General features: G+C 32.4%; 2 protein-coding genes and 1 long non-coding RNA gene across 3 annotated transcripts; 1 reads left to right on the top strand and 2 right to left on the bottom strand.

The window, feature by feature from the left end:
* Nucleotides 1-12957: 12957 nt before the first annotated feature.
* On the top strand, nucleotides 12958-26022 carry LOC143066767 (glutamate receptor-like). The gene is made up of 5 exons (XM_076239577.1): nucleotides 12958-13209; nucleotides 22362-22476; nucleotides 23319-23536; nucleotides 24204-24262; nucleotides 25956-26022. The coding sequence occupies exons 1-5, from the start codon at nucleotides 12958-12960 to the stop codon at nucleotides 26020-26022; spliced, it is 711 nt and encodes a 236-aa protein (XP_076095692.1).
* Nucleotides 26023-55104: 29082 nt separating this feature from the next.
* Nucleotides 55105-57134, bottom strand: LOC143066534 (uncharacterized). Its single transcript, XR_012975651.1, has 2 exons — nucleotides 56817-57134; nucleotides 55105-55576 (listed from the first exon to the last, which is right to left on the bottom strand). It is a non-coding gene; the product is annotated as an uncharacterized LOC143066534 (long non-coding RNA).
* Nucleotides 57135-60136: 3002 nt separating this feature from the next.
* Nucleotides 60137-69276, bottom strand: LOC143066766 (glutamate receptor ionotropic, kainate glr-3-like). Its single transcript, XM_076239576.1, has 6 exons — nucleotides 69236-69276; nucleotides 66938-67028; nucleotides 65853-66180; nucleotides 64189-64406; nucleotides 62015-62280; nucleotides 60137-60441 (listed from the first exon to the last, which is right to left on the bottom strand). Exons 1-6 carry the CDS (start codon nucleotides 69274-69276, stop codon nucleotides 60141-60143), a joined length of 1245 nt encoding a protein of 414 aa, XP_076095691.1. The 3' UTR covers nucleotides 60137-60140.
* Between the last annotated feature and the right edge of the window lie 2813 nt (nucleotides 69277-72089).

The following is a 72089-nucleotide window of genomic DNA, read 5'->3' as shown; positions in this document are numbered from 1 at the left end:
AAAGTATAGATTTCTTAAGAGACAACTCTCTACAGGAAACCACATGACACAGAAATTAACACCTATAGGTCGCCTACGGCCTTCATTAATGTACAATGCACATACCGCATAGTCAGCTGTAGACGCTCCTAAAAATAACAAATGTAAAACAATTAAAACGAGAAAAATAACGGCATAATATATGAACGAAAAATAAACGAAAAACATATGTTACACAGCCAACAAACGACAACCACTGAATTAAAGGCTCGTGATTTGTTACAGGAATACAGAATGTGGTAGGTTTAACTAGTTTTCTTTTCGCCAAACCAACCCCTAACATGGGACGGTAGTGTAATAGCACAACACAAGAAAAAACTATGCAAGACAATAGACGAAAAACAAATATGAGAAACAGCAGATATCGACAACAACTCAAATACAGCTCCTGACTTGGTAAAGGAATGTGGCGGGGTAAAACTCGTTTGAAAGCGGCAACCCTTCCCCTAATTGTGGACAGTTGTGTAACAGTACAACATAAGAACAAGCTATAAAACATTTGAAGATGGCTCAACTTATCAGATGAACTCTAAAAGAATTACATCTAACAGATCTAAGAGTACTCACAGTGACTGACAACTGGTTCAAATCCAATAAAAAGGGATTAACAAATTAGCATCTTAAACTAAAATATCATCAACATACCTGTTTCAATATCGTTCCTATTTTATCATCATTTCTGTTTTATAATTGTACCTTTTTATCATTATATATGTTTTATTATCATACCTGTTTCATTACCGCACTTATTTTAAAAACTATTATAAATATTGCATTACCATACGTTTTTTATTATCATACCTGTTTTATTACCATACCTGATTTATTACCATACCTGTTTCATTGTCGTGGATGATGCAAACAGAAGACCACTTAAGATAGACTATCACAGACATCAAAGACACAGCTACTCCGGTCACGTCTTGTATTACTGGTTCCCGAAACAAATAGTTTCCTCGTGGCAATACGCATTTTGTAGACGTGGTAATTTTACACATTATCTTTGTCAACTTAACACACAAATCGTTACTGTCTTTGTTTTTGCAGTTTTTTGGTTCAGAGAATGGGTATATTTAACCAATATCCTTTTACATCTGAGCACATACCAATTACTTTCAAGTTATTTTGCTTTCTATTCACTCACAAGATATTGTGTGGTATTTTTTTTTATCGTTATCATATTTTGAATTAATACATTAAACATTGCTCTTCACCGTACATTTTAATTTTATTTAGTTAGTAACGAAAACTGTTGATCTTCCTATTCATTCAGTCACAGTTAACATAAAGCAAAAGCTATTAGCTATTTATAAAATCGTTATTTTAAATTTAAAACTATTTGTATGAAAATACAATGAAACCAAATGCAATATATTATATATATAAATATGGTGTCTCTTGGCTATTCCTACCTTTTGAATTGTTGTTCTCTGTTAATTCCTTCATGGAAAGGACAATACAAGTTGATTAGTTCAATAAGATAAAAGGTAAATTTACACTTTCATAAAGAAGGTACGATATACCTAATTTGCATTTTTTCCTCTACCAAAAAACAAATATTTTAATGGAAATATCATATTAAATCAATACTTCCATACATGGCAAACTTGAAGATTAATGATGATAACTGCCTTTCCATATAAATGTATTATTTTAAATGGCCGCTTAATGTGAATTTGTAAAAGTTTATCTCTTTTTTGACACGACCTTTAAATTAGTTTACTCTCGTTCGTTATTAACATTTTATACAAAGAAATTCAAAGCATCGTATTATTTTTTATGGATTGTTGTATTTGAAACATTTTCCATTGTCTCTCTGAATTGATTCAATTTGTCAGAACTAATTCGCGTATTTTGTTTACTTAAGGATGATGTTTTTTTTTGCCAGTTTAAACATTTGATTTTTAGCCAGTGCAGTTTACTTTATGTTTATGAATGTTGTTTATGTGCAACTGATTGCGTTGTTTTAATTGAATTAGAAATACACAATTGTGACTCACACCTGACAAATGAGAAGGATGTGTATTTTTCCAAATTGTTTCGACGACATATTGTATGTGTGTGAAATATACGGTCTTTGTTGTCGTTTCTTCTGTTATAAAATAAATATTATGATAAAAAATCACTTTTCAAGTTCAAATTAACTTGATACTGGTACAATATAACTTTTTCAGGGTAAAATTTAAAATTACCATCTATACTTATGTATTATTCACATTTTAATTTTTTGGGGGATAAATTGTTACCACTACTGAATCTACCAACTAAATGTTCTAGGTAAATCATAGCAAGAAAAATGAGGAATTATATGATAATTGATAATTTATATTTTGCAAATAAGTAACAATAAAAAGAACAAATGCTGTATTGAAATTGTAAATTTTGTGAATGTATTTCCAAACTCCTTTAAAGTGCACTAACTTTCAAATCCATGGTCACCGATTTGACGCAAATTCTCATATTTGATTGATAACAATGTAAAGCATTCATCCAAACTACCAAAAGTCTAAAATAAACAGTTAACAGAGCATGGGGTAGATAATATGTAGGTTCGTTTCGTGTGTATTTTAGTCCAGACGCCATCTAATTAACTATCGATTTGACCTCAGATGACCATATAAGCGATGTTGACATAAATAAAGATATAAACAGATTAAACCAACACGTGCAATTGGATTTTTATAGGTCTGTTTGATTTTATTTTATAGATTAAAAATATATGCTTCTCATTGTTTTAAACCGTACAAGAATGATTTTATATGGATCGAATCAGTAATCAAATGATTTACCGTAGTTTCGCTTTCAATGTTGACATTCTTTTTCTTTGAATAACCAGTACACGTACAATGCATGCGTTGTCAATCTCTAGCTAGGGGTTAAATTGAAGTTCACATGCATACGTATTTAATGAGGTCGAGTTATTCACTTGCAAGTGAATAAGTAATTATCAATGTGTCTTCGCTTAATTTGACAAAACTGAACCATTTTGGCTGCTAAAGCGAATTATTATTTCACTATTTCACTTTCATTATTGATTAAACAAAAAAATCTTACTTTAGATTTTTTATATATCTCGTAGCTAGTGCCCCTTTAATTTTGTTTCCTAAATATTTTAGCGATAGCACTGTTTTGTTAACACAATCTATGTATTACGGGTAAACTGCTGTCAAGGATTTGTTATAACACGAATGCCTGAGGTAAAGGAATATGACCACTTTTATAAACTTGGCCTTGTAAGTTTATGTTTGATCTCTTAGTTTGACTGTCCCTTGGTCTCTTCGCTCCCCTTTTACTGGATCTGTCTGACAATGCACGTCTGGTCGAGTGGTTACGCTAAATCTGATGACTTCTGCTAGTTATAATTTACACCGTACATTGCCTGTTGCAAAGAAACATGTCTAAGTCTATCATACACTCATCTTTTGAGAGTGTCAGTCTTAATTTGCTTTCCTTCATCTCATTCAGGCTTTTTGTATCTTTTGGCATTAACTCTTGTCATGAACATGCATAACACACCTGAACCAAAATTTACGGCAAATACAAATTAATGAATAGTCAGCACCAATTAGTAAAACAAATTTCAATAATATGATTCAAAATATAGACGGTTTACATATTAGCGATTTTTGACAACGAAGTATATAATTGATCACAGGTTATCTTCACTGCAGTCAGACTATTCAGTACACTTTTGCAGGATCTCAATCTTGGAAACTGACATTATCGAGATGCTTGATTTCTTGCTTTAACAACAAACGTGTTACATTTAACAGACGTGCTCCTGTATTATGTCTGCTCATAAAAATAAAGGAACAACAAGTGGACAACAAAATGAGGCTGCTACGATGAGAATGACGATTGTTTGTTGAAGACCATGTCCTTAGCGTAATACATATGTTATCTATCAAGTAATCAAGCATTTTGATAATGTCAGTTTTCTAAATTTGTTTGTCGGAATCCCAGATGTTTTACAACGAACGATTAATCCCTCCCTTAGAAAAAGGACTTGTTTCTCTTGTTTCTACGTTGACCGTTCTGTCTTGTGAAACAAAGCAGGACCATTATTTTTAATTTGTTTTGTTTAGAATGAGGGAACACTAGCGTTAAGCGTAAAACAGTGAATTATTTTATTACAGTATCTAGAGGAAAGAGACTTAGACTGCATTAATTGTAACATATATTTTGATTGTTTTGATATCCACATTGTAATCGCTATGCCTATAGAGTATGAAGTTTCACAGTAATTTTAAAGTCAGGCTCTGATCGATGATTAAATAGATGTTGATAAGTTTGAAAAAGGTGGAGCACTTGGACGACATATGATATATATATATATATATATGAAGTCGTCAATATTGAAATCTTGCAACATGTATTTGTAATTGAACATTCAAGTCGCGACTGTTTTGGAATATATATAATAAATGATCTGTTCAGATTTGTATTAAAAAATGAAGGTATTTGCAAGTGAAATTGGTTTATTAAGGATAGTTTCTAAGTTGATGACAATCTAAATCTTGATACAACTTGATTCCTAATAGTGCGGTGACAGAAGTGTAAAAAGTCGTCTAGATCGCGAGTTTAATCTCCCCAAATAACACACGGCTAAAAATGGTCTTAACTTAAAGACAAATATGTCTTCTTTAGTTTTTGCCCTGTCGTCAGAATTTCGTACGGTCACATTTTTCTAAAAAGTTGTTTTAATGACTAGTAGTATATTGGAGAGTTTCAACCCCCCCTATTTGGAAATGAAAAATTGTGTATGTTTTCTCACATTTAATTGAAATAGTTTTTCCTGAAGCCATTTTTATATGTCAAATTATTCTATTTAGTATTTTATTTTCTTCTAATCTATAAAATTTGCGAAGTTTGGACTGTTTAAAATTGAGATAATTTTAATTGCAAATTCAGACACAAACTTTAGTTTCTTCTTCATAGTAGTAATAAAAATTATCCCATAATATTTTAAGCATATAGTATTTCATAAAACTAATAAGTGATAAAAATTTCGGAACCAAAATATGAAAAAAACCTTAAGAAATCAATGGAAAAAGAATGGACTAAAAACTTCAATTTCAACACGGAACTTAATCACTTGCCTTCCGTCACATTTTGTGTATTAGTCAATAATTTGCTCTCAACTGATATATGGAATTACTACCTTTTTCACTATTATATACACATATTTTCAATTAAAGTGCACATATATGCCACATACTTTGTTTTTATATGTTTATATTCTATGTTAAACATCAAATATACAGAAAAGTCTTATTGTAAAATCAAAATAATTGACGGATAGTTTCAGTAAATATTCCGTGATATGTGAAGTCCGTTGCAACTTGCTCAAATAAGTCCAAAGAAAAGAAAAAAGTCGTTCAATTTTATGCAGTGCTTAATATGCAAAAAAAAAACAAACTCAACTGGAATTTTGAGTCAATTTAACCATATAGGGAAGTCGATTTTTGTATCTGCATCGAACAAAAGATTGGATGAGGTGAACATCAAGATGTTTCATGAAAAGGCACTTGTTTCTGTCAATATTGGTTTACTATCCATACCCGTACGAAAAATCACCCTTGTGATTTTCCGTACGGGTATGGACAGTAAACCCCATATTGACAGAAACAAGTGCCTATGAAATGCGATAGCTGTTAATTCGAAGAACTCCGTGCAGGCAGTTTACCATCGTTCATGCTACAAAAGTTACACAAGTTAACATATGTGTGCCCCCTTTTAGAGCGAGGAAGCTTCTTATCTGATATTTAATGACGACATACAATTATCGGACTGTTGTTCTTCAGTTTCGAGTATTTGTATGCGTTCTAGAATGCAGTCTTACAACTGGAGCGCTTGTACATTGTGTTGCAACAAAACATTTTAGAAATATAAAAAAAACTACGCAAGATTGAATCAGATGAGCGTATGAAGAATGTTTTATCCGTGTCAGATAAAGTTAAAATTGAAATAGTTTTTTCCGTCCATCTTTTAAACTTCAAGCACTCTGTCATTTTGGTTGCATTACAAATCATTTGCTAAAAAAGAAAAAAGACCAAAAAAAATCCAAACCCGTGGAAGCAGATATCTCAGATCACGATACTGCTTTTACTAATTTTATTTTGGCTAGTGACAACGATTTAATGGTCATACCTCGTGACACCGTTACTTGATAAATATAGATCTTTTCTTCCGACTGACTCTAATTTAAAATATTCTACTTGTAACCTGCGGTCTAAACTTATTGATTTCTATAGAAATTCAGTTGTCAAACAACAAGTTCAAGGCAATTATAACATAATATATAGTAGCAAAATAACTATTTAAGATGCAATATCAGCTGCTAGGCAATTGAAAACTGACCACAAAATCTCAATGTCAACTGTAATAGACACAAATAACGGACAGATCATTCCGTTGCAAGTATACTTAGGAAAGACATCGAAACTCTAAAGAAGAATACCCAACTTCGGATGAATTGTCTCTTCCTTCTTCAATTCAGTCAATGCCTTCGTATTTATTGCAATTCATTTTATAGTTACTCGATTAAACTGCATACAGCCAAGACTATTCTCAGGAAATGGCACAAGAGAAAATGCGTAAATGCTAAAAAATTGTTAAGTCAATCGTGTGTGTGGCCAATTTTGTTTTACTCTTTTTTTATTTAGAATTGCCTTTACAAATGTACCATGAGTTTGGTTCAAAACACCTTGTTGAAAAATTTAATGCTGATGGACTTTATGCTTAAAGTGCAACGCTATCTAATATATTGCCAACCATGAAATTGAGCGAATTCAAGATAGTTTGTACATCTCGTATAATGTTTCCTCAGCATCTTTGCAGACACGCATATGGATGTCATCACACCTTCCTAAACCCCCTTTTAGATCTCTGTTAAATCTTGGATGAATTGATAGGGATGGTTTGAAGCTGGTATTTTTTTTAAGGAACAAATGTCTTCGGACTTCCCACAATACCTTGTCTATATTTGTAAAGAAAAACTCAAAATAACGTATAAAATTGAGAATGGAAATTGGGAATGTGCCAAAGAGACAACAACCCGACCATAGAAAAAAAACAACAGCAGAAGGTCACCAACAGGTCTTCAATGTAGCGAGAAATTCCCGCACCCGGAGGCGTCCTTCAACTGGCCCCTCAACAAATATATACTAGTTCAGTGATAATGAACGCCATACTAATTTCCAAATTGTACACAAGAAACTAAAATTAAAATAATACAAGACTAACAAAGACCAGAGGCTCCTGACTTGGGACAGGCGCAAAAATGCGGCGGGGTTAAACATGTTTGTGAGATCTCAACCCTCCCCCTATACCTTTAGCCAATGTAGAAAAGTAAACGCATAACAATACGCACATTAAAATTCAGTTCAAGAGAAGTCCGAGTCTGATGTCAGAAGATGTAACCAAAGAAAATAAACAAAATGACAATAATACATAAATAACAACAGACTTCTAGCAGTAAACTGACATGCCAGGTACAGACTTAATTAAACTGACTGAAAGATTATGATTTCATCATATGAACATCAGGCACAATCCTTCCCGTTAGGAGTTTAGTATCATACCATCATAACATATATGAGAAGAACTGCGCAGAATCTTTCATGTGCAGACATGTGGCCATGAGTGAAATGAGTAGAAATATTAAAACATGTCTTGTGACGGTTGATGAAAATGAAGATGATGAAGATAACGGTTGATTTGGTATAAAGCTTGTTGCACTGGTACACCCAGGTTAGGGGAGTGTTGGTGCGCCCTTAAAAAAGTTTAACCCGGCCACATTCTGTATGTGTCAGTTTCAAGTCACGAGATGGTAATGCAGTGTTTGTCGTTTCTTTCTATTTGTTTCTTATTTATTTTGTACATTAATCGGGCCGTTAGATTTTTCGTTTGTTTTACATTATTTATTTCGGGAATTGAAGACTATGCAGTATGAATTTTACTCATTGTTAAAGCCCGCACGGGACCTATAATTGTAAGTTAATTTATGTCTCATTTGCAATCATATAACATCTTCTTTTTTATATGGAATACTTTGGAAGTTTGTGGTACGTTGCAAGGGGAAAAAGGGGGGATATATAAGTACAAAACCTATAATGTAATAGATTTTAACCAGAGTAAAATACACAACAACAGATGATATTATGGAAGCAGTAATAATTGTGAAAAAACCCAAAAGCAACGAGTAGTCTATAAAAAACCTGAAGTATCCGCAAATTCAATTTGAGGTCATATTTGACTGTAGTGTTCTATTGCTTTGGTTTGATACCTCACCCAATATGATGGTTTAAAAAATAATTTTAAAGTATTGTCCTGCATGACACTTGGTGTTTACCTGAAATTGAAATTTGTCATAAGGTTAAGGTGCTCTAAGCATTTTATAGGTTGAAAACTTGATTTTTGAAGTTTTGTTTATAAAACGTCGTTTTATGAATTTTTTTGATAAAAAAAATCTCAATGATTAAGGTTTATGTATAATAACAAACATTACTAAAGCCAAAACAGTATCAATTTTATTTAGGTAGAGTTTAGAAATATAAAAAGATGTCAAAATTGAAACCCTCCTAAATTTTCACAGATTTTTACATATGACCTTTGACCTCAATTTAAAAAATATGTGACCATATCAAATCTTGACGACAGGCATATTATTATAGTACACGATTTCCTCTTTCCAATGATATATTATATAGGTGTGTGTTCGGTGGGGAGATTAAATTAAAAAAAATCTGCCTTCAGTCACCGCACTATAAGACTTAAGCGAACTGAGTTTGAATACAACAACAATGTTGAAAAATCTGAATAGAAATAGAAAACATGTATCTATTAAAGAATGAACAACATACAAAAGTTGCTGAAATAATAGTTGAACAGCAGTCTTATCGACATTGTAAAGTAGACTGTACAACATCGACGTAAAGTTGCAATTTTGCTGTTGCTATTTTTTAAAACATATATAAATTCTTTAAGGTGTTTAACAATAACTTTAGTTTTTTAGTTAAATGTCAAATATACGATATTCCTGGAATATAAGTTTTTCTTGTTCCTTAACAATAAGCACCAAACACTCGTTATAATATAAACACATATACAACAGCACCAATAAATATAATGAAACATAAAAGATCCACACTTTCAAAAGATTTTTTGGAAGGTGGACTTAAAATGACAGACATTGATGTTTACATAAAACAATATTTTTACAGATTAACTGTCAAGTTGTCATTCTAACTAACGATATCGTTGAATTTCACAACTGCCAATTGGTAGTCATTTGAAATAATATTTGCGAACGTAATGATTAAAAGTTACTTACTCATCAGAAAAAAATATTGGGAAGTGCTATGGCGTATTACATTGAAACAATATCCGATAACACCATTGTCAGATGACAATTAGTAGCCATCGTTAATTCAAAGTGAGTTTTGTCACCAATATATGTGTAGTGTCCCTCCATTACAATTCGTACTTGAACGTCTCCGTTTGCACTCAGAATATTTGGGTTTGTTTTATTGTTGGCAACCACTCCCTTCCATAACTTTACATTATCTGGTCGAGTGGATGCCTATTAATATAAAAACACATATAACAAAATTAACTGAGCATGTTCAAAACTTTGAACGGACGTCCAACGGATGAAATGTCCGTTGAACGTCCGTTAGGCGTCCTTTTTGTACGGTACTCGTCCGTTTCGTTTCCGTTTTGTATCCGTTATGTGTCCGTTATCCATCCGTTGGAAGTCTGACAGATAAATTCACCAACAGACTTCCAACGGACGCTTTACGGATAAAACGGATGTTGAACGAATATAAAAAAGAAGATGTGGTATGATTGTCAATGAGACAACTCTCCACAAGAGACAAAAATGACCCGTACGGCCTTCAACAATGAACAAAGCACATACCGCATAGTCAGCTATAAAGGGCCATAAATAACAATGTTAACAATTCAAACGAGAAAACTAAAGGCCTTATTTATATATATAAAAAAATGAATGAAAAACAAATATGTACATTTGGAATGTTCACATAAACAAACGACAACCACTAAATTACAGGCTCCTCAATTAGGACAGCCACATAGACAGGCACGACAGACGGACAGAGTGCAAAAACTTAACGTCAACTTCGTTGGTAGGGGACGAATAAAAGTTCCGTATTTAATACTGGGTGTTTCCTAAAATAAAAACCTTATAATAGCAGTACCATGAAAATACACCACCAAGACAATTTCTATCGAGTTTTGAACCCATTAATGCTCTAACTACAATATCCTTAAAAAGCATATGGACCGTGGAACAAAATATATAAGGGCACAGATTCGGTTTGAGGAATTATGGGGCACCCGAATACCGAAAACGGCCAAACCTAATATTAAATTAAAAAAACATAAAGCACGTTTTTATCGAGTTTTGAACACTTGAATGATCTAATTACAATTAAATCCTATATATATATATATATAATATATATCCTTAAAAGCATATGGACTGTGCAGCAAAACTCATACAAGGAGTTATGGAGCATCCGAATACCGAAAACGGCCAAACATAAAAAAAAAACAACAAAAAAACACACAGTACGTTTCTATCGAGTTTTGAACCCTTGGTTGGTCTAATTACAATTACACTATAAGAAAACCAATAGACTTTGCAACAAAGCGTATATTACAGGCTATGATTTAAATTTGGAAATATTCTAAATTATTTTTCATTTAATTCCATGTTTATTTTGTAATTAAAATGTTCTGTGCTGCACACAGCACTTTGTATTACAAATAAGACAGTCCATTTTCAACAGAATGTACTGTGCCACGCACAACACTATCTATACAAAATACATTAATTATGAACCGCTCAAAACATTATAATACCAAATAAACATGGAAATTATTAAAAATTTCAAGCACAAGAAATTATGCAAATTCATTTTTAAAAATAAATTCAAGTTCAAATATTCATTTAGCCTGTTATATGGTGAAAAAAGTGTACATATTCGGTTTGAAGAGTGATGGAGCACCCGAATACCGAAAACCAGTTGTTGGCATGACACGGGTTATGTTCTTCTCATCTATGTTATGATGGTATGATACTAAACCCCTAACGGGAAGGATTGTGCCTGATGTTCATATGATGAAATCATAATCTTTCAGTCAGTTTAATTGAAGTCTGGAGCTGGCATGTCAGTTAACTGCTAATAGTCTGTTGTTATTTACGTATTATTGTCATTTTGTTTATTTTCTTTGGTTACATCTTCTGACATTAGACTCGGACTTCTCTTGAACTGAATTTTAATGTGCGTATTGTTATGCGTTTACTTTTCTACATTGGCTAGAGGTATAGGGGGAGGATTGAGATCTCACAAACATGTTTAACCCCGCCGCATGTTTGCGCCTGTCCCAAGTCAGGAGCCTCTGGCCTTTGTTAGTCTTGTATTATTTTAATTTTAGTTTCTTGTGTACAATTTGGAAATTAGTATGGCGTTCATTATCACTGAACTAGTATATATTTGTTTAGGGGCCAGCTGAAGGACGCCTCCGGGTGCCGGAAATTTTTCGCTACATTGAAGACCTGTTGGTGACCTTCTGTTGTTGTTTTTTTCTATGGTCGGGTTGTTGTCTCTTTGGCACATTCCCCATTTCCATTCTCAATTTTATCGAATAACCAACAATACTCAATCTTCTCGTTTTCTTCTCCCACATCAAAGTGTTTATTGGTAACCAACCACAATCTTTCGTATCGCATAAGTTAATCTAAAATTATCAATAACAACAAACTTTTTAAGAATACTTGTTATGTATGTACGTATTGAACCCTTTTTGCAATTTACTACATATATTTGTTTAGCTAGCCATAAAACCAGGTTTAATGCACCATATATTTCATAAGAAAATGCCAGTACCAAGTCAGGAATATGACAGTTGTTATTCTGTCGTTTGATGTGTTTCAGGTTTTGAGTTAGCCATTTGATATGGGACTTTCGGTTCTGAATTTTCCTCAAAGTTCAGTATTTTTGTGATAAATCTATTTTACAATGACTTTTTTTTTTATCTATGGTAAAAATCTTGTTCCATTTTCCTTATTTTTGATTCGCCCTGGTTTCATCATTTAAGCAACATGATGGGTTCCTGGTGTACACGTATGTTGTATTTCGTCTTTCTATATGTAATGCTATTGTTTTCCCCTAAAGATAGTCAAAAGATATCAAAGGGATATTTAAACTCATTAATTGATTTTTTTTTACAAAAGCGCAAAGACAAACAACAGTACACAAAACACAACAAAAACAACTTAAGTTTTAGCAAAATGAACCCCAACAAAAAAATCGGGGCTCATCTCAGTTGTTGCGAAAGTACGTAATTATAAAGACATTGGACTTTTATTTTGACATTGTGTATATAAAATTACATTGTTATTTTAATTATAGTAAATGAATCATACTAGAATATTCTAGATGGATAGTGAAAGTACTTGTGTATATTTATGTTCAAGAAAGTGTTGGCAAATTCCGGAATTTACCCTGTTACTAAAAATAGATTATTTCCCATTTCTCTAGTTAATTATAGTTTGTTCTAGATTTAGAATGTTCTTATGATTTTAGTATATAAGTTAAGGGTTTTTATGGATAATTATCATTGTTAAAATAGTAGTAATAGAAGTAAAGAAGTAATATCAGTTGAACTAGAAAGAAAAGACGGATTATTCCAATGTGGTATTTATTAATTTTTACAAACTGTACATACTGTAAATCTCGAGCTGTAAATAACTGTTAGTTATTTGGATTAAAGATATTAAAGGATTCCGTGTTAGTCTGATTTCGCCACATTGTATGGTGCCGGAACCCGGGAGTTACAGAAAAAGAAATTTATAAAGAACACGGAAAAGAAGTAACCACAGAAAAGATGGCAGTCTCATATTTGAAAGGACTCTGTACAAGGTACAATAATTTGTTAGCTAAAGAATTAGATAAAAGTGGAGATATAATAGCACAAGGGATTCAAGATGAAAGTGTGACAACACAATTAAGGCAAGTTTTATCAGCAGAGAGACGATTAAAGGATTTTGCAGCAAAACTGGAAGATAGTATGAAGGAAATTTCACTTATATTAGAGGAAAAAGAAGACAAAGAAGGTGAAATTGTAAAATTTACAAAGGCAAGTGAAATATATTTTAAATTGCTTGACGGTGTAACACAGCGCTTAGACGAATTAAAAATATTCGAGGAAGAAATTCAGGATAAAATTACAGATACTAAGAAAACAGAATCGGCCACGGATCACAAAGTGGAGCATTTATTACAATTACAGACACAAATGCAAGAACAGATATTACAGTTTCAACAGTTACAACTCCAAGAATTACAGAGGAAAAGTCAACTTTCAACAGTAAGTGCAGTTAAACTTCCTAAATTAGACCTAGTTTCGTACAATGGAGATAAGTTAAAATGGACAGAATTTTGGGATTCATTTGAAGCAGCAGTGCACACAAATCAAAGCTTGACAAAAATAAAGAAATTAAATTACTTGAAAAGCAAACTTTTTGGAACAGCTAATTCTGCTATATCTGGCTTAACGCTCTCCCATGAAAATTACGATGTAGCAATTTCAATACTAAAGGAAAGATTTGGAAATGTTCAATCTGTTGTCAACAAGCACTATTCAGATTTAATAAACCTTCAGTCAGCTTCAAATCAAACTACACATTTACGTAGACTTTATGATGACTTGGAACGACACTTACGTAGTTTGGACGCAATGCATCAAGATGTAACCCAATATGTATTCATCTCGATGATAACATCTAAGCTACCAAAGGAAGTCCTTATTCAACTTGAAATACAGAAAGGTAACAATGCAAGATGGACAGTAGGGAAGTTAAGACAGTTTTTAAATACTTACATAACTGCTAGGGAAGCTGCAGAAAGTCAGTCTAAGGAGACATATACTGGTTCCAGTTCTGAAGAAAAACAGCAGTCTAAAATCCAGTCGAACAACAGTAATTTTCAACCAAGAAAACACTTATCTGCAGAAGCTCTGATGACAATAAAGCCATTTGGAAAAAGCTCAGGCAGTGGAAATTCAATGGTTTGCCGATATTGTGATGGACACCATTGGAGTGATGAGTGCAGAAAGTTCAGTACAATTGAAGACAGGAAGCAGAAAATCAAGGGTAGTTGTTATACATGCTTGAAACCAGGACATGTTAGTAGAGACTGTAAATTTGAAAAAGCATGCTATCATTGCAAACAGAAAAAGGGTCACCATAGAAGTCTATGCCCAAAGAAAATTCCCTCTCAACAGAAAGAAGTTTCACATCTAGCTGATGAAATGTGTGAAATAGCTTCAAGTGAAGAGAACGTACCAGAGAACAGCTTGTTGTCCTCCGGAGATATAGTTTTGATGCAGACAGCTCAAACAACTGTGTCAAATACAGAAGTTAATGAAACAGAAGTAGTAAGACTATTAATGGACTCCGGATCTCAGCGAACATATATAACAGAAAATTTGGCCAATAGATTAAACTTGAAGAAGAAAGCTACGGAGGAGATAACTCTTGTCACATTTGGTGCAGATAAGCCAAAAACATTAAGAACGCAAAAGGTGTCATTAAAGATCAGACTAAAAGATGGAGTTTGTATGCTTATTGATGCTAATATTGTTCCTAAGATAACAGGATCAATACTAAGAAGACCTTTACAAATGGATGTATGTGAAAATGTGAAATACTTATGTAACAATCTGCAACTTGCTGACACACTGCCTAGTAGCTAAGAAAGTTCAACAATAGAGATTCTTATCGGAAATGATTATTATTTGGATATCATATTACCACAGAAAATAGAAATTCAACAAGGGCTTTATCTACTTGGCTCTAAGCTAGGATGGATCCTTACAGGAAGGTCACAATTAAGTGATGAAGAAAGAGAGAACAAAATGACCATGACAGTAAATGGCTTATTATCTATAACAGAATGCTGTCTTCACTCTACAATTGACACATGTCTACAAATCAAGCCTTCCATTGAAGATTTCTGGAAATTGGAAACTATTGGAATACAAGATTGTCCATATACATCAGACGACGAAAATACTTTGAGTAACTTTGTCACCTCACTCAAAATGGAAAATGGAAGATATCAAGTAGCCTGGCCATGGAAATAAAAATTACCGGAACTTCCTGAAAATAGGGAACTTGCATACGGAAGACTAAAGTAACTTTTTCAGAAAATGAAGAACAATCCTGACATATTAAACAAGTATGGTGAGATTATTCAAGACCAGTGCAAAAAGGGCATCATAGAAAAGGTGTCAAACCAATGTAGTAAGGATACCGGAATCAAGCATTATATACCACATCATGCAGTAGTTGACCCAACCAAACCTACAACTAAAGTAAGGATAGTTTATGATGCGTCTGCCAAATCAAAACAAGAGAATAAAAGTTTGAATGATTGCCTGCACAGAGGACCTGTAATGTTACAAGATTTATGTGGACTCTTGTTGCGTTTTCGAATGAACAAAATTGCAGTAGTTGCTGATATTGAAAAGGCATTTCTCCAAATTGAACTACAAAAAAATGACAGAGATGCAACTAGATTTTTTTGGCTAAGAAACATTAATCATCCAACTGTAGAAAACAATGTACAAGTTTACAGGTTTTGCAGAGTGCCATTTGGAGTTATATCAAGTCCTTTCCTACTTGCAGCAACTTTGGACTATCACCTTGACACATACAAAAATGCAACAGCAGAAAATATTAGAGAAAACATTTATTGGATAATGTAATTACTGGAGTAGATTCGACAGAGAATGCAGTTACATTATATAAAGAGGCAAAACAAATATTCAGTGATGCATCAATGAACTTAAGAGAATGGGCATCAAATTCACAGAAATTTTTAAAATGCATTCCCATGGAAGACCAGGTTAATAGAGAAAAATTAAAAGTTCTTGGATTAACTTGGACAATAAAAGATGATACATTAACGGCGAACAGTGCAAGAAATGATAACATGTTTCCAATCACCAAAAGAGAAGTATTACAGAGAGTGGCTTCCGTGTTTGATCCACTTGGATTTTTTACACCTGTGACTTTAAGAACCAAGCTTTTCCTCCAAATGTTGTGGACCAAGAAAATGGAATGGGATGAACAACTGACAGAGGAAGATATTCAGCAATGGAAAGAAATCTCTTTTGATTTAGATGAAATTCAGGAATATCATATTCCTAGAGCTATTGGGCTTCCAGGTACAGTTACGTTCAGATTACTATGCTTTTGCGATGCTTCAACCAAAGCCTATGCTTCTGCTGTTTATCTACATCAACTCAGGGAAGACAACTTATGTAAAATTGATTTACTGTTTTCCAAGACACGCTTGGTACCAAATAAGAAAATAACTTTACCACGACTTGAGTTATTAGCAGTTGTCATTGGTGTCCGTTGCGTTGACTTTGTTAAGAAGCAATTAAAACTTCCTATCTGTGAGACGATTTTGTGGACAGATTCTCAATGTGTTTTACACTGGATAAGATCGAAAAAACCTCTAGCAACATTTGTTGATAATAGAATAAAGGAGATTAGGCAGCAACAAGACATTCATTTTCAGTACGTCTATACGAAGGAAAATCCAGCTGATATTGCAAGCAGAGGCACAACAGTATCACTGTTAAAAGAAAACAGCCAATGGTGGTATGGTCCCTCTTGGTTAACAAAACACAGAACTGAGTGGCCTAGTTGGGATCCTCACAATATAAGTGTTGACAATCAAAATTCGATTGAATCAGAATACAAGGTATCTAAAGTATTACATGAAGCAAAATTGCTTGCTGGAGAGGGTCTTGACGGAGAAACAAACAGTGTTGGAAATTCGAAATCTAGTGTTGGGTATCTGTTAGACATTGATTGTAGCAGATTTTCCTCATTTATCCGCTTGATCAGAGTATCAGCTTGGGTATTGAGATTTGTTAAACGGTTAAATAAAGAGACGATATCTGGTCCTCTAACAGCTGCAGAGCTAGAACACGCAAAGTTATTGTGGATAAAATCTGTTCAAAAACAATGTTTTGGTGAAGTGATGATAGCAATTAAAGAAAATAAAAAACACAACTTAGTAAGTCAGTTAGGGCTCATTTTAGACCAGGAAAATGTGATCAGGTGTATTGGTAGATTAGGTGCTGCTCAACTGTCAGAAGGGGCAAAAACACCAATATTACTTCCAAAGAAAAACAAAGTTACTGAACTGTTAATTGAAAGCATGCACAGAAAAAACATTCATGTTGGTGTCTCACAAACTTTATCAGCGATGCGTCAAACGTACTGGATTCCACAAGGACGTTCAGAAGTAAAAAGAGTTTTGAAAAAATGTATAGTCTGCAAACGGTGTGAAGGCGGACCATATAAAATGCCATTAATGCCTCCACTACCAAAGAAACGAGTAAACGAGTCAGCCCCATTTACATATACAGGAGTAGACTATTTTGGACCAATTTTTGTGAAATCAGACACTGGAAGCAAAAAAGTATGGGTTTGCTTATATACATGTCTAGTAGTTCGAGCCATACATATGGAATTAATGCAAGACATGTCAGCAGAGGAATTCTTACTAGGCTTTCGAAGGTTCATTGCTCGCTGGGGTAACCCAAAAACAAATAATTTCAGATAATGGATCCCAGTTCAAGTTAGCTAGCAAAACCTTAGAAGAAGCATGGAATGGTATAACAGTCGATTCAGGTGTGCAAACATACATGGCAAATGAAGGAATTCAGTGGCAATTCATTGTTGAGTTGGCACCTTGGATGGGTGGATTTTATGAAAGATTAATTGGTATTGTGAAACGATGTTTACGGAAAACAATTGGAAAGTTATGTCTAACAAATGAACAATTTAGAACTCTCTTAGCTGAATCTGAAGCAGTGGTGAATTCTAGACCACTTGTTTATATTGGAGATGACATAAATTCCAATATTATTCTTACACCAGCACACTTTCTAACTCTGAATGCTAAAACAGGATTTCCTGATCATACCGAAGAAGATTCTACAGATCCAGAATATTTACCGCAAATCAGTAGTGCTAAAAAATTGCTATTGACATGGAAGAAAGGACAGAAACATCTAAATATGTTTTGGAAAACATGGAGAGATGAGTATCTCCTTAGTCTACGTGAAAGAACTGCCAACAAACTAAGGAGTGGAAGAATTCAGAGCAAAACTCCAGCTAAGGTTGGTGACATAGTGTTAATTAAGGAAAACCTTCCACGAGGAAGTTGGAAAATTGGCCGTATATATCAATTAGTAGTCAGTCGAGATGGTCAAATAAGATCTGGAAAAGTTATGCTACCTAATAAAAAGACATTAAACAGAGCTCTGAATATGCTTTATCCTATAGAATGTGAAGAGTTAGATGAGGGCTTAAAAATCTCAAATACGGAAAAGGATACTGAGTTGATAAATGACAATACTAGTACTACACGAGAGAGAACACAAAGACAAGCAGCCTGAATAGCAATGAAGAAGATACAAGAACAGTTGGAATCATAATAGACTTTCTTTGGCCTCTGGAGTGTTGCGAAAGTACGCAATTATAAAGACATTGGACTTTTATTTTGACATTGTGTATATAAAATAACATTGTTATTTTAATTATAGTAAATGAATCATACTAGAATATTCTAGATGGATAGTGAAAGTGTATATTTATGTTCAAGAAAGTGTTGGCAAATTCCGGAATTTACCCTGTTACTAAAAATAGATTATTTCCCATTTCTCTAGTTAATTATAGTTTGTTCTAGATTTAGAATGTTCTTATCATTTTAGTATATAAGTTAAGGGTTTTTATGGATAATTATCATTGTTAAAATAGTAGTAATAGAAGTAAAGAAGTAATATCAGTTTAACTAGAAAGAAAAGACGGATTATTCCAATGTGGTATTTATTAACTTTTACAAACTGTACATACTGTAAACATGGTAAATAACTGTTAGTTATTTGGATTAAAGGTATTAAAGGATTCCGTGTTAGTCTGATTTCGCCACATCAGTTGCTTTTGACGGGTGATCAGATCATGTTCCAGATTTGGCATCCGTCTTGTTTCTCACGTAAGTACAAACCCGGTGATTAGTCTAATGCAGTGTGTCATATTCGGAGAAAAAAGCACACTTGTTATTCGTTATCATCTGTAAAACAGATATTTATTCAAGGAAATCCAACTCGTGATTGCGTCCGTATAGTTAGTATTTACAGTGTCAACTCTTTAACAGCTGATGCAAGCCGATTCAACATTTTCGCATCGCATCATTTTGCTCACTCACTACTGGCATTTTTCTAAATTAGAGTGAAGAAATATAATACTTACTTTTCATGTTTTTATTCTTATAATCACACTTACATGGACTATTTCGGCCTAATTGTGTTCAAGTATTTTTTATACCAATAGTCAACGCAGTATAGAAACACCTTAGTAAACATGGTAAAGTAATTGGTTTATAAATACAAATGTAGAAATTAAAATTAAAATTAGCAGTTTGTTTAATTTTAGCTCCTTTATCAGGTAAGATTTAGTACACATTATGTGCTCTACTACCTAATTCTCGGTCTAGTAATCCCAAATAATAAATTGCCCTCAAGTGTTACAACTCCTTTTTTGTTTTGAAGAGTTTTTATTTTCTTAAATACACATCATGTGTTTTTATTATAGTAGGTATATATACATATACAAAAAGAGAGATTATAATGATAGCTTAAACGGACTGAATAACCTTGTATTTGCTATAACCTTTTGAAATTTTAGACCCCAACGTTGTTTTACTAGGTACTTTATTTTATTTAGCCTTTTAACTTTTTTGATTCGAGCGTTACTGGTTAGTGTTTTATAGACAAAAGGCGCGTTTGACGTACCAAGTTTTCTGAATTCTTGGATCAATAATGCAGCATGTGTAGATATGTCAATATTCCCTATCTGTTTTATGTAATACATATTATTATGATTTTTGACAATTGAATAAATCATTATGTCATGTTACCGTATCGGTATGATGTTGTTGTTTATTTAGAAATGAAGAAGGGAATTGTATTACTGCTACATTGTCTAAAACAGTGCTGTAGTTGGTTTCCTGTTCAGATGTTTTTTCCGTTATGAAATATTCCAAGTAACCATCTGGATTTATGTATTAGAGATGATCTGACTACAACAGTAAACATGATACAACATAGAAAACTAAAGAATAAACAACACGAACCCCACCAAAAACTAGGGGTGATCTCAGGTGCTCCGGAAGGATAAGCAGATCCTGCTCCACATGTGGCACCCGTCGTGTTGCTTATGTGATTACAAAATTTTAATCCGGTAAATAGTCTAATTCCGTAGGTCACATTCATGAAAGGGAAGGGAATTGTAGTTACGACGTAAGGAACATATCCGATATCATTTGTGAAACGGTTATTCCATAACGGTCAACCAACTCGTGATGGCGTCCGTAAAATTTACGAAGGGATGATTTCAACTTCACCATTTGGAACTCTTGGTTTAATAGCTTCCTTGTGAGCAGCAACCCTCTATCAAGAAAATCATGATAGGAAATGCAAGCACGGGAATATCGTATCAATTGGGAGATATATACCCCGTATGCAGGTGCTGCTTGAATGTTGCTACTTAGAAATGGAAAGTTCACAATTGGAAAGCTGAAATCATCTCTTTTGTCGTAAAGTTTTGTTTTCAACCGACCCTCATTGTCAATTTCTATATGTAAGTCAAGATATGAAGCCGACTTAACTGTATCTGTAGTATCCTTTATCTCTAGTTCGATGGGATAGATGCGTTCCACATAGTCACCAACTTTTGAATTGTTTAGTGAAAGAACATCATCTATATAGCGGACTTTAGAGTTAAAGGATATGGCTAACTTCTTATCTTTCTTCCTAAGAACTTCCTGCATGAAGTCAGCCTCATAATAATAAAGAAACAAGTCGGCAGGTAGAGGGGCACAGTTTGTTCTCATTGGAATGCCGACAGTCTGTTGAAAAAAACACGTCCTCCGAACGTAACAAATATGTTGTCAATCAAGAAATCAAGCATCTTGATAATATCAGTTTCAGAGAATTTTTGGTTTGAATCAGCAACAATTTATCAAATTAACAACTATATCTTTAAAGCAGAAAAAACAAAACGGCAGTTATACACTCTAAAGAAGCTATACTAGCACAGTAACATAATGGCGAGATGTATAGATAACGAGACACGCCAAACGGATATTACTAAAAGTGGACTCAACCGTAAAGTTTAAATATACAAAGTAATGTTCATTTCTATCAAATTAACAACTATATCTTTAAAGCAGAAAAAAACAAAACGGCAGTTATACACTCTAAAGAAGCTATACTAGCACAGTAACATAATGGCGAGATGTATAGACAACGAGACACGCCAAATGGATATTACAAAAAGTGGACTCAACCGTACAGTTTAAATATACAAAGCAAACAAAAATGACCCTAGTTCACGTATTGAAGATATGTAACAACATCAATTACTAGAAGACTTCAATTCGGGTGCGAGAGTTTCTCGCTGTATTGAAGACTAATTGGTGGACTTCGTCTGGTGTTTGCTCTTTCGTCGGGTTGGTGCATACAAATGTACATTCAATATCTCCAATCATACACCGTTTATGCAGTCAAATGTCAGTGCAACAGACGATATTCCCGATTGATTGATTGATTGATTGCGTTCTGAGTGTTTAACCACCAAGCAGCACAAATAGAAATATACCGAACCTAGAATCTATACTTTTAAAACCAACATGTATTATGTTTGAAGGTTGATACGGAATATTAATCAACAAAGTGGTATCTTCCAACGCATTTTCTTTTTAAGAAAAATGTCCCTTGTTTATTAAATTTCTTTTCAGACTCTAGTGACGTCTGAGTAACAGCTGCAAGCTCTTGAATACCTAATCAGTTGGTAAATGTATATCCTACATGCATTTGAAGGTGGTATATTGCTGCTAAGATAAGGGGAATTTATAATTTCAATATTAGAATAGTCACGATTGTCAAATATTCTTGTACTGAGATGACAGCTTTTGTTAAATACGAGGTGAACAAAGTGAAGGTCTAAACATTAGGACGCAACGTTAGATATTGCTACTACCACGAAAAATAGCGTTAAGTAATTATTTGACGGGAAAATTTTTATAGAAATGCTGAAATGAATATTTCATACTATACATGAAGATAAAGACTGATTCTTAAATTTTTACATTATGATAGAAAAGGAATAAAAATATAAAATTCATAGGCTTAGGAAGATATAGATTTTCGAAAAGTACAATCCATACTATAGAAAAGTAGAAGACAGAAGTAAAGTCACAGGATTGCATCATTTTTCAGACTCTTTTTGGTATATGTATGGTGCTTTATTGACACAAGGTAACAAATTATGCCAGTTTTTGCTATTCGCTTTTAAACAACATCTACGTAATGTGTGATTAACCCTTTCAGCTGGTTTGAATCGGAGTCACTGATCAGTCTTATGTAGAAGAAACGCACGCCTTGCGTACGATTAAAAGACTGTGGTATATGTAACCAGTTGTTAACCCAGGGTTTTCGATAGAGTTCGTATTATAAATGTCTTAATCATTTGTAAACTGTTCCATTTTAAACATGATTTCAGATCTTTGAATACAAGAATAGTCATTTGATATGTATGTACCGATTTTTTTCAGGATTACCTTTCGAAATATTTTGACTGAGAATGTTTTTACAATGAATCCTGTCCTGTCCGTGCGGTCGTCGCTCCCGAGTTCACCACGTCTAAAATTTGTTCGATTTCCTCAGGTTTTTGTTTTATTTTGATCTGTACTTTCTTAATGAATTTACAAGATGGAACATCGATAATTTAATGTTTCTCCAAATTGGTAATTTGCCCCTTATTGTTAATGTTTCAACTATTTATTCTCTGTGAACAATATAGATGAGATATGCTTAATTGCCAATGAGAAATTTATTCACAGCAAATAAAAACTCAAGGATAAAAATCTGATTTCACAAATTAAAAATATTAAGTATACTTATTGAATTGATTATTAATCGGAGGTCTTACTTTGGTCAGAAAGCTCTTCATGTGTTTCGTTATATGTACCTCTAGGTCTACATTTTGTTTACTATAAATTCGCCTAACGAATGTAAATATAGAATGGTGTCTCTTTTGGTTTTGATGTAACCTGGTTATCATATGTTTATAAAATAATATGCATATGATATTTTGGTAGGAGGTGCACATATGGCAGATTCATCATCAGGCCGTACTCTTTTAAGCTTCTGGTGGATATTCTGTATAATTATGATGGCTACTTACAGTGGTAACCTAATTGCCTTCCTGACAGTGACAAAAGACAAACTACCTTTCACAGATCTCTCAGGACTTGTTGCACAGGATAAATATCAATGGGGAATACAAGGAGGAGCTATTTTCGAACAAATTTTCAAGGTAAAATGACAGCTCAGTTCTTGTGTTTCAGGCAAATATTGAAGAAAAATACAATGATAAGAAATGGCTATACACACGGAATTGATTTAAAATAAGTGATAAAACAAATAGTAGTTTGAGTATTGAATGTTTAAGGTTTAGAATAAGGCACTAGTTACAAAACCTCTAAGACTGTATTTGTTAATGTTGTACGAGAAAATTCAAAGCGGTACCAATACATATAGTCACTACTATAGTTGACATCTTTAAAATGTGATCAGACAGAAAGGCAAAATTAATTTGCATTCAATATAATCTTCTTATTTCACTAAATGTTTTGTAAATCTTGATAGACAGTATGGTTTCAATTTCGACTAATGTTTATATAAATAATGATATTAAGGAAAAACTATAAATTTAAAGTAAAAATAGTAAAAAAAATGGTACTTTTGAAATTTCCTAATTTCCATTTATTTCACAGAAATCGGAAATACCGGAGTACAAAAAAATATGGAGCGGAGTTGTAGAGTATAATAAATCTGATACAAGGGTCCTGATTTAAATAGGTGATGAACATATAGGCAAAGTACTGGAGGGAAATTATGCGTTTATTGTAGACAAAACGTTCTTTGATATGACTATGATAGATAATTGTGAATTGGCCATGACTTTAGCCGACGTACTCCAGTTACAGTACGCAATGGCACTACCAAATAATTCACCATTTACCAAGATTTTTACTGACGAGTAAGTATTTTGAATACACAGCATAACCTCAAGAGGATTTAAAAAGTCAGAAATGAAAAATGAAAAACTCATTTCATAAATTAAATGTGTTCGTGGCCCTTTTTTGGATTTACTTTCATCAGGAATGTTAAATGCCGAATATTTAAATGGCAAGGTATATAGAACCGATACAGATAAAGAGCTGTATTCATATGACCAAAAATGACATAGTAATAATAGCCAAATCCATATAAGGTCAACTTAGCTTGAGGGAATTGAAATTAAAGTTTCTTAATGATTTTTATATTTAAACATAACACATAACAGTTTAAAAGCAAATAATGGCTGACATGACTGACTTTGTGTTCGAAGCTTTTTGTCTTGTATGTTACATTTTAGGTATATACAGAACATAGCCTATAATTTTAAGTATGAATTTAATCGATTGTTAAACATAACAAAGGACAGACAATTTTAACGTCTTTTATTTTTACAATCAATACTTTAGTCATACTCTAGGCCAAACAATTTCAAACAAGCGTGGAAGAGTCAAAACGCCATAAGGGGAATAGAGTAAGGCCAAACACTTGGATATGGCAGAAAAACATTTTTAATTAAGACAAAAATAATAAAGAACTTAAACCAATTTCAGATCCATATTTTTTTTATTTCTTAGATTCGTAAAAAAAACTTTACTACTTTACCATCCTATATTGTATCTGTTTTTTTTTTTTAATATTCTTAACAATCTATTAGATTGTAATTCCTTTATTGGAAACTGAATCAATACTAGAAACTCAAAATACTTTTCATGACAGCGTGGACTAGACCATTTCTTGGCGCGCTCAGGTTAGCTATTGACTTGGTCAGATTAGATGACCGTTCGTCTGTAACGCCCACTTGTCACACAGAACGTGTTATTTAATGAATGACTGTAATATTTTTTCTGTCTATGAAGAAATAACATAAAAAATTAGGTGCACACTGAATAACGCGCGTAGCGGGGTATTTAACAGTGTGCCCACATTTTTTATGTTATTTCGAATAGACAAAAAAAAAATAATATTACAGTCATTTCTTATAATTTAATTCTAAATTCCATTTTAAACTGTAGAAAACCATGAAAAAACGTTGATGACGTCACAGTCACATGACTAAATTATGTCTATGAGCTGATAACAAAATAACGTCAGCCAATCAGAAGACGCGTTACATCCAAAGTTAAATTATTGACGTTTAAACAATAGGGTCGCCAGAATTCTAAACGCCTGAATCAAATTATACGAATAACTAGCAGATGACGAATCGTTGAATGTTAATTTAAATGTTGAATACTTAAACTTTCTGTTTTTCTTCTCCTGCACCTGCATGTTCTTTACTTTTTATGCTATTTAAATCCCCATTGGAAGGCCTCTGACAGACTGACTGAGCTTAAAATCACTGTTATCAATAGCAAATGACAAACAAGTTGAAGGTAAATTATTCAATATTATATTACCAGCATACGTATTGCAGTTGTCCACGCTGTTATGAGAATAATTCTATATATATTTTGTTCTTGGAGATAAAATATCAAGAATGCATTATATTTGGCAAGTCTATTAATTATTTTTCTTTAACAAAACGTATCAATACACGTCTAAAAGAGTACTTTCTCCCATTATTGCCAAAGTTCCTTACATATTTTAATGTGTTTAGTCTTATTCTGTTTTAGAATAATTCCAATACATGAAAGTGGATTACTTCAGATATGGAGGTTGAGACATTGGCTAAAACCTTGAAATTGTAAAGAATCTCTTCTTAAAGAGTCTGATGCCATACCACTTATAGATGTTCAAAGTGCATTTTATTTGATAGGCATTGGCATCTTCGTGACTTCGGGTTACTTGTGCATGGAGTTTTTAAAACATAAATATTGTAAATGGAGAGAAAAAAATGGTAAAGAAAAAGAAAAACCTCAAATGATTAGACATGTCAGCACAACACCGAAATTAGATGATTTTTTTTTATAATTAAAGAATGTATGAAAAATGTATTTCAGATCAGGATTGATTATTCCAAACTATAATGCCCTTATTTATTGATGGCGGTATTTGCAGTTGTATGCATTACGCCTTTTTTTGCTTCTTTATTCCTCAGTAGTTGTTTAAATAAATAAATATATATATATACATATTCATTACAAACTTAAGATAATTGCAGAATGTTTAAAAAAACTAATTCATGTGTATGAACAATTTTAGTAATGTATTATGGTCAAATATTATTGTATATTAGTAAGTTACACAGAGTAAGACCAACATGGTAAAAAAACTAACCGTCTACGACCGTTTCCTGAAAATGAAATATATTTTTGTCGTTGAATGTTTCATTTCAGTCTAAATTTAACGATTTTCGTATTCAATAGAAACAGTAAACGTGGAATGAGTGTCACTGAGACAACTCTCCATCTAAATCGAGTATTGGAAAATTGACTGGAAACTTGTGTTTGGTTAAGTTTGAAAATCTCAATTATTCTATCTTATCTAATCGTGACTACTTCACAACTTTTGAATTATATTCTCTCTGAAGATCCACTTTTCATAAACAATGAAAACATTAAATAAGCCCATGTATCTTGCAAAATATGAGCGTTGTCACTTACATAAGTATAAAAAAACAATGCTTATTCAGTAGAAAACGTGTCTTATTTTAGTTCATATTGATAAATAACATTACTAGAATGAAAATATAATTCACATGCTTGTCAATTATTTCTGTCTTTGTTTTATTCAGATGATGATTTAAACATTTAATGAAAAATGTGTGTTCTTAGTATTTATTGTCATTATTGTATTTACCCGAAAGGAAGCGTGGATTTTTACGTTTAATAAGAGAAAGCGAGTTGAAATATTTTGAGAGCGTTGTATTGCATTGCTCTGGGTTTTGTTTTTTTACATATAATAATAAATAGAAACTACATAACAAAATATTGTTGTTATTTATAATCACCATTTGAATGTATTAACCCAAGGCGAAGAAGCGTGGTCAAAAGGGTATGAATAAATAGACCCCTTCACTTTTCAATGCTGTTCGTTTACAAATTTCCAACAAAATGGGAAACCGAACAACATTATTTATGGGCATGTACATAGCTATGGGAAAACACCAAGCAGTGGTGTTTGTTTGATGCTGCGTTATGCTAGTTATCGAAACAATAAAATTAAATGCAATAGTTCAAATCTATATTATTTTGCTTTTACGGGCAGTTGCATTGTCTTATTTGCAGTTTTGGCAAGTTTCTCTTTTTGATAGAGAATGAATTATCTCATTTACCCATCACCTTGTCGACACCGCTTCTGGTAGACTGTCAATTTCCCGAGTATATCATCAGTTCAGATGTCAGTAATTAGATACTGATATACTTTATAACGGATTCTTATATAAAATTCCCTTTCATAGAAATAGAAATATTTGAGAAATTAAGGTTCTAACTATCTTAGGTAAAGCTGGTTTGAAATGAATTTCGCTGATATTTCAATGTCCTTTTTGACAATATAGCACGAAACGACTTAGCTCATTAAAGCATACATGGCTTCAAAATGTCAAGCTGTAACTCATGTGAGCATTTACGGTGAAGGTTTATCCATAAAAGTGCTTCGAACACACGATATTTATGAAATTCTTGCACTTTTGCATTTTGCATTTTTGCACACGCATGTGTTGTATTTTATCAGATACAACCATCGTACAAATAAATCGTAAGCGATCTTTATATGATAAAAGAAACTAATACATCCTTGGACTTTGTTTTTAAGACCTACTTTGATAAATTTTATCTCATCAAAGGCAATTAATTAAAACTTTAAAAGCAACATATCTTTTGTATTCTGAAAAAGAAGGTGTTTAATATTCATTCAGCATGATTCTGGTAAGTTTAATATATTTTACGAAAATGCTGTTAAAATAATGATACAACATGTACAGATCAAGCAATCTCCCATAAATTTTATAGTAAGGAAAACTGTTGAATACACTGGGGAGATGCATGGCGTATTCGGTTCATAATATATGTCGGATACAATCAGAAGCGAATCTAAGATTTTGAAAAGAAGCAAAATGATGCCCACGGGTCCCTTAACTGCACAAAATTTGAAGCGGAAAAGGTGAAAAGTCCGAATTGACCATTAACAAAGCTCCATGACAGGACATGTGGATTCCCGCCACCATTATATGTGCGTCTCTGGTCCGAGACCACAATTAATTCGTAGTGCATTTCTTTTAGAACATGAATGAAAATTAAAAACATCCCACCTGCGCTTTCTCAATGAAATTTTGACAGTGTGTTGTACTACTTTAGGGACAAATCATATCAAGATTATAGAAAACTCTATCGGCTCTAACTCAAAATATGGACAATTTTATGTTTAGGGCGGCTTGAAATCTTTTGACAGCTTCCGAAGTGCTTATTTTCAACCTTTTTCAGCTGGCCCAATCACTACTTTCCTTTAAAATACTGAACCCAATTTTTTTTTACAGTGTAATTTTACCCCCCTTCTTGTAATTTGAGGCATAAAACATGGAGAAATAAATTTGGAAGGGGTATAAAAAATATTGGCAAGTAACCAACTGCCAACACTATACAAGGGACGACAATGGTGGTCTCGATCCCATTGACTATATACGATAGATCTAAAGGGATTTCGTTTTCTATTAATAATTTTAAGTTTTAAACGATGATCATTCTGGGCCTTAACTAGCGTACGTAGTTTATTATCTGAAAAACCTTTAAGTTTGGAAATTGGAAGCGTGAAAGTAGTATAAACTTGTTTTTTGAACTTAAAGTGATAAAAGGGCAATTATTTAAAGATCGAAAATAGTATTAAGCTGATTTGTCAAGCTTACAGATTGAATTTCTTTCATCCCACCTACTTTTTGACGTTTTGCCAGTTTTCTTAACTACCTGATGATTTCATCCTTTCCAATTCTTAAATATCACATTTTTCCTTAGAATGGTTGATTGATTGATTTATTAATGTTTAACGCCACTTTCAATACCATTGGACGTGCTATTTTGTAGCGGTAAGTTTTTATTTCTTGAGGAAGTGGGAATCCCAGGATAGAACTATTGACTTTCGGTAAAAAAACGGAGCCGCCTTTAATTGTTAGTCTTGTAGGTTGCACTTTGTAAATACAGCTGTTTCTCAAAACACGCCTCTTTTTGGGAGATATTGAATATTCATAGAAATTTAATTTTGTTTACATACTAGTTCCAAGTTATGCTCTCTGTGTTCCATCTCGCAGAGACATAACTTAGGGGGATCTTGAATATTCATAGAAGATTAATTTTGTTAACATACTGGTTCCAAGTTATGATCTCTGTGTTCCATCTCGCAGAGACATAACGTGGGGGGATCTTGAATATTCATAGAAAATTAATTTTGTTTACATACTGTTTTCCAGTTATGCTCTCTGTGTTCCATCTCGCAGAGACATAACTTGGGGGGATCTTGAATATTCATAGAAAATTAATTTGGTTTACATACTGGTTCCCAGTTATGCTCTCTGTGTTCCATCTCGCCGAGACATAACTAGGGATATCTTGAATGTTCATAGAAATTAATGTTGTTTACATACTGGTTCCCAGTTATGCTCTCTGTGTTCCATCTTGCAGAGACATAACTTGGGGGGATCTTGAATATTCATAGAAATTAATGTTGTTTACATACTGGTTCCCAGTTATGCTCTCTGTGTTCCATCTCGCAGAGACATAACTTAGGGGGATCTTGAATATTCATAGAAAAATAATTTTGTTTACATACTGGTTCCCAGTTATGCTCTCTGTGTTCCATCTCGCAGAAACATAACTTGGGAATATTACCATTAAATAAACATATGTGCATATTGTTTACATTGAAATCTGGGGTAACCTTTCATTCGAGGTAGGGATAGTTAAGAAAATTAGTGTTGGTTTAAACCCTGAAAAGTTCAGGGCATATAAACGTTGAAAATATGTCGCACAGCCCCATTTTTTGACCTTTGAAAAAAAATTGTGGTGCAATTGAACTTTCAATTCTAGGATAAGATTTTTTTCAAAACTTCATAGTAAAAGTGGTACAGTTTTAGCCGTAAAAGGAGTTCCTATGGGAAATTGCATTGTCAATTTTACAGAATTGTAACCTGTGTGTTTTTAATTTTTGTTTCTTTTATAAATTTCGGAGTTTATTATGATGTCCAATATCACTGGACTAGCACAATTCTTGTTTAGGATCCAGCTGAAGCACTCCTCCAGCTGCGGGATTTTCTCGCTGTATTGAATACCCATTGGTGCTCTTTGGTCAGTTGTCTTTGACACATTCCCCATTTCTATTCTCAATTTTAATCTTAGTCAATTAAGATTTGAATCTAGCCCCGTGCGGGATATACCAGTATGTTTTCTTAGCATTTCACAAGATATTTGAATATATCCGCCATAGGAAGGTCTTAAAGACATGTTAGTTCATGATGGAAGACGGAAAAGACTGGATTATCTGCATATTCATACGTTTAAATCTAAAAATATGGGAGGAATTTTTGTATGCGTAATGACCTTTTCGATTTATATCTACCGATTTTAAGCGTATGGTGTGCTGTCATACATGTATCACAGTCCAGTGTATGCGCCTGTCTTGGTTCGGGATATCATATTCGATTCTTTTTTTGTTTTGTTTTCTCATCTGAAATGTTTTCTTGTTTTTTTTATACCGATAACTTTCCTAACTACAAATGTATATGGTATATGTTTTGTTCATTATTGGAAGCCGTATGTTGATCTTGATATGGTTATATCTACTTCATTTGGTGCCTGGTTGATATTTTTCAAGTTCGCAATCCTTCCAAATCTTATTTTTCATACACTATGTTCTGCATTAAATTTGGCAGCAAACTTGATTGAGGCTTTTATCTTTCTACAGTCATCTAAACTTTAATTTGATCTTGAGGTTGCTTAACTCATCAGAAAATTGGCATCTGTTGAACCAAAATGCACAACGAATATGAAGGTGAAAACAGCTTAATACATGTTTAAAGTAACAACCCGATACATATGTACAGCTGGTTTACAGAAGGTGTATAATGATAAATAATAAAATACATTAACCTGTAAACATCTCAAATCGGAACTTTTAAAAATGGGCGTAAATGCCATACGTCCTAAATGCTTAACAATACTGACTTTATTAATGGTCTTTCCACTTTTCTTTGGAAAGACCTATTGATTTTGTTCAGTCTCATTATAATTTTTTTCTTCTTCATCGACATTTTTTCTTACGGTGCTTTGTGGTTCCGCAAGATGTTGCTTAGATATTATTAGTGTTGCTCTTGAGAATATTCAGTCTGATGCAAACAAAAGATATATCAAAACAATTTATATTTACTTCGTCATAATTTCAAATCTCGGTCTTTTTCTAAAATTAGTTTTAACATAACTTTTGATGTTTCAATCCTGTATTCCACTATTCCCCATGTGAAATTATAATTTTGAAATACTTTGAACGACAAAATTATTTTAAATTGACGTTAACATTTTGACGCCAAACACGCTGCTTTTATCAATGGATGTGGTTGTTACATTTGATAAATGCTTTTTGTGTTTCTTTGTTTTATATTTTGTCTGTTTTTGTTCTAATTGAGATTATGACACAGTGATGACTGCTGTATCCCTGTTTTTACAATTTTGACAACTTTACCTATTATGTCTGTTTTGTTCACACATCAATGTAACTATAATGGAATTTGATGCGACTGTCATACAAGTGAGAGGTTTAGCGCTTTACAACGGTACCAGGTTCACTCTACATTTTTACATTTGAAAATGCCTGTGCCGAGTCAGGAATATGACAGGTGTCCATTCGTTTCATGTGCTTTATCATTTGATTTTGCCATTTGATTAGGGACTTTCCGCTTTGAATTTTCCTCGGAGATCAGTATTTTTGTGTTTTTTTTTACTTTTTAAAGAGAATGCAAGCATACTTCAAACCAGGTTTCCATTTTCAGAATTTATTTATTTTTTGGAAGCGAATCAAATAAATTCATTCTATTGTGATTAAGTGATTCAGTAATTTGTATTTTTAGCTTTAGAATTTGCTAAATCTTTCTTTAAATGCATTTAAGAAATGAATTATATAACAAAATTGATAGTTTCTTTTAAAAAAAACCACACACTTCATTTACAAGTTGTGTTGTGTATTCATTTCGATCCTTGCACCCTAAAATAATTGAATGCAGCCTGTTCATGATAACAGAAACTAAAACAAACACAGACGTGAACTATGGAATTTGGGCAAACTTTGATATTTCAAATCAAGAAAAATTATTTATTACATCAAAGACATATTTTGTTGTTATCTATGATCTACATACATTTATTTATCTTGATGATTAAAGCGGTTGTTTATTTACAATTCTTGCTGAATCTTTGTTTTTATCGTACATTCAAATTGTACATGCAAATTAATAATTTTCATGTCTTAGACAATTCATTCAAATGTATGTCGGACACGTTGCACGGCCTTCAATAATTAAAAACGTCCCATACCGTATTCTATACTATTAAACGAGAAGACCTTATTTTGTGTATCGCTTCTCTTCCTTCCACAATAAATTAATCATCATGACTCTGTAACATATAGCTACCATTCAAAGTCACATTTGTCATCCATTCTTATGATTATTCAGTTAAGGTTATTTTTGGAGAAAAACGAAAAAAGGTGTCACACCACCAATTACTCCCTCCAATTTAGAACGTATGTGAAAGTAACCCTACTCTGGCACAAACTAGTGCTTTTGATGTCCTTGTTTACTGAAACTAACCAACAAATTTGCAGAAATGAAACTTTTGGTGAAAGAGAAATATATCTAAACCATTTGAGCCAAAATTTACTTGTCAATGAGTTTGTATTTAAAATTGAGGATTAATGCGCTCCATAGTATACTAATTTAAGATTTCCAGAAAACCAGGGGTTATTTTTGGAGTACTTCTGTTCGAAGGTCAGTTATTTTGTTAGAAGGCTTTAAAGGTATTGTGAAAATTGGCATGTAAAAAGCTGATACATGTACAATTCAGGATATACCTGGTTTCTATGAAGTTAAACTTAGGGTAAAATATTTGGAAAGCTGTGAAAATTGCAAAATTTGGTTGAACAGATAGGGACTTTTAATTAGTGGTATGACACCAAGAGGCGGCCGGATATTGTTTCCGTCATCGGAGGTACACTTTAGTCATAAACAAGACTTCCGGTTAGAACTGTTTTAAAATAGCACATAATTTTCATAACCACTTGGGGCTACACAATTATTTTCACAGTTTTCTGTATACTAGTCTATGATCATTCATATATACTATGAGTAATATATATTTGCTATTTACTATCAATGCAAAGTTAACTATCCAGGGAAGTTGCTGATGTGGTCACTGATATATTATATAAAGAGTCTCAGTCTATATGTACAATATTAGTGACTGCCCTGGATAGTAGACTAGGAATTTATAGTAAAAAGCAAATACCCTTTTTATGAGTATATGTATGTTCATAGTATATATACAGAAAAAACAGAAAACAAACAAGCAATAACGGACTTTGGAAAAAGAGGGAGAGGGCTAAAACAAAATTGTCCTGTCAAAAGAGGGACAAAAATAAACTGACAACACCTGGCTAAAAATGAAAGAAGACAAACAGACAAACAATAGAACACATGATACAACATAGAAAACTAAAGAATAAGCAACACGAACCCCACCAACAACTAGGGGTGATCTCAGGTGCTAAAAACGGCACATGCAGGCTAACACTTTTGATAAGTTTCCTGAAATTAAAATATTTTACGAAAATTCATCCTACAACAGTTTACACACTTCAACCGCCCACTAAATGCCGACGATTTCGATGGTGTGTTCTAGTATATATTAATAAAATGACGAGTTTCGAATTATCCAACTGTATTTATATAACTTCATATATCGTTGATTAAATATTAAACAAGTCTAGGCTCTTTTGTTATCCACATTATTATTTTATTAATAATTCACAAGTTCCGGTGGAATCGATATCGATACCATATAGTATGTGTCACGTGTCGTTTACGCTTGTAGTAAGAAAACCAGAACGGATTCAAACAAAGATTTTGAAAGCAGAGACAACTTCTAATACATCTTATAAACAGCATGTCAATACGAATACTATAAATCCAGTCTAAAACAAAGCGAAGGTATTCGTGCATCGAGAGTGTTCTAGTAGAAAGCTATAAAAAACCAAACGATTTCCAAATGTCAAACAATTCAAACCAGAAAATCCTCTTTCGATGTGTATTTGACTAAAGACATTGACATTTCGCACTCCCAAAGTGACATTTCTAATTTTCAATTTGACCATATTCACTTCAATCTCTCATTTCTTAGTTATAAGTTGACATTGCTTAGCTCTAAGATCCAATTTAGTATATTCATGTTCAGTTGATATTTAGAAATTTAAAGTTTGTAGTGATAATGTCAAATTGGAACTGAAAAATACAAACTTTGAGGAATGTAAAACTAACGACACTAAGAATGCATGCCTAGTTTGACATGAGAAAATTGTAAAGCACAATGTTTCACGTAGCAATACCATATTCATTGCTGAAGACTATAGCGACGTATTATGTTTTAAATATCTAATCGAAATTATATATATACTAACAGGTAAAACATTTAATCATACAGTACACAATTTAAACTAAAGGATTGCATGAAATAGAGAAATTTCGTAACCTGTTCTTCGCCAGAACGATATGAAAAAAACTAATGTAGTTTAAATATGCCCTTAACAGCCTATCTGACCCGTCTTTCAGACCTGCACTATCGTTTCTTTGTTCCCGTCTGCATATACATGAAATATTTGCCACTTGACGTTAAGCAAAAATCGATCAATCAATAAGAACCACAATACATAAAAACCTATCTTCAATTATTGATATCTTCAATGATAAATAGTCTAAGTTATGCTGAAATGTCTAGCTGTATAATAAATCTGATTATAATATGACACGATGTTCCTACAACACGACGTTATACTAAAAATGCGGCGTCAAAGAGGGTTTTTGACTTTGATTACTTTTTACAAGTATCTTTGACATGTCACATTACATTCCTATTTTCCAATCTTTCTGGGACCATGCATAGCTTATGCAATGTCAAGCTGAAATTGTCATAATATCATAATGATTTATATTTATCTGTTTGTTCTAGCTTTTGACCTACACCGGCATACTTCATTTTTTTCAAGTCTATGCACTACCATTACCTTTAACGACAGAAAAATCGTATGAAAGAATTGTTTTAACTAATGCAAGTAACGACAATGGGAAGACGGTTCTGGAAGAACAACCCTACGACTGTCACTTGATTTTGAGTACACAGGATACCATTGACGCAAAACAAACATTTCAGCAAGAGCTATTAATGGATGATAATGTTTTCGCGTTTTATATTTATCTTTCAAAACCAAAAAATATAACAAAAGCGTCATTGGGAGAATATATAGCAAACGATGAAGATGGCAATAAATGGAATGGCCTTCAAGAATGGTTTTGGGTAAAAAAGTCAATGAGATATTACACATTAAATCTTCCAATCGATCTAGATGCTCTAACATTTCAGATATCGAAATACGGTACGAAAAATATAGATATTGGGTGGACACTATCAACGAACTGTCAAAAAGACAATAAAATCGAATATAAGAATGAAACCGAATTGATTCTTAACTATATCTGGACGAATGTCATTGGTAATCAGACTGATTCATATATTTGTCATCGCAATTTTGAAAATGATATAGGTTACCTCGAATTAATTTGGAAGATAACGTCAATATGGGTCGGATATGATTTTGACTGTTACGAAGTTAATTCATTAAAAGAAGGTATAATGGAAAACGAATTGATATCTAAAAATGATTTAACAAAAGTTTTAGCGTTTGCTGTTTGTTTCCTCGGTTTTATGCATCCATTCATATGGTACATTTTCGAGTCGATACAAGTTCGGAAAGAATGTGACATATTCACTTATTACAAAGATGTTATTGATTCTGAGAAACCTTATGGGCTAGTGAGATGCATGAGAAAGTGTTTGTATCCAGGCAAAGGTAAGACAGAGACAGAGAACACCGAGGCAACAGATGACCAAACAACAGCATCTACAAGTGACAAAACAGAAAACACTTTGTTAAACACATCAATCCAGGCAGAAGATGACCCATCCGTAAGTAATACAGCAATTACAAGTGACATAACAGAAAACACTTTGTTAAAAACTCCAAACCTGGCAGGAGATGACCCAGCAGCAAGTAATACAGCACCTACAAATGACACAACGACGCTTATAGAAGAAACGAATAATGATAAATCTTCAGATATGACTAAGTATGCACCAATTTTTAGATTCTTTATTGTCATAACATGTTTTATTTTGTCAATGCATTTGTATAAACTGAATGATATGAAACATGAAATGTTCAAGCACAATGGGTACTCAGACTTTCCAAACGTTTATCGTTTTGGAATTCCATTTTACAAAACTAAAACATTTAATCCGTGGTTAATATATTTTTATATTATATTATCAGCTGTAACATATTGCATATCAAACTCGTGGGTATATACACTGTACAACGACACGGAAGACTTTATTATTTGCATACCATATGATATATTTAACGGAAGATATGTTATCCCCATGAAAACCTTTACGTCTAGTTTGAAAGAAAAAAATGATTTATATTCGTTTAGGGCAAGTCAAAAACTAATTTTCCGATTTACGATGATATTCTCAATACGATTTTGGCGTTTCATTTTCACATATTCGATGTGTGGTTCTTCTCTTTGTTGTTTAAAGAAAGATATATGGTATAAATGTATGTTCTATGCTTTCTACAAAATATTCTGTGGACCATTGTTGGTTGCCATAAACTTTCTGATAAACGTAATATTTTGTTCGTTACCGGCTTTATGGTTTATAATTTTTATACCACTGCGAAAGGCAGGTTATGGAAGTAAGACAGACACGAAGTCAAAAAGCAAATGTACATGTAGTCTAACATGTCTAAAGATATGTTGTCCAATTTTTTTTAAATCGTTGTGCTCATACAACATCTTCTTATTAATATTATACATTTTGTATTTGTTCACACTAAGACAGCAAGTTGCATTCTTCATTTTCATTGTCAGATGTTGTTTTTACACTATTATTGTTGGGTTTACTGGACCGGACAGGGTATGGCGTGTTTATATCACAGTTGTAGCCTCTCTTACCTATTTCTTGTCTTATGTGAATGAGTTTGTCAACTCGTATAAAGTACTTCTAAAATCAATTTTTAGGATTTCTAAAAAAGACGAATTAGATGAAAAAGAGTTCAATTATATACTTGATCGTTGTTATTCTGTTCAAAAAAGATTATTTTTCTTAGTTGTGAAGACAATATTAACGATTGTGTTTCTTTCGGTTACATTTCTTATATTACGGGAGACTGGAAAATTTGATAATTCTAAATATCTAAACGATTTCGTTTCTTACTTGATGATTTTAATTTCACCAAAAATAGTTTCTATATTTTCACAATCAAGCCCCGAAGAAGACGTACAAAAACATGAAAACGAAATACCAAAATTGAGGGAAGAGTTTAAGGAACCTTCAAAAGATAAAAATCAAAAGGAATACACAGGAGATTATTGTTGGCAAAAAATCAAATATCCCTGTGAATACTTTGGCAAAAATGAATTGTGTTCCAAATGTTCTAAATTTGTCAGCTGCAAGTCTTGCTCTAAATGTTGTCAAGTATTGAAGGCGGTGTTTTGTCAGTTTTATTTATCCACTGATCATAGCGAGATTCTATCACTTGACGATGCAATTAATAAATTTGAGGCAAGTTCTACATGTTGTACATGTTGTAAACGCAATGAAAACAACGTTACTGATACGGTAAACGATCCTGTTATCCCAAACAATACCGACACAGGAGACTCTAATCAGCATAAAGATTACGGGTCTCTTCAAAATAAAAATCCAACATAGACAAACAAAAAAATATAATTTAATAGCAGTTATAAAACACTTAGATTTATTTGTTTTTATCACTTGTAAAACAAGTAGCAGATTTATGTTATTGAAATGACTCATACACTTAATAAAACTTCTGTCAGTTATAAATAATGAATGAAAAGGGATGTTAAACTTTATTTGTAAAACAAAATATGATTTTGATGGGTATTATTATTTCTATCACCTGAAAATATGCTAAAACAACTTTTAAATTCTTAATAAGATAACAAGAAAGGTTCGGTAATTGTCACTAAACCCCGAATCATGCAACAAATTAAATAAGAAATAAATGTAGAACAGCCATATCATCAAAAAGCTTAATTGTACTAGCTTATCATCAATTCAATAATCTGAATCGAAATTGTAATTAGTTTAACCTGGGTTGCGTTCAATATCGTAGCGGCTATGAGAGCTAAGTAGATTTTTATCTACTGAATCATTAGCTAGCCTAGCTGCTATCAATATCTATGTAGCAGATATGCTAGTTACACGTTCAATACTCATAAATCTACGTAGCCCTATGTAGCCGCTTCGTATAAATATGATGAAGTTAAATCTGTACCTACATTTGTACATTTTCACTTATCTAATCAATATTAATATTCAGCTGATACATTAATACGTGTACAATTGTTGACATAGTATTTGTTCATTATACCAATGCATAATGTTTTCGTTTCACTAAACTACATATAACACAACATCTAAACTTATGTTCTGTAAAAAGAAGCTATTTAGGACATTTAGGACGTTTAATAGGGGAAAAGATGCAAATGATTAACAGAATCATTAGTCGAAAAACAACTGTCAATACATGGGTGAGACGAAAAACGGCGACAACACACAACATAGACAAGATAAAGACTGACCAACACGAACACCGCCATGAACTTAGCTGCTCTAGAAGAGTACGCAGATCCTCCTCTGTAATTGGCACCGTGGAGTTGCTCATATAAGGTCAAAAAAATAAAAAATTGCGAATGGAAATGGGGAATGTGTCAAAGAGACATTAATCCGACCAAAGAGCAGTTCACATGGTACGCATACAAGCAGTTATCTGCTTGAAAATCTATATTGTTTTCCTTGTTAGTTCAACTCATATTTACAATTTGTAATTGTAACCAGGGAAGTGACACTTATATATTTGTATTATTGATTGATGTATTATAAGTTATTATTTGTTTGTTACTTTTTTTTTTAAATTATTTTTGTATTTTTATGATGAAGTTAAATGTGTACCTACATTTGTATATTATCATTTATCTAATCAATATTAATATTCAGCAGATACATTAATACGTGTACAATTGTTGACATAGTATTTGGTCATTATACTAATGCATAATGTTTTGCTTTCACTAAACTACATATAACACAACATCTAAACTTATGTTCTCTTAAAAGAAGCTATTTAGGACATTTAGGACGCTAAATAGAAGAAAAGATGCAAATGATTAACAGAAGGTATATTCAAACTCATTAGTCGAACACAAACTGTTAATACAATGGGAAATTTATCAAATTTGGTAGGTTACATTCGAGGAACCTTACATACATTTCACATTGTTGGCTTTGTTGAAACCTGTTGAAATGATTCAGACCATGCAATTAATATACCAACTTAGGTCTAGATAATAAAAATGTTATATCATTTGATAAGACGAGATATCTAATTTTTTTTTATATTTGACACAAAGCCAATTCTTCTTTCTCTATACCTTCTTAAAACTAGAGTGTGAATGTTTCTGGAATTGACCCAATCTATAATAGTTCCTTTTAGACTTTGTACGTTGCGGTGTACAGAATTTAAAGCCATATCACGATATAATGTAATTTGAATGCATATACTTACATGAAATCTTATTCAATTTTCTGACTTTCGACCTCCTGCAATTTTCTACTAACCTTTGAAAAATAATATGAAATGGTAAGAAATAACAAAATACACCACAGCTTCATTGACATTTACACGTGAAATTACATTTCAAATATTTATTCAACCGCCGTCAACCAAAATCCCCCTTCTCAATTTAGCAGTGTTCATCATCGTAGCAGTGTCCATAATCGTAGCAGTGTCCATAATCGTAGCAGTGTTCCTAATCGAAGCAGTGCTCATAATTGTAGCAATGTCTATAATTGTAGCAGCGTTCATAATCGTGACAGAGGTTAGACATGCCGCTGTAGCCTAACTTGTAAAAAAAAATGACCGTGAATATCCTCAAATATGTCTGTGCAATGCCAAAAAAATACTAATTAACACTGTTTTGTCAATAGTGAATCAAGGACTCTTTTCGCTTTCCTTTTCTGTGACATTTCATGAAAAACTCAAAGCCTCATTTATCTTGTTACTAGAGCAAATGTAAATTGTAGTATACAATATGTAGGACAAATAGGTCGGGATTGTGATAGACAAATAAAGGAATATCGATACCGCTTCCAAATTTAAATTTTTTTAGGAAAAACAATCCTTTAAGTATTTTTTTTAAAGAGAAGCGAAACATATCATAGGAACATTCAACCTCACAAATCGAAAATAAACTGATTTTCTTTCATTTTTTTTTTATATAAATAAGGCCGTTAGTTTTCTCGTTTGAATTGTTTTACATTGTCATATCGGGGCTTTTTATAGCTGACTATGCGGTATGGACTTTGCTCATTGTTGAAGGCCGTACGGTGACCTATAGTTGTTAATGTAATTTTATATTGACAACGCCATGGGCTAAAACGTTTAAAAAAAAGACAAACAGACAAACAATAACACAAAAAAAAAATAGAAAACTAAAGACAACACGAACACAAACAAACACCGGAGATGATCTCACTGACAGATCTTCCGGAAAGGTGATCAGATTCTGCTCAACTTGTGGCACCCTTAGTGCTGCTCCTGTTAGTGAAACCCGCTAACAAGTCTTAATCGGTATAGGTCACATTAGGAAAAGGGGATGGAATTGTAGTTACGACATAATGAACACATCTGGTATTATCTGATAAAAAATCATTACGGTTAATACGGTTAATCAACTCGTGATGGTATCGGTAAATTTACGAAAGGATGATTTTAACTTCACCATTTGGAACTCTTGGTTTTAAAGCTTCATTGTGAGCAGCAACCCTTTATCAAGGAAGTCGTTAATACAACCCCGGGAATATCGTATCAACAGGGAGACATATTCTTTGTATGCAGGCGCTTCTGAAATGCTGCCACATAGAACTTGGGAATCTGATATTATCTTTATTATCTTTTTTCAAAACAAACCCCAATAGTCATTTTCTAGAAGTAAGTCACGTTATGAGACAGACTTAACTTATCTGTTGTATCCTTTATCTAAAATTTGATTGGATAGATGCGTTTAGCAGGCACTAAATTGTGAAGCATTTAGTGAGAGAACATCATCAACATAGCGAAAAGTAAATCAAAGTTAAAGGATGTTGCATGCTCATTTGTTTCTTTATTATTATCAGGCTGACTTCATACAGGAACTTCTTAGGAAGAAAGATAAGAAGTTAGCAATATTCTTTAACTCTACTTTCCGCTATATAGATGAATATAAACTCATGATAGATACCAGGACTAAATTTTATATATACGCCAGACGCGTGTTTCGTCTACAAAAGACTCATCAGTGACGCTCGAATCTAAAGAAGTTAGAAAAAAAACCAAATAAAGAACGAAGTTGAAGAGCATTGAGATCCAAAATTCCTAAAAGTGTTGCCAAATACAGCTAAGGTCATTTATGCCTGAGGTATACGTAGAAAAGCCTAAGTATTTAAAAAAATCAAAATTTTGTAAGCAGTCAATTTATAAATATAACAATATCAATGATAATTCATGTCACCACAAAAAGTGCTGACTTCTGGGCTTGTGATACCCTCGGGGAAATAAATCTCCACCAGCAGTGGCATCGACCCAGTGGTTGTAAATAAACTCATCATAGATACCAGGACTCAATTTTATATATACACCAGACGCGCGTTTCGTCTACAGAAGACTCATCAGTGACGCTCGAATCCAAAGAAGTTAAAAAAAAGGCCAAATAAAGTACGAAGTTGAAGAGCATTGAGATCCAAAATTCCTAAAAGTGTTGCCAAATACAGCTAAGGTAATTTATGCCTGAGGTAGAAAAGCCTTAGATGTTCTTTCACTAAATAAATCAAAATTTTGTGACTATGTCGAATGTATCTATCCAATGAACTAGAGATAAAGGATACAAGGTACAGTCAGGAATATGACAGTTCTTGTCCATTCGTTTTTGATGCGTTTTGTTTTTTGATTTTGCCATGTGATTATGGACTTTTCAAATAGATTTTCCTCTGAGTTCAGTATTTTTGTGATTTTACTTTTTAGGTCGGCCTCATATCTTGACTTACATCTAGAAATTGACAATGAGGGTCGATTAAAAACAAAACTTTATTCTAAATAAAAAGCAAAGTAAATTTCTATAATTGGTGATATTCCCCTACATGCCAATGGAATGATGTATTTCTAAATGTATAAACGGAGTGTTTAATGGATCAAAAACCAATTTAGTTTAAACAATTACATTTAGGCGAGTGACTTATTTAAAAAAAAAGACGTTTAGTTAACGACTTAAAGCACCCTTCTAACACACGGCTGTATTATATATCATTCGAAAGCTAATAATCTGTACTTTTTGTTTGCCCGGTCGTAAAACAAATCGTACGGTGCATTTTCTGTTAAATCAAGGTCAAAGGTCATGAACAAACATTCAAATTTTTAGCGATTATTAAACAAAAGGCCATTTTTCTTATTCTTGTACCATTAAATTTTCCAAAAGATGATATGAACTTTATATAACATGATACATTACAGTATTTACAAATAAAACAAAAAAAATAAGAGGTTAGATGCGTAATATTTCCTGAAAATTGAAATTAATCACAAATCCTAAAAAAAGAATTAAAAATTGTTTCAAAAGCAAAAGATATCTTGGGGGATCGATATTTGTATGCTAAAAAAAATTAGATGAATGTATCTGTTTTAGGTCAAGGAATATTTGTTTTGTAAATTTAAGATGCAACTGTTAATTATTGTTCATATAACAGACTTCTTTGGAATGGTTTGCAGAGTCCTAGCAATCTGCCATCTGCAAATAGCGATCATTTTTTATTCTATGTTAAGATAGCACATCGCTAGTTGTCAATAAAGTCGAAAGATGTTTATTTCAGTCTGATAGTTACAATGCAGATTGCAATCTCTTAGTTTCGCCCCCTTTATTTCAAGCAATAGTATGATTCGCGCACATATTTTTTTTGCTTTCCTTTTTTCAGATTCTTAAGAATTTGTTAATTAAATCTTATATTGACCACATGCAATGTTTAAATAGGAGGAAATGCTTAAAAGCGTTTTTTTCGCAGATGGCGGTTTTTTGGGCAACAGTATGAGTTGTTAAGTTTTGCTGTGATAATAGAAGTAAGCATAATTTTAGGAAATTTATGATGTAAAAAACTACTTTAATAGTTATGACAGGGTTTTGCTTCGTTTTAAGTGATAAGCAGTTGTATCAGAAAGAAAAAAATTGGGTTTTCATACATGTTGTTAACTTTTACTCGAATTCTGAAAACATGTTCGGTCTATCAAAAACACGCTTTAAAAATTTTAAAATGCATTTGATTACAGACTGTTAATCTCTCTGCTAAAAGTTAAAATTATTTGCATATGTTAATTTAGTATATAAAAGTCATATTATGCGACCGGGCAAAACAAACAGTACAGATTATTAGCTTTCAAATGATATATAATTTAGCCATGTGTTAGGTGGGTGCATTAAAAATTTAATTTTATGGTAAACGTCACTCGCTTGATTGTACTACGTTATGTTATTGCATGCATCCGAGAATAGATGGATCAAACGTCACAAGCAACGCTCGAATTATAATATTTCTTTGGAAATTTTAAAGGTAAGTTTTCTTGTAATTTTGGAATTGATCAGATTGGAAATGTAAAAATCATGCAACAATGGACTAGCTGAATATTTTATAATTAGAACCCTAATAACTTAAAAGCGTTTAACTAGCAAGATGATTGTATTTAATAACAATTAATTTAGAGTTATCACAAATAAGATTTCGAACTTTATATTAAAAAAATACTCACTCATCAGAAAAAATCTTTGTGAACGGAGATTTATTGGAAAGTGCTTTTGTATTGTCAAAACATCCGACAGAGCCATCGCAAGATCATTATTAGTCATGTTTACTTTTAGAAAACAATAGACCAACACAAACAAAAGCTTTTCTATCACTTGGGGTCTCTCGTCAGTCGTCGTAAATCGCGCAAAAGAAAAAACTTTACTACAGACAAAAAAACTTTTTAGTATCTGTAAATTATGATTGACGTCGGTCGAAACTTGAGAACGTAAACTTGCAAACTCTATTTATAATATATGCAACACCTATATACACTATATTTTGTCTCTAACAATAAACAGGTGTTTGTACAATGTATCAAGATGTAAACAATCACAGAATCTGTTTTTCTTAACTGTAATTGTCAGCCTAGACATACATGGCATTCATTGTGTAGTGCGTGAAAGGGTTCTTTTGTATTATTATTTGTGTGATTGTCTTTATTTTTAAGCTATGGCGTTGTCAGTTTATTTCCGATCTACCAGTTCAAATGGTATCTTTCATCTCTCTTTTAAATTGACCTGTACATGTTCAAACTATAAGCCTTCTGAGTGAATGATATTACTCTTCTTTACAATATTTTTTGAAAAATTATAAAATTGCATCTTCACCTAAAAAGTACAAGGGAAGATCATTGCAAGTAAAATTGAAAATTTACACTGACTAATACTAGTATTTTTAAATTTCAGTTTTTTTTTGTGACACTGTCATGTTGCTACAGTTTAATCAATCTGACGATTTGCCATAATAATTTCAAATTTACCAAGGAATGGGAAAAAAAACACTTTTTTGATTTACAAAAAGTAAATTGATGAAGATGATACACAGTTGACGATAAAGAAAACAAGTTCACAAAAATATTCATCCAAACTAAGATTTGCACTTTCTTTAACTTTTTTTTCTTTATTTTTTTTAACTCTTTGTTCTTTGATTTGAAACAACCTGAAAAAAATAAAATGTTGTTACTTATTTGGAACAAATCCAAAAAAGTATAAAGTTTTTTACAACCCAACTATATCAAATAATAGATTTCCGCCTATTCCAAGTCAGGAGTCTCTGGTCATTGTACGTCTTGTTTGATTTTTAATTGATGTATAATTCGGAGTTTAGTATGACGTCCATTATCACTGAAGTATACATATTTGTTTAGGGGCCAGCTGAAGGATGCCTCCGGGTGCGGGAGTTTCTCGCTACATTGAAGACCCATTGGTGGCCTTCGACTGTTGTCTGCTCTATGGTCGGGTTGTTGTCGCTTTGACACATTCCCCATTTCCTTTTTCAATTTTATTACATGATACACCTATCAGTATTTAACAAATCAACACACGACCAAAAGAAATATGAATAAAAAATAAAAACGTTTTAGTTCAGAAAGGTCATGGTTAATATGAATTGCAATAACTGGTTTTCCTGTTTTTATTTAACATTATTGTTTACCTTCTCCAGCAACAATGTTCCTTAGATAATTTTAGCTGAAACAAGGTCAATCTAAGCTGTGACAATATTGTCGTTATATAATTTGGGGAGCAATAAATACCACTCTTTTTCTTAGAACAAAACAAGACATTTCAATTATATGGTCATTTGTTAAAAAAAATCCTGTGACAAAACTATTAATTTTTCGAAAAACTCAGGATTTTCTTATCCAAGAAATAGGTTACCTTAGCCGTATTTGGCACAACTTTTTGGAATTTTTGGTCCTCAATGCTCTTCAACTTTGTACTTGTTTGGCTTTATAACTATTTTGAACTGAGCGTCACTGATGAGTCTTATATAGACGAAACGCGCGTATGGCATACTAAATTAAAATCCTGGTTCCTATTTTTGAACATTTTTGAAGGCGTGACGGTGCATTAAATGCTAACTTTGTGTTTCATTTGGCATTGTTAGAGAGCTGTCTAATTGTAAAATCTTGTCGCATTTTTTTTAATGAAGTAGATCATCTAGGTATAATACCACCATTCTTTCCCCCTGTTAGTCTTTGTTACATAAAGGCAACAGTAGTATCTCGTAAATCCATGGACAAAACACAAAATTGGGGTAACAAACTAAAACTGAGGGAAACGCATTAAATATAAGAGAACAACGACACAACATAAAAATGTAACGCTCACAGAAACGGACTAACCATTAGACAAAATCCGATGAGAATAATAAATATAACATCAAAACCAAATACACGAAATTTGGGATAGAAAAGTACCGTGAGACGTCTCATAGTAATGAGAATTCACACTCAATTACAAGAAAAAACAAACGACACAACGGAAACACAACGTTAAAATGTAAGACATAGAAACGAACTATAATATAACAATGGCCATATTCCTGCCTTGCTACAGGACATTTTTAAAGAAAAACATGGTGGGTTGAACCTGGTTTTGTGGCATGCCAAACATCGCACTTTAATGGCAATGTTAAATATAACATTGAAATGACAACATAATATTACAGGACTACAATACAAATAAATAGGAGAACATATTAGACAAAGAAATACATGAATAATAGCTAACAAAAGGCATCAGGTTTAAAATTCAATACGCCAGAAAATCGCAGTCCACACAAAACTTACCAGTAACGTCCAGATATAAAAGTTCGAAAGGCAAAACAAGTACAAAGTTGTACAGCACTGAGGATTAAAAGTTCAAAAAGGTTGTGCCAATATATATTTAAAATTTGCATTTTTCAAAAATATTGTGCAGAATTTATCCTAGTGTCAAATAAAGACATATTTGGCATGAACAAAGTTTTGTCCTGTCCAGTACTTAAGACAAAATCTAACGTAATGTTTCATTGCATATAAGAAAATAACAATCCCTGAAAGTTATCTAATCAATTTTTCACTCTTTTTCTACCTGTGTACAAGCTTTGGTAACCTTGTAACCTCAAATATGGAGGATTCGACTAGGTTTTATAGCTTACACATCCACATTATGGCACTGTCTTTTTTTTTTTCTAGAATAAATGAAACCTGTTATTTTACCGTAAAATGCAGCATTCATTTATTGTCATAAATTCAAAACTTAGTATGGCCATTTTTGCTATACATTCAAAACTAATTGAAGTAAACGCTTTGGAAAATAAAAACTATGGTTGTTTCAAGCTGAATTGTACGTAATTTAATCTTTGATAAGCAAATATTGTCCTCTTGTCAATTCCAATAACATGCATAACTTACCATTAACAATTTGAGAGGTTTAATCCTCTATTTTCTACATACGGAAATACTTTTACAAAGTCAGGAATATGAAAGTTGTTTTCCATTTGTTTAATGTGTTTGAGGTTTTAATCGTACCATTTTGTTAGATATTTTCCGTTTTGAATTTTCCTAGACGCTTGGTATTGTTTGGATCACTTTGGGTGAGTTATAGTCCTTCAAAGTGTTCAGGTTGCCCTCATAATGTCAAATGAGACGTCATATTCAAATATGATTTTATATAATAATTTTGTATTAGTTCTGAAAGCAATAATAATGTGTTCATCCTTTAATCGTCCATCGTCGTCCATTAACTTTCAAAAATCTTTCCATCTGAAACTACAGGACTAACTGCAATCAAACTTGTCCTCATTTATCATTAAACTGTGTTGCTGAAATAATGTGTTCGATGTCGCAGCCTGCAAACCAACATGGCCGACTTGGCTAGAAATAAAACACAAGACTTGAAATAAAAGTTGTGTATGATATCCTCAAAACAAGTATAAATAGTGAAAATTTGAAAAGGCAAAATTGTTTATAATGTTAAGATATATGTTCATCAACGTTGTCATCAAATGACAAGTTTTACATTTTGTTTTTAAATATTTGCTTAAATCGAAAAATGTAATTAAGATAGATAGATACTTTGCATATCAAAAATGATAAAAAAGACTATACATAAGAGTATTTTTTTTTTAGTGCTGATTTGCTGCATTGTTTTGTGTGCTGTTGCCTATATCTTGAAAACTATACCAGAAAGATAAAAACTTTCAAAACGAATAGTCCAGTCAATCTAGCATAAATTTGACCCTAACCCGGGAGTAATTGCGACAGAAGATTTTTAAGTGAGGTTTTTTAGCATTATACCCCAAATATACACAGAAAGAGTCCCATAAAATATAACTTGAGGAAGACTAAAAAAATCACCATTTAAAATTCCAATGAAGATTTGAATTGAAAAGGGAGATAACTCTCGCAAAAAGGCAGAAATATAAAAAAAAAATTGATATAAATCTATAACTTTACCGCTTCTATTCATCAGAATGTATTGATTCTTGATTTTTTTAGCGGTCTTTAGAGTATAAAAAACAACTCTTATGGTGTTTTCATAACTTTTATCAAGCTATAATCTAGATTTCGTATTTATCAAAAAAAGAATATCAAATTTGATAAAAAATAATTAAGCATGTATTCTTCTTTTTGTGGTTTAAAGTTTCTTTGGATAAGTAAGTTGCTGAAAAAATATAATATACAGATGTAAACAATACCAAATTTTCACATTATTTTTTCAAAATGGTCACAAAGCTTCAAAGCAATTTCTTTAATGAAAAATGCACGAAAAAAAAATAAAACTACCCATATCACTTCGGTTTTGTACAATTCGTGAGCAGAAGATTATATAATTTAGTCAAATACAAACTTTTAATCCAATCAAAGTGTCATACTTCACATAAATTTCAAGAAAAACAACTAAAAGCTTACCAAAAAGACTTATTTTTGCAAGAGTTATCTCCCCTTCCAATGTTAAATAAAAATGCTGATTTTGAGTTAACGTCAAGTTAGATTTTATGGGACTTTTTTCTGTGTATATAAAGGGCATAACGTATAAATTAGAACTAAAACATTTTCTTTTGCAATAAGTTTGAGGTTAAATCTTAGTTTTACTGGACTAGAAAAGGATACGCGAGACAGGATCTTCAAATAAGTTAATATTGCAGAATATTCTATTTACTTCTTTTTTTGTGTGTTTTGGGGCAACTTTAATAGAAAAATTGAGAGTAACTGTTAACTTTAACAGAACACAGTAGTAGCTATACAAGAGCAACACAAATATTTTGATGTTTTTAATCTATTTTAGTCTACAATGTTGGAAAGTATTCATTGTTAAAGATGAACAAAAACATATTTGTTAGAACGTATTGAAAAAGATTTGTTTGTTGGTTTATGTAATGTATCTGGGTTTTTTTTTCTGTAACAAGTAAATACTTCAGTTTTATCATGTATATCTATTATATAGTGATTTCATAAAATTTACTGTTTGCAAAAGTATAATTCATTCTAAATACTAAAAATGTTCTTATCCCAAGCAGAAAATCCTAGCCGTATTGGTCACAAATTTTTTGAACTTTTGGTCCTGGGTTCTGTTCAACTTTGTACTTGTTTTGGTTTTCGACTTTTTTGTATTTAGGCGTCACTGGTTGGTCTTGTGTGGACGAAACGCACTTCTGGCGTATTAAAACTTTTGTTGGCTATTTTTCGTGTGTTTCTTTGTCCAACATGTTCTCCTATTTTTTTGTATTGTAGTCCTGTAATGTTATGTTGTCATTTTAATGTTATATTTAACATTGCCATTAAAGCGGGAGTTTTGGCATGCCACAAAACCAGGTTCAACCACCTCTTTTTTTTAAATGTCCTGTACCAAGTTAGGAATATTGCCATTGTTATACTATAGTTCGTTTCTGTGTGTGTTTCATTTCAACGTTGTGTTTCTGTTTTGTCGTTCGTTTCCTCTTATATTTGAGTGTGAATATTCGCATTGCTATAAGACGTGTCACGGTACTTTTCTATCCCACATTCATGTATTTAGTTTTTATGTTAAATTTGTATTTCTCATCAGATTTTGTCTTATGCTTAGTTCGTTTCTCTGTGTGTTATATTTTAATATTGTGTCGTTGTTCTCCTCTTATATTAAATGCGTTTCCCTCAGTTTTAGTTTGTAACCCGAATTGTTTTTTTTTATATATATCGATTTATGAATTTCGAACAGCGGTATACTACTATTGCCTTTATTTACTATTATGATTTTTGGTATACGACCAAATTTAGTAAAGAACTGTCCATTTAGTTGATTAAACACCAACACTTACCGTTAACTTGATGATGTTGTGAACTTCAAATAATCAAATATTATCTAATATTCTGCCGAATGTTACCCAAAAGGAATTTATTTTAAATAAATTAAACATAAACAACAATAACTGTCCTTTCCGAGACTTTGATATTTTAGTTTCACATAGGAAACTCAAAACAAAATGTACGACAAAACGGATATCGTTTGCGTTCCAATTGTAAATTTTCCTTTTTGGACATTGATGCTGCTTTGGCACCATTTTATGGTTTTTTATATCCCAACTTGTTCGTTAAATCGTTCAAGGAAATTCAAGCGGAATGATGGGAAAGACCATAGGAAATTTTGTTTTACTGATGAGTCTTTTGTAGACGAAACGCGTGTCTGGCGTAAATACAAAATTCAATCCTGGTTATTATGATGCCATTGCTGGTAGAGTTTTAATACCCCGAGGGTATCACCAGCCCAGTAGTAAGCACTCACTTATGTGCTGATATGAATTATCATTGATATGATCATATTAATAAATAAACTGTTTACAAAACTTTTGAATTTTTGAAATACTAAGGTTTGTCTACCTCAGGAATAGATTACCTTAGCTGTATTTGGTAAAAACGTTTTGGAATTTTGGTCCTGAATGCTCTTCAATTCCATTTTTATAGTTTATTTGGCCTTTTTAACTTTTTTGGATTCGAGCGTCACTGATGAGTCTTTTGTAGATGAAACGCTCGTCTGGCGTAAATACAAAATTTAATCCTATTTGGTATCTATGATAAAAAAATTTCATGTCAAAACTATTCTGAGATAATTCAAATTAAACAATTAAAAAATTAGGATACAAAACTATTTGCATGCTATCTTCACGCCTAGGTATCATGTTAAGGGGTGCTTAGCGCCGACAGACATGTAAATCTTTTCAATCTTTCCTTTGGGTTATATAAGATGATTTGTACTTGCAAAAATGTCATCTCCTTTTCTTGAAATTCTGTTCGTTTGTGAGTGAATAACGCTACTCTTGGCGTCTAGTATTTATTTTAGGCGTAAGTCGGACTAAAAGATGAAAACCCTTAAATTTTGGTTGGAAGACTGGGAACGCTTGTCAATTAAGATCGAAATCAAATACACCTGGTACAGGGTTCGAACTGGAAATGTAAGAGTTAACAGACCGTTTATATCTTCCCGACCGCTGAAAACAATTTTTTTCTACAGAGCTGCATTCTAATAAACTTTAGACTGGTATTTGGAGAATAAACACACCTATTTTTGTCTCCTCATTCAGGATTGATATAAAAGGAAGAAAAATAATGTGCGTATTTATCAGGTAAATTTTTTAACAAATAAACGGTAGGCGACCTTTTTATGATAAAAGAGACAAATACTTCCTGGCACTTCGTCATTCAGGCTTACTTGGATAAGTTTTATCTCAGTACCATCAAACTATTTATGGCTTAATATCAAAGTATTTATAAGAAAGCAAGACGTGTCCAACATTTACTCAGAATGATTCTGGTAAGTTGCATATATATAGTTAAATTATAATTATAGTGTTTATGTAATGTTCTTGGTAAGTTGCATATAGTTAAGTTATAATTATAGTGTTTGTGGAATGAAACGGACATATATACTTCAATTTCACTATAGGATGAAAAATTGTTTCACGTGCTTCACTTTCTGTTATAGGGAGGTAATGACGATGTTAACGATACATGTTAATTTTTGCGACGTCTAACTGTGACATAACGGAGGAAAAATGCATTTTCCAAGTGATTTCAATTATTAGATTGAAAACGAGTAAAATCTCTCCCTTTTAAAATGAAATGAAAGAAGATTGGTTGTTTCAATTTTTAAAGAAAAAAAACACCGGACATCGGCAGTCTTCATAGGTCATCTCGATGGTTAATTATATGATGCCTGGTACTTATGATGTCTAGACAAAAATAAACACGAAATGATGATATGTACTATCGAGAAAATTGCATATTGTTATTGTTATTTTTCTATTTTAGACTTTTTGTAATTTTCTTTTATACATTTAACTATTTTATGAATCAATTATGAATACAGTTGGTAAACAGAAATTTGACAGCTAATGTTCCTTTAAGATTCAGAAAAATAAGACTAAAAAATTATGTTGTTACTCATATTGCTTCGCAAAGTGGTCCAATGAAAATGTATGATAGTTAATGTTACGTGTTTCGTCCCTTAAATACAAAAAATAAAAATTGTATCAATCTGTCTAATACAATTCAACAGATCTTGTTATCACATTAAAGCAAACCAGGTATCAGTATTTTTATTTTTGGATATTGTCTTTCATATTTTATTAGGGCTGCAAAAGTCGTGCATTTAATGCAAAACTGAAAAACCACCAAAATAACATCATGTTCTGACCTTGTAATTTTTAATTGTTATAAACTAAAGCGTTATCAATACGACAGGTTTAAAAAGAACATTTGTTAAAATGATGCAATCCGATAAATAGGTCTACCGACTGTGCGTCTCTTCATTGAGAATGACAACAAGTTCTGAGGACGACAATCAAGAAACAGCAGATATCCCTTTTTTTCGCTTACAATGAGTAAGGAACTCTAAGCCATACTACTAAAAAAAACAATAATTGTTATTGCCAAACAATAAAAGGATGAATTAATAAATGTGGGGACAGCTTCCAAATATTTGCCAACTTAAAACCCAGTAACCGTTTTTGAATGTCTAATATATAAATATTGCAAATCATTAGACAATGATATGTAATATGATAAAAAAGAGTCATTCACTGAAACTCACTCGTTACTGGGATGTAATTGTTTATGTTTGACTGGAAAACAGGTAAATAAATACAATTTTTGTTCACTGCATTAAACAGTTTTACATTAACCAAGTATTCATTTTAGGTTATTTATTCATCTTATTTACCAGTAAAAAGTAAAATTAATTACTTTTAAAAATTAAATCTATGAGAAATTTCAAAACACTTCTGAAAAAACTACTATAACTATAGTTACTCCTTATGTGAATCATCAACTCTAACTAGAATTCCTTTCACATAGTTTTGCATCGAGCATCACTGAATAAACATTAATGGTCGAAATATGCACCTGGTGCAGCAAAATTGATACCGTGTATGTTATTACTACGCACGTACTGGTGGCATGATAATACGGATGATTAGTAATATTTTGATTGAAATGTGTTGTTATAAATCGGTTTAAATCAGGGAATATGCAAATGCTCTAATTCCTTGTTCGAATTTGTTTAAATCTTTTCCTCGAGCATCACTAAAAAGAACTTAGATTGGAGCAACACTGAAAAGACATTGATTGTCGAAATGTGCATCCGGTGCAGAAACTTGGTACCGTTTAAGTTCTTTCCCGTCCGTTTTACATAGTCTACGATACTTATAAAAGTGTTATACATTTAGGCATAGTTTTCTAGTTTGAATTGTTTTACATTTTACATTTCAGGGCCTGTTATAGCTGACTACACGGTATGGGCTTTGTTCATTGTTGAAGGCCGTACGGTGACCTATAGTTCTTTTGTGGAGAGTTGTCTCATTGACAATCATACCACATCTTTTTTTTATGTTTATAATACTTCTTATTTATATTAAAATCACAAAAAGGGCCCGTCAGACAAATGAAATGAATTTAAGTGGAATTAAAACTACTTTATTGGTTGTCGATTTTTGTTGTTTATCATATTTGGGTTTGTTTATTGTTTTGTTACATAAACCAGGCTTCTAAATTGTTCGTTTCAATTGTTTTACATTTGTCATTTCGTAGCCATTTGTTATGATTGTGTGGTATGGATTTTCAGAGAAATTTTTAACGTGTTGTTTTCATTTTCGTACTCTTTGTTGTTTTATGCTGTGCGGTGACATAGTTGTAAACTTCTATGTCATTTGTCTCAATTGGAATGTTAGTCTCATTAGCAATAATACCACATTTTAATTTTCATATTTTAGCTGAATACCTTCTCTGACATGGGTTTATGCAGTCATTGTGAAAATTTAAAAAAAAGAGGTCTCCCACTCAAATCAGCCCTTCATGCACTCGAGATAAGATGTTAGTTATACCGTTATATATCTAACGTCAGAGACGATGAACGTTTTACTCTTCATTAAATGTGATGGGAAAGACAAAGTTAATATGTATACATCTGTATAAATTTATAGTTGATATTTCGCTGCCAGGTTAACGGAATCACACATATAAACTAGAATTGCCATTGCAAGCAATAGCGGATGTCACCCTGGTCCGCCAATTGCCACTAAACAGCAGCCATTTCAAAGTTTTCGGTGTAATAGTTAATAATAGTTACACCGGAAATACGATCTTCTTGTTTTCTTGTATGAATTGCAATCAAGAGTCGTTTTTTTTTAATTTCCGAATAATCTCTGCTTAAGTTTGGTGGAAAAATGCTTTATTGTTGAATCATAAGAATATTTAATTTTCTTTACTCTGTAACTATAACTTTGAATTTCCTTTTTAATATATTGTTGTTGTAGTGATACTGAAAACAACTTTAACTAAATAACTCACTAAAGTGTAAAAGGTAATGAAATCAAACTAGATAAGTGATAAGATTAACAATTTATTTTGTTTCTCTACATTCTGTCGCCGATCCTCCACCCTGCAAAAGATGTCCACATATTTCCATTGCTTACTATTGTTCCAACTGGTGTGTATGTTTGGCTAGTTCTAACGAATGTGACATCCCCTTGTGCCAATTCAACAACGGATACTGTAGAGGATCCTGTATAGTCACACCCGCTAACAGCTTCAGGAAAAACCACGCCTTGTATTTGGTTATTAGAAACAAGTTCAAATGCACCATAGCTGTTGCATTCTGGGACAATAGTATATGAAAAAACGTAAATACCATCAACAGGTGCCGTAAACACTCCTGAGAACTTGTTGTATCCATTCCCACTGTTTGTGTTAATCAAGTCAAATATAATAGTATGATGTTTCGCAGGCGTTTCTGCCTAAGACAGACGAGCATGGAAAGCTACAGTAGCTACCCCAGGGTTTGCGCTAAGGAGACGACTTTCTGAAAATGGTGAATATCTCATTAATGCATATGGCAACTTATAATATCTATGTAGATATATGTTATAACTTCTGTTTTCGAATATCACAGAAAAAACTCGAAGTAATTGATTATTTAAAAAAAATGACAAAATAATACTATTTTCATTAAAAGAATGATAATCTGCTTAAATATTCAAGTTTTAATTTAAAAAAATATAAACTGTCAACCTGATGAGGATCCAAAAGTTAGATCGGTTTATGTATGAAAAAATGAAGGCGGTGGCCAAAATATTTATTTTAATACGTAATAGTATGCAATAAGTTAAATATTTGCAGAACGTTCGTTGGGCAGCTGTCAACAAATCTGAAAGTATTCGTCTTAACATTTTAACGCAATCTGCGGTACAAACTTTGAACAAATTAATTATTTTTAGGTTAGTGATCTACCATGTATGTTTTGTTTCTGAAATGTTTTAAATAGGATAAGGGCGAAGATTCTAATGACTAGGACGCAGCATATTTTGTAATTTTAGGGACTGTATGTATTGCAATGAGTCATAAGTATTATAAATATTTCATGTAAAATGTATATGTAAACTACATTGTGAACACAATAAGCATATTGCTGAAAATATGGATTGATTACAAGCAATGGGTACCATCCAATAAAATATTATGGAACAGAGATTGATTTTTGCCCTTATGAAAATCTGAAGAATAAATATTAATCCTGAGATACACGTATGCAATGAACACACCGACAATGGAAACTACAAGTGGGCCATACTTAGACACATATAGTCCATTATGGTCAACAAATTATCAGATAACAAAAATTACTATTTCCAATATATCTATCTATGTTCATAGATCACGAATACATCAGTGAAGCCAAGAAGTAAAGACATTATATTTAAAGGGATCACATTATCCTATTCCTCCTTATGTCAACATGAAAGGTTGTTGAAAAAGCTTTAGTCTATTTCAAAATATTAAACTGCGGTTAGTCTGAAAACTGATTAAGGGACGGACACAAGGAAACGGGGATAGTTAAAACACTTTACGATTAATTTAAACGATAAAAACATTTTATTATTCACTCGACCACCCATGTTGCGTATATATTGCGTTTAACCAAATCTTCATTTTCAACCCTGTATATTTACTTCCTATATTTTAATATACAATATATGCCTTAAATGTAATTTTACTTCTTTTTTATTCTTTTAGCTTTTATACTGTCTTTAGTGGTCATGTACCTCTCGTTAACTGCTTGACTATATTGTCCTGTTGGTCTGATCTCTGTTGATCACCACGCCGTTCCAAACTTTTGAGTTGTTTCTTTTGGCCTTCAATAATCTCACCGAGTTGTGTATTATTTTGTCGGAAAGTTTCTACGTTTTCTTCCAATTGAATTATTCTTGAATTTTGGGATTTCACGATGTTTTCAAGTTCCGATAATCGTGAAGAGATATCTGACATACCACCCTCCGCCTCAAACACAAATAGCACAAAAAGTACGAACTTATATATAAACATTTTACTTAATTCTAACGCCTTGCAATTAATATACTCAGTTCACACCAATAACATTGCTTATCTGACTTCTGACAAATGAACCTTATACACTACCAAATCAAATAAAGGAATGTCAGATAAGAAATTAGCATGGTCTGAATGACAGTATATTGAAAGTGCGAATCGGGAAATTCATTTTAAATGTGGAGTAGCGATGTTTTTGTTTGGTATCATGTTGCCTTGTTGGGAAACCACATCCCAATTTTTATATTCGAAAGAACTGCTTTTTTTGGGATAAAATGTGATTATCCTATTTAAAAATGGATTTATGACTATGTTTTTATTGTAACAAATGTGGTGTAAAGACATGCACGGTAGAAATTTATTTCAAAACAGATTTTTTTTTATCTTTTCCAAAAAAGAAGGTCCCTTGATTTTGAAAATCAATAAGAATTGTAAATCTTCCATATGTCATTTTTCTGAATGTCATAAGACTCTATAATATCAGTCGGTAACCAATATTTATATTTCTTCAATTTGAAATACATCGACAAAAAGGCTTAAAACTTCTTACATTAAGTGAAAAACAGCACCCATGCCAACATTTTGAGATCTTGACATAAACAATTATGTATGAGCAAAAGCTTTACCCAAATATATATGTTCTGCTACTAAATATTTTCTATAAAGATGTTAAGTTGTGTAAAATACCTTTTTGGGAAAAGCTGTTCCTCATTAATATATATATTCATTTAAAAATGGCCATTTGAGGTCAAATGCGTCAAATGAGGCATGTTAATGGTGTCATAGTGACATCACAAGTAGGGGGGGAACAGACATTGTTAATGAAATCATAATGTTATAAAAGAAGTAATGAGCGAAGTCACAATGTGTTAGTAAACCGTCAATCGTAAAAGATGTATAAGGGAGGTTTTTTTTATCTATAAATATTGCAAAATATTAGATTTTCAACACAATGTGATGCTGTTTTTGTCATAAAGGCCATCTTGGTTGGTTGGCCGGGTCACTGGACAATAGTCTACAAAACATAATGCAGGAAACAATATAATGAGCAACCCAAAATCTACCAAAAACTGGGTAATCTCAGGTGCTCAAGAATGGTAAGTAGATACTGATCCACATGTGCCAACCGACGTGTTGGTCATGTTAGTAGAAACACGGAAATAAGTCTAATTCGGTAGGTCACATTCGGAGGACTTGGTTGTAGTTACGATATATCGGAACATATCCACGGTTACCCAACTCGCACGTACAATTAACGAAAAGATAAATTCAACTACACCACTTGGATTCCCAGGTTTGATACAAATGTAGGATCCCAGGAGCGGCAACCCATCTATCAATGGGATAATGATAGTAAATACAAGCCCTGGAGTAGCATACTTTAAAGTATCTTGCGTATACCCTATCTCAGGTTCGATGGGGTTGATACGTTCAACATAGTTATCAAATCAAGTGAGAGAACATCATCTATGTAGAGGAAAGGACCGTTAAAGGATACGCTAACTTATTTTCTTTCTTTCTAAGAAGTTTATGTATGACGCTTCAATGAATAAATAAATAAGTCGGCAAGAAGAGGGACACAGTTGATTCCCATTTGAATGACGATTGTTTGTTGACAAAATAAATGATCATCGACACGTTTCAAATATGTTGCTAATCAAGACAAGATTATGTTTTGTGAGAATAAGAGAAGATTTGTCCCTCCCTTAGACAAAATACTTGTATTTACGTTTGCCATTCCTTATTGTATGGAATGAGAATACTTGTGATTAAAGAGTATAGTAAGGGTGCTATGGAAAACTTTAATTGTCAACCCTGTATACAATCAATCATCATGTGAAATTATAATTTTGAAAGTACTTGGAACGACAAAATTATTTTATATTGACGTTTACATCCTGCAAACATGCGACTGTTGGCAATAAATGTGGTTGTTGAATTTGATAGAGGCTTTTTGGGCTTCTTTGTTTGATATGTGTTTGTTTTTGTTCTAATTGAGATTGTGAAACAGTAATGACAGCTGTACCCCTATTTTGACGATTTTACCTATACTATTATGTCTGTTTTGTAGTTAAAATAACGAAATTTGAAGCGACTGTCACACAAGTGAGAGGTTTAGCGCTATATAACCAGATTCAATATATCATTTTCTACATTGGAAATGTCTGTACCATGTCAGGAATATGACAGTTGTTGTCCATTCGTTCGATGTGTTTTTATGATTTGATTTTGCCATTTGATTAGGGACTTTCCGTTTTGGATTTTCCTCGGAGTTCCATATTTTTGTGTTTTCACTTTTTAGACATTTATCGTAATGAACACCAAACATTAAGAAAAATGATGTTAGCTGCATAGTACAGTTTAGATGCCACGTGTTTCTTGATAATCTTGTTCGGGTATACTCAAACTGAAAGGCTTTTGAGACAAATACACACATTTGTTAACAATAGAACAGATAAAAAATTACATCTATGAAAACTTAATTTAAGCTCAGACATTGATGATTTAATTTTTATATACAACTTATTCTATATGACTTTGAATATTTAAGTTTAATACAATTCATTGCACAAAAGGTTTGACATCTTAGTCATATTCTATACCGAAAGGATGATGAGACAATTACATTAAACATTTACGTATGCAGCAGAGTAAGACTATAACATAAAATGATAATATCATTGCCAACTACACTCGCTATCTAACTTTTTAGAGCAACCCATTGTCTAAATAGTTATCAATATACCAGGATTATAATTACTTGTGTAATCTATGTTTTTACACAATTTATTACCAAAGACATTTGTCATCTTAGTTAATTGTCCAGGACCAATTGCCATCTAAATTGTTAATTCAATTACAACATACCGTAAAGCTTGAACATAAAAATAAACTATTCCTTTAATCTTTCATCTACATTAAACCCTATTAAAACAGTGTTTAATACTAATTCACAGTTTTATAATTTTTACATTAACACAACAAACGTTTTTAAAAGTTAACGTTATTTTGAAATGAAATTTGATTTGATAAAAAGTTCTTTAGTATATCATATAGTCTTCAAGACTTGATTTCATCCTTACTATGCCAGTTTCATGTGATGTTTGTTTTCCTTTGTCTTGCATCAATCTCTTTCTTTGATATCTCCATTTAAAACTTTCACATATAAGAAAGCTAGAAGCGATGAAAACACCAAAGGCTACCACGTAAAAGGAACTATGTATATCTATGAGGGTTATCGGTGTAGATTCTTTGCGTGGAATATTGTCGCAAATTCCATGTTTCGGCCAATGTTCTAACTTCCACTTCTGTAATAGTCCGTTTTCAAAGATGGCATGCATTCTAAAATCAAAATATATTCAGAATTTTAGACCATCCTATATTTTGACCGACTGTAGCATTTATCTCAAGTTTCGACCTTGTGTAAAATGAGGTAATGGCCCTTTGTTTAACGTTGATGTAATTTATTTTAAAAAGATAGTTAAAAGTAACGTACATTTCAATAACTTTTAATATTCCTCTACATGCCAATGGGAAGATATATTTTTAGATATATAGTAGCCAACAATAAATCTTACGGGGCGATGGGTCATATAATTATAATACAGTACACTACAAAATATTGTATATACCCAGTCTAAAATGGTACAACATCAGCAAAAAATAACAATAACATAAACAAATGTAACTATAGATATTTCGGATAAAAGATATCCTTCATCAGTATGGCCACAATGAAAAATGAATCATGTCAATCTATTCTAATTATAATATTATCACAATCTTGATTTTATACCAAAAAGTTTAAGCGAAGATCAGAGACGCTGGAACAAAATTTACAAACACGACGCAAGGACTGCACAGATATGCAAAAATAAAAATAGTAATTTTATGATATGAACTAGCACAACTCTGACATTCCAGAAGTGAAGAAAATATAAATATATACTTGGAGGGTTTAATGGGGGAAAAAACCCAGATTCATTTAAACAATTTATCATATACTTAGCATTGATATGATAGCTTTTGCATATGTGTAATGAACGGAAGTACACAAGCCATAATTTCCACCCGGGCTGATAACCCATATCAGGGGTATCTCGTGCACAAAACCCATAATAGTGCCTCTCGTGCAAATTACTTCTGGTATTTCCGGTATCGGTTGTTTACTTTTCCATTGTGACGTCAAATATTTTTTATGGCGACGTCAAAATTTACGGGAACTTTTGGAAGATAGTTTAATACTTGCTAACAAATTGATTGACATTATTATGTATCATTTTATAGTGTACAAACATAGATGAATGATTTTACACTAGTAATTTTGGGGCCCTTTATAGCTTGTTGTTTGGTGTGGGCCAAGGCTCCTGGTTGAAGGCCGTACATTGACCTATAATGGTTTACTTTTATAAATTGTTATTTGGATGGCGAGTTGTCTCATTGGCACTCACACCACATCTTCTTATAACTATATATGGAGTAATAATGATAATAGAACTCTTGACCCGTATTAGCACCTCGACTACGTCTCGGGCTGATATGGGGGTCTCGGGATGATATCCGAGCCGATATGGAAAAGGCCATGTATTAATCTCTATTTAATTGTACAACTTTATTCATTTGAGGGTGTCCGAGGATTGATTATCACAAAGAACGCTCAAATTGTAATATCTGAGAGTCATCGAAGGTCAACTCTTCCTGGGAGATTATGAAGCTTAGTTTCGGAAGTAATCAGATTGGAAATATAGAATTTATTTCATAAGTCCTGCAACGGAACTATGGACTAGCTGACTACATTATTATTATTAACATAAAGACTAAAATCCTTTAAACTAAACTAGGAAGATGGTTTGCATTTCAAAACAATTACTTTAGAGTTATCAGAATTCGAACTTTATCTATAAAAGTTACTTACTCGTCAGAAAAAATCTTAGTGAATGGAGATTTGTTAGGAAGTGCTATTGCGAAATGCATTGCCAATAAATCCGATAGAACCATTGCCAGATGACAATTATTATCCATAGCTAATTCCATCGCAGTTCGGTCACCAACATAAGCGTAATCTCCCTCCATTACAAGCCGTATTTGAACATTAGGATCCGTACTTAGAATACTTGGGTTTGTTTTGTTGTAGGCAACTACTCCGTTCCAAAACTTTACATTATCTGGCTGAGTAGATGTCTGTTAATATAAGAAAAAGAACTCACAAAACAACATTAAATGATCTCTTGAAGCACGACAAAAAGTGTTTAAGCAAATACATTTATATTTTCAGAAGGCCAAATCAAAAATGAAGTTCAGCAAAAATAATAAGAAAAGGAACAATTCTGAAAAGTTGTATTCCAAATAAAGAGAAGAAAATGTATGCCTAGAGATAGAATAAACGTTAGTTTTCATTTTATGGTTTATCTTTATACATAATAAAATATCCCGTCAGGATATCTGAACCATGCATTGTGGTTATAGGTTGTATAACTTTTCTTTCTCGACAATTTCGGTTTTTGATATAATTGTGATGTACTGTCTAGTATTTTAAATAATTCACACTGTACATTGGATGTATGGTAGTTTGGTCTCGAAAGGGTATGTCATATGCATGGGATATCTGTAGTTTTGGTAAGTCGATATTGGTTGTTTTTTTCCTAATAAGTATGAGAAAATGTTGTATGAGTGTCAATGAGACTACTCCCAATCCAAGTCACAATTTGTTAAAGTAAATCATTATTGGTCAAAGTACCGGATTCAACACGTATCCTTGGCTCACACCGAACCAAAAGATTAAAAAGCCCCAAAATTTACTAGTGTAAAACCATTCAAACAGGAAAACCAACGATCTGTTCTGTATACAAACGAGATCGAAAAACCCTTAAAAATACATCAACAAACAACAACCACGTGCACAGTACAAAAAGTACAAACAAAGGCAGCGAGTTTAAAATTTTAACAGGCGCAATTCTTTACCCTAACATGAAATAATAGTGCACCATCACAACATAAAAAGACTCCGTATAGAATATTAATCGAAATGGCTTAATCCGTTAAAAATACATATGAACAAAATCAAGTAAACATACACTGAACGAATTAATTTGATCTATGACAGATTGTTAAGAAATTGCATTATAGCTTAGACGTTATCTGCTTTAATTTGTTTCCGCGACGAATTTTATAAAAAAAAAAAGATAGTGCGCGACTGGTTTCTTCTTTTTTCTACCTTCTATTGCTAATCATTTGCTTTTACAGTTTTTCACAATTTTCTATGTTTTGCACAAGACACAAAAAGATAAAAAAAAAATCATCATGTTAGGCTAATAACGTCTAAGAGTAGAAGATTGTTGATCTATCGAATGTTATGCCAAATTCACAGCAAGGGGATTCCATGATACCTGACAAATTCAAGCGTTGACTATCTCGACCAACTGAACGAATGTCATACTCTTGACTAATTGCATACAACTAGAAATTGTGTCTATGCTAACCTATTTGTAGATCTGGGTTTGCTTATCATTGTTTGGTTTGAACGTTTTAAGTTAGTCATTTGTACCTTTTGAACACAATGCTAAGACAAAAACAAAAACAAACAAAAACAAAACAATTATAGACAAAATCATTAAAGGGTAACAACTATAGTAAGAAATTAACTAACATGTCACCTCGTTTGTAGATTTTCTTGTCCAGTTATTCAAATTTTAGTATATATATATATTATAATACTTTTCAAGGCATCAAAGCAGATAAATGAGTAAAATTTTACAGTTAAAGGCATTAAAACCAAAAAGAACCCGACTGACCATTTGGTGCCATTTGAACGTTTTAATAGTTCTTCTTTTGCTTATCCTTTTAGCTATTTAAATTTTTGATATATTTGTAGGATTCAGAGATGCAATGGAAATGCCGCTTTGCATTTGTCTATATGTCGCTTGTAATCTAGTGTAACATCTATATATGTGCAATCATTTTGATAGTGGGATTTATTCTATAAGAAAGTATCTAAAAACTATATTTATGTATAAAAAAAAGTACATGAAGGTATCTTTCGTCCAAATCTTTGTGCAAAATCTCTTCTTTTTTATATTTTGTATTGTTTACCTTGAAAATTGTTTCAAATACAGTGCCCTCGTGTGTTCCCCATTTATAACTGCTTTGTTCGACAAGTCCAGCAATATTAGAGAAAGGCAGTTTTTCTTTTGTTACAGTAAGGAAGGCCACAAGGTTGCCACTGTATGTTGCCATCATTATTATGCAAAATATCCACCAGCAGCTTAATAACGTACGACCTGAAGAGGAACCTGCCATATGTTCACCACCTATGTTAGAAAATACGGAAAACAAATCCATAATTATAACATTGACGGTACCAATTTTTCTGCACCATATATTTATTCTTAGATAAAGTGCGAAATCGCATTGCGGGTGATACATGCAAAGAAAGCGACGCTTACCCTGCCAACGCACTCTGTTGACACATCCGTTCTTGTCCTTTTTTGAAACTCATGCGGTAGTCACGGTTTATGTTTGTTACCTTGTTTTTTTTCGTAATCGATATGCGCGATTTGAACACGAGTAAACAACTGTCGTCTTGATTTAGACGTTTGATGTAAGTAAAAGCAGCGTTTACAAGATATCATGGTACAAAAAGTCAAGGAAAGTCATAGTCCTATTATTCCGAAACAATTTTTAAAAATGCAACCGTAGTATGATCTGGAACACATGATGATAAATAGTTAGTTTGCTTTGCTATTAGTAAAGAAGCATAAAGTTGCCTTCTCCTTTGTTATTTAACTACCATAAAAACGGTGCAATTACATTAAGACATGGTTACACTAATATAATCTGGCAAATCAATATCAAAAGTATGATGTGATCTGGTTTACTACACTGTGAAAATACTCAATACTAAATTTAAACAGTTTTTGTTATGAGCAATATTATGTATTAAACCTTGTTTAAATATCATCGAGTATTCATTAAAACAAACAAAATGATTTACTTGTGTATAGAAATACGGTTACTCATAAAATTGAGAATGTAAATGGGGAAGATGTCAAAGAGACAACAACCCGACCATAGAACAGACAATAGCAGAAGGTCACACATAGGTCTTCAATGTAGCGGGAAATTCCCGCACCCGGAGGGCATCCTCCAGCTGGCCCCTAAACAAACACATATACTACTTCAGTGATAATTAACACAATATAAACTCCAAATTATACACAAGAAACCAAAATTTAAAATAATACTCATGTTATGCTAGCAAGGGATGTCCATCTGGCTATGCGAGCTGTGACAATACGTAGCCATGTTCGGTAGTAACGGTAAGCGAAAGAGACACCCTATCCGTAAGTAACTCGTACTGTTTTTCAGGGAATTGAATGTAGCCTGTTGCACGGCAACTACTTTTGCTAATATCAGATCTAGACATACTGTAATTTTTCTGTGGATTCAAAATCCACACCCTTCATCTCTGCCAACCTTCTTTTATTACAATCCTATTCATTTCTCATTTGTTTTCGTCCAGAATATGCAAATTATACTTGTCTACAGACATACAGCATTCAATCGAGTAATCTGTGTGATAAGAGTAGAAATCTAACCACAACAATCAAGCTACAATGTATTTCATAATTTCAAAAATCATACCCACGAACATGAAGGTATAAAATTTTAACACTATATCGCTTTATATATAAATTGAGAATAATACATTTTATAAAGGAAAATATAGGTCCTACCTTCATTAAAGGTGTAGTTACCTTGTGTTAACAACGCACCATACACATACCACAAGGAGTCAGAGAAATGATGCAGTCCTCGTACTTTATCTCTGTTTTCTATTCTTCTATAGTATGGCGTACATTTTTCGAAGAAAAACAAAAAAAGTGAAATAACTGGAAGGAATATGAATATACACAAAATTACATATTCGCTTAAAGGATCTATTAATGTTCTCCATTTCTTTGCATTCGGATCAGGTTTTTTCAACAAAATAGCTGGAGCGTCATAGTAATAGGGAATTGTGAAATCGACAACATTTTCCCTACTGATTTGAACAGCCACAGGGGCTGCCACTAGATCTACATCCTGAAAATATAAATATAATACTCATTCGGTTTAATACAATAAATTATAAATATATAAATTCAACTACAGCTGAGTTCTAATACAAATTGTTCATCTGTTTTATTTATTCTTAATTTTCAAAAAAATGTATAACCGCACATCACCATCACCCTTCCGAAGGACTTTCATGACTATTGTTTAAATTAAATTTTATGTAAACTTTTTTTCAGTATCGTTATGGGTAGTCGGATTTTTTTCTGTGTTAATGTTTTTGTGTTGTCTTGGTATGTCGTGCATTAACATTTACCTGTTTGGTATATGAAAACGAGAAATAACCTGAAGCCGTCTTTTTTATGATTTAAAATTTATTCCATAAATACAGGTGTCTCATGACTTTCAGAGTATTTATTATCCGTGTATTAATGACATTTCCGTTTGTCAGTATTTTCTATGTGTTATTTCATACACATGATACATTCACCTGTATGTTTTCCTATGTAAAAAAAAAATGTTATTCTTAACGAATATATATATCAAGTCGCAAAAATTTTATATCTTTATTCATATAATACATTGAATTTTATCACATGCGGAAGCAAAATGAATTTAAACTCGCATATAAAAAGCATATACAAAGTATATCATTAAAAATCCACCCCTATTTGAATCGCGATTATCAACTAGCGATAAAAAAAATTTGGAAACAGTTTTTAAAATACAATAATAAAAGTTTTGCCTGATATTTCTTAATACACAAAATGATCCCAACTTTTCTTACCCGTCGTTCAAGCTGACCTATCAAGCCGTTCCATGATCCATTTTCCATCTGAGCACCCCATTTTCCATCAAGGGGTTGTGTTATCTCATATCTGAAATGTATTTTGAAATGTTGAACAACATAAAGAGTACAGTTGAAAAATTAACAGATTTGTTATTGTAGGGGCATTTGTTAATCAACTGACCTGTTTGAAACTATGAAAAACAAATTTGAACTTTGATGAAGAACTAAGAATTATTTGCACAAATTTTACAAGAACAAGTTAATGTAATCATTTTGTCGATAATAAGATGCGATACATATAATGAATATGAATTTTAGTGTCACAAATGTTTTATAGAATAACCTTCTACTGGTATTCCACAGACAAGCATCAAAGAATCAAAAGATTTCTCTATTTACAGGTTTAGCTACAAAAATGGCATAACAAGAAAAACAAAACCAGAGTGCATCCGTACATATTTAAGAGCATTGGAACAGTGACATAATATTGTGTACGCAGCCTCCATACCCATGCTGATCATCTGCATCGAATAAGCTTCTGCAAAAATTTAAAGTTGGTGAAATAACAATGTTTTCAGACAAATCTTTAACTGGATGCTTGTGGGAATAAGAGACAACTGTAGTTTATCGATGTTCACATATTGTATATTCATTAAGAAATTTGCAATCAAGATATATAAAAATATTGTGAGAATTACATCAATCCCAAATGTAATTAGACTGGATGCGATTACTGCCACTCGTCAATCCACGTTCACTTTAACTGTCACCAAAGGGAAAATGACACAATCAGACGACTTCACCTATATATATACAATTATCAAATATAAAGGCAACAGTTTTTTGCTCTTTAAAAGTCATTAATCGATTGAGACAAATCTGGGTTACAAACCAAAAACCAAGGTAAACACATACTAGTAAAATATAAGAGAAAAACAATCGATATGAATCAATAATCAGTTTTTTGTGTTTTTTAATTTGAACATGCAGGCGCGTTATTTATCAACACAGCTATGAACGTATGTGGATATTATCTTACTGCTAGTATATCCATCGGAAATTTGTTTGTAATAAACATTAATTGGATGTCATAAACTTGTTGCAATATCAGAAAAAGATCCATTAAATAAACGCAAAAGTAGTATACCGCTGTTCAAACTCATAAATCCATGTACAAAAAACAAAATCGGGGTAACAAACTAAATGATAATATCAATGTTCATAATAAGTATATGTTGTACTTTGTAAATACAGCTGACTAACAAACTACCTCTCTTTTTCGAACTTGAATTCTGCAGAAGACCCAAAATGAGGGAGGGGTAGGACAGATCTTTAGTATAGATCTAGTGAGAAGTTTGGGGCAGATAAATGTTGAAGATATACCGCACAGTTCTATATTTTGACCTTTGAATAAATTTGTAGTGCATGAGAGCTTTCATTCTAAGTTTTAAGGATACTTCATAGTTAAGGTCGTACAGTTTTAGCTTCAAATTAACTCATCATATATACCAGAATTGGAATTTTGTTTTTGCGCCAGACGAGGGTGTCGTCTGCAACAGACGCCTCAGTGACGCTCGTATAAAAAAATATTTAAAAAGGCAAATAAAGTACGAAGTTGAAGAGCATTCAGAAGCAAAAATTCCTAAAAGTTTTGCCAAATACATCTAAGGTAATCTTTTCATGAGGTAGAAAGAAGTTGCATTATTTATATTTACGGAAGTGAAGAATGTTTGTTCTATATTCGATATAACGATTCAGAGATTAATACTATGAATGGAGTTTTTTTAGGGTTTTCCCATAGGAGGGATATCATTTGTTTGGAAGTGACGAGCGGTCAGAAAGAGCGTATTTATCTATCTTTGCGTAATGTGTGTTATCAGTTAGAATTTCACATCTTTTAATTAATTTTAACTTATGATTAACCATAAAGATAAGATATAGTTGAACTTCATCAAAATTGTGTTGAAACGTCTAGATATCACTCATCGTGCATTGCAATGAAAACAGTCAAATTTGTCCTGTATAGTTGATCATTATCGACTGGTTAGAAGAAACAATTTGTGTGTAATAAAAAAAAACAAGTCATATACTTCATCAACAATATCATAATATCCTATACTGTGTGATATCTCCACCAATGCTTCTTTGCACCAATATCAAGTTCTTGCAAAATCGTATACGTATTGGGGTGGGGTGGGGGGTTCTTGCAAATTTTCATGACCTTACCATACACAACTGCATGGTCCTTCAAGAGTATCCATGTCACTTCAAAATTAGGAAAAAACAAATACGTACGTAAAGTTCAGGGCTAATGCAAGATGATGTAGTAGGTCCATAGTAAATCCTGTATATTCGTTTGTTTTCTCGTTAAAGATGACAAAGGGATCCCACTATTAAAGGTAAAATTTCTAATTTGAAATCTCACAAGCTAAATAACTTTTAGGAAAAAATTATCAAAGGTGCCAGGATTATAATTTAATACGTCAGACGCGCGTTTCGTTCATATAAGACTCGTCTATGACGCTCAGATCAAAATACTTAAGACTAGTATCTATGCATTGTTGTGTTCAGTTCCGTCTTTTGAACGGAAGTATCAGCTCTTTTTTCATATACGATCTGGAAAATCGAAGTCTAATGCTATATGTCACCTTTTGTAAGCAACTAAAAACGTATGCATGACTCACCATTGAAGTCAGTAGCAGGAACAGTACACAATGAAAAGCCGATATTAACAGGAAGATTCAATGATCTTTTATAAAGAAGTCTTTGCATAGGAATGTTAACATTGTTTGAAGAGAAGTCACTATAATGTTGATTTCTTAATTTGACAGTTATATAAAGTTAAATTATTATACTGAAATTCCTTAATGATATACTCAGATATGATATTTCTAAACCCCGCTGAACACTAAATTTATTTCCATTGCGGCGTAAAATATCAATGTCTCGATACTTTATAAACTTAACGTCTTTATATTTTTTTCTTAATAGCAGATGTTCTAGAAAAAAAGTATAAGCACGAAAATGATAGCTTAAAATAATCGTACTCATCTTACAGCTCTAGATCATTTGTGTGCTATACCAAAACATAAGACGTTGAGGATTTTTACAATGATAAGTTAGAAAAAGAGAGTTAGTTTGAAACAAATGAAAAATATTTTATCACTGATAAATGACTTACAGGTAATGTGCCAACCAAAAATTTTCGTTTATTAAATGCCATCTTAGAGTTCGGAAAAATTTCTGTCAGCGTCAGAAGGCTTCCTGAATGTTGCAAATATCCAACGGTGCTCCATCTTCTCTTTTCCTTCTCCCACATCAAAGTTTTGATTGGTAACCAAGCACAATCTTTAGTATCGCGAAAGTACATCTGAAATGATACTTGTATACAATAAAACATCTGAAGGAATATTTGCGTATTTAAGGGTCCTATGCATATCTGTCACATTTATCTAACAAACTGATATTTTTAGTAATGTCTTCTTCTTTGCCTTTTCACTGAATCGCCCTTAATAATTCACTTGATCGTGATGTTAGAAGCCACTTGACAAACAGGATTGGAACATCTAAGTTTGTAAATGTTGTCTTTTTTTTTCTTTGTGGGAAGGGGTTATAGATAGTATTTCTCAGTTTTCATTTAGTTTTTTTTTATTTTTTTTTTATTATGTTTTTTTTAATTACCTATAACTTGAAGGCGAACAACAATTTTATCCTCGTGTCATAGCTACGACAAGTCTGTTCAAATTTTTCCTGAATAACCTGAATTCCGTCTTTTTATAATATGGTAAGTACTTCTTCTACTGATTATTTTATCGTTCACTTGGTTTTGCAATGCAAATTTGATGCATTGTATTTGCGCCTTCATTTAAAAAGTAAACGCAAACAGATACATATCAAAATGGTTATCATTTATTATATTACCACTTGTTGAATATTGGAACTATGAGCTTTAAAGAAATTCTCCATACTGATATCAAGCTTGATATTTAATTAATTTGATTATTTGCATTGCAATTTTGTGAAGAGAAACGCTAGATGAAGTAATGTGCTGAAAATTACAAATGGTACCTGGTCATTGGCAAGACATATACAAATGCAGATGTGGCGTGATTGGCAAGTATAGTGCAAAATCTATAAAGTGTTTTTGTCATTAGTATCTTTTGAGAATCCTCAAATCCCGTAATTGCATTTAAAATTCGGAAATTCCGAGAAATAGGATGACGCTTGCGGACAAATAGTTTTATCAAAGTCCAATAGTTGGGAACTATATGTCTAATAGTTGGAAACTATTGACCGCTCAAATAGTTCAACGCTTGTAATTTGAAAAATAGTAAACATATTGTGTTCTTATCTTATATAGAAAATGATATCTGAGGTAAAATAAGTTTAAACAATTGTATATATCATTATTTCAGGTTACCTTATTTGTATGATGCTGTGGTTTAGTTAGAACTGAAGTGCGGTATTGTATCATTGCTACATTGTCTAAAACAGTGATGTAGTTAGTTTCCAAAACTGAGATATCCCCGTTATCAACAATTCCAAGTAACCATCTGGAGTTATGTATGAGAGATGATCTGACAACATGTTTACGTCCATACTCGAAAGGCTGAAATTATAAATTAAAAAAAAAACCAAATACTTAAATAAACTCATCATAGATACCAGGACTTAATTTTGTATATACGCCAGACGCGCGTTTTGTCTACAAAAGACTCATCAGTGACGCTTGAATCCAAAAAAAAGTTAAAAAGGCCAAATAAAGTACGAAGTTGAAGAGCATTGAGGACCAAAATTTCTTAACGTTTTGCCAAATCCAGCTAGGGTAATCTATGCCTGAGGTAGAAAAGCCTTAATATTTCAAAAATTCTAAATTTTGTAAACAGTTAATTTATAAATATAACCATATCAATGATAATTCATGTCAGCACAAAAGTACAGACTTCTGGGCTGGTGATACCCGCGGGGAAAAAAATCTCCACCAGCAGTGGCATCGACCGAGTGGTTGTAAATAAACTCACCGTAGATACCAGGACTAAATTTTGTATATACGCCAGACGCGCGTTTCGTCTACAAAAGACTCATCAGTTAAATGTGAGTAGTTAATAATAACTAGTTATTTATTTGGTAAACTTTATAACATATTGTG

The sequence above is a fragment of the Mytilus galloprovincialis genome, chromosome 3 (genome assembly GCF_965363235.1).
Source record: "Mytilus galloprovincialis chromosome 3, xbMytGall1.hap1.1, whole genome shotgun sequence".
Taxonomy (NCBI): Eukaryota; Metazoa; Mollusca; class Bivalvia; order Mytilida; family Mytilidae; genus Mytilus; species Mytilus galloprovincialis.
This window is presented reverse-complemented; position numbering and strand designations above follow the sequence as displayed.

Bases quoted from the DNA above. Each gene is read 5' to 3' on its own strand.
- LOC143066767 (XM_076239577.1), top strand. From the start codon at position 12,958: ATGGCAGTCTCATATTTGAAAGGACTCTGTACAAGGTACAATAATTTG. The intron at 22,477-23,318 runs GTAACAAATTAT...ATATTTTGGTAG, and splicing joins TGGTGCTTTATTGACACAAG to GAGGTGCACATATGGCAGAT. The intron at 24,263-25,955 runs GTAAGTATTTTG...ATTCTGTTTTAG, and splicing joins ACCAAGATTTTTACTGACGA to AATAATTCCAATACATGAAA.
- LOC143066766 (XM_076239576.1), bottom strand. From the start codon at position 69,276: ATGGACCTACTACATCATCTTGCATTAGCCCTGAACTTTAC. The intron at 67,029-69,235 runs GTACGTATTTGT...AATACATTTCAG, and splicing joins GCATTAGCCCTGAACTTTAC to ATATGAGATAACACAACCCC. The intron at 62,281-64,188 runs GTAAACAATACA...TTATATTAACAG, and splicing joins TATTTGAAACAATTTTCAAG to ACATCTACTCAGCCAGATAA.